Raw genomic sequence first — 72,089 nt, 5'->3', positions numbered from 1 at the left:
GAGAAGTTATTTGCATAGGGTTATGCTACTAGGTTTTTTGTAGAATGGAGCAAGATGTAAATCTCCATGTGAAGGTTGAAAATGTATTGTAACTTGTTGCTAAATAATACATTAGCTTGATGGTTTGGAGGGTGGGGTTTTTTTACCTAGAAAGGTTCTCCCCATGAATACTTGTGTTCTCTATTATGTCTCATTCTTCTAGTTCTATGATTGTAGAATAATATTTTGTATGTTATAATGCTGCTGAAATTTATTTAGATCGATAAATTGTAATCACTTTCCTTTAAGGTTTTAATTGTGGTAAATCAACTATATCTATTTCCACTTTTATGGCATAGTTATGCACTTGTATTTTCTTATTAGAAGTTTTTCAAGGAACTATTGGATGCAATGTGCATATCGATCTCAGATGACTTTCTAGGGTGCTCTCATTTCCCTTTAATTGGTATCAAAGCTCAGTTTTGTGAATTGCATGTTACTTGTATGTGAGGATTCACAAAGTTTTTGGTTTTGGGTATTCTTTTGTTAAGATTTCTTAGATTGTAGAGCCTAAAGAATATTTGAATAAATTGGCTAATAATTAATCCTTTGATGAGTGGAAGTCTTGCAGTTGATTTAGTTTTTCAACATATAGCAGGCATTTCTTGAAGGATGGTGAAGATAGAGAAAATAGAGTTGGTATTGTTGAAATGACATTGATCTGGAGCTCTTGGTTGATTGTAGAATAATTCTTGATGCATGGGCATTTGAAGGTGTCTCTTTTGTTACCTATAATGCATAGAGGTTATGGAGTTGATCATTGGATGATTTGGAAGCTTATGGATAACCTTTCTCTCTCAATTGCATGTATTAGTAGTAGTTGTGGAATTGGTCTACAAATGGACCTAGAGTTCTTGAACTACATTTTCCTCTTGGATTCTTATACATGTATGGCTTGGATTCTTGTTCATTGGACATGAGGGGTTTATAGATCTTCCTTAAAAATCTATGATGATGCTCATTTATAAAATCCATTATTTTGGGTTCAATTGTTTGGTGTTTTTTTAGACTTTTCAATTTTTCAGATGAAAAGTAGGTGTGGATGTGCATGAGTGTTCTTAAAAATGAAATTTTTTTAGGTTTTGCATGTTGAAATAAAAACTTTTGAATTTTTTTGGATCCATTGACGAGCTATTTTCTTGGCTCTTTTTCCTTTAAAGTGGTACCGCATGACATAGTTGTAGTTCTACATGTGTGCATTCTTTGTACATGGTGAGAGGAGATGTTTTTCTTTCTCTACATGGAGATTTTGGTACATGATCAGTCACTCAACATTTATGTGGTGATGCTTTGTTGGATTCTTGGACTATGGTGCTCGATGTGGACATGATTGGAAAATTAGATTTGTACTTGATCTTGTCTTTGAATCATGGTGTCTACATGAATATTTTATTTGATCTTGTTTGTACATGTCACTAATGTAATAGTGGGTTTTCATGTTGCAATGATTGGATCTACAAGTTGTGCAGTTAGATGGGTAGGCCACCCATTTAACTATAGTGGGATAACTTGGATGTGGAATATCTATATCCACCAAATTTGATTTAGTGTTGTTGCAGACTTGTTAGTTGGCCTAGTTTGTGGTCACTTGTGCATTAGCGTGGTTGCTTTGGGATGAGAGGATGGATGATATTTGAGTACTTGGATAGTTAGTTATGGAGTCCTATAGCATGGTGAATTTACTTAGTGTGGAGATCTTGGTTTCACTCAATGTGATGTGTGTGCCTTGATGATTTTTAGATTTTGAGGATGGTGTGTCATATGCTTAGATAGCTCAGTATCACATTTAAGTGGGAGCTTTCACAATGGCTATATTTTTTCCATCATATGGTGATGGATGATCTTATTTAGTGTTGCATATGTTGGAGGATGCCTTAGATCCTATTGTTGCAGAAGGGTCTTTCATATTCGTTGGTTCACTAGTTGGAGTGGTATCTTCATGTGATTGGAGATGTTGACATCTTTAGGATTCAAGGAGCCCTTGGTAGAGATGTTTTTTATGCTTTTATTTGATATGTTATCATGGTGGCTTTTATGTCATGGTTTTCTCTTTATTACTAGTTTAGAGTTGTGACATGATACTATTATTTGATATGATCACATGAAGCATGTTATCCCTTTGGAGGAGATGGTTTAGATCATGATGTCATGTTTTTGTTTCTGATTCCATCATTGGAGCTTTGACATTGATCTTGGTTTAGTTTCTTGGTATTGAGTACTTTAATCATTTTCTTGATACTTCATGATAGTGCTATGTTGCAATGGAGTTTTGCATGGAGTGATTGATTATAGGTGTTTGTGGATATTTGGAGAGGCTAGAGTTCTCTTGAGATGAGAGACACATGTTGTTGAGATGTATACTCTTGATGAGAGACACATGTTATTGATTATAGGTGTTAGGTGAGGCTAAATTTCTCTTGAGATGAGAGACACATGTTGTTGAGATGTATACTCTTGATGAGATTTCAACAGAAAGTCCAAGGAGCCTACACCTTTATTGGACATGAGTTCAATAGAGACCTATGAGGAGATTGTTCTTGGATAAGTCATAGGGTGACTTGCATATCTTGGAGGAGCATTCTCATTCCTCACTCTTGGTCTACTCGGTATCTTATCACTTGAGAGGTATTGCCCAATGTTATTTTCAGGTGCTTTATCTTTTCTTTCATATTCATGGATCTTGAGCTATAGTTAGATAGTTTTGGAGGATTTATTATGAGAGATGGATAACATGATTATCTCCTTAAGGTTTATTTTCATTTATGGTGACAGTAGGTGATGGTAGTGGGCTGATTTCCTAAAATGGGAATGGAGTTGTTTGATCTTCTTTGAGAGGCTTACATCCATGTAGATTCATGATACCATGTTATGTTTGATCTCTTGAGGTTGAATAGTTTTGGATGTTGTTGTGGCTTTTCTCTTGGGGTTGTGAAGGAGATCATACTTGGCACAATTGACACTTAGAAGTGTTTGTAGAAAGACATTCTACATGCTTATGATTTGTAGTTTCTTTCTTTGGTCTTGGTTATCTTCTTAGATGTTTTGGTTCACATAACATTATTTTTGAGATCTATTGGAGATATGGTGGTCACTCTTTTGTGGCCATTTGTTATCACTTTTACTTCAGTATTTTTTGTGATAACAAGGTGGTTCATTTATCTCTTTTCTTTGTTGGATGTGGAGAACACGAGAGAGTTGTGGAGACTGGATGAGAGAGATGTTTCATATAGTGTTTTTGCTACAAGATTTGCATGTCTTTGTGGATGGTCCTTGGTACTACATGGTTTCACTTTCTTTGTGTTGTTATCAATAAACTCAGAATGCTTTTTCTTTTTTTAGATTCAATATGACCCATGCAGTGGGAGTTCTTGTATGTGTTTGGTCTTCATTAATTGATTTGCACATAGAGCTTGAGGTTGCAGTTTATGGGTTGGTTATGTTGGTAGCATGAGTTTTTTGGTGTTGGATACCTTTGAGGTATGGGTGATTGGATGGGTTAGCATTTGGTGTGGATTCTATTTTCAATCTCATGGGTTTATCAGTTGGATTGGAAAAAATAGTTTGGTTGTTGTTCTAGCTGATGTTTTATCTTATTTTTTGGAGGATGACTTCACAATTTGTTAGTGAATAGATTGTCCTCCAAGAAAATATATACAAATATAACCCTGAATGCCCAAATGAGAAGACTAATCAGCACTAACAGTTGGACAAGTTATCATTGGATTGATAACTTTTCTTTGAATTTTATCAGGTATAGCTCCCCGTATATCATTTAAAATGAATTAAAATATGGATGCTTTTAACCTGAAAGCACCAAAGGATTACAAACATCTACCTATATGTACAAAGTAGATGCGAAAACTAGGATTATTGAAAAGAAAGAACAAAAAAGAACATTAGATGACACAAAGTTCACATGCCCATATGCTGCATTACAAAGTAAATGAGATCAAAGAAGTATTTTCCATCCTTTTGAGAAAATAAGGAATTAGAGCTTTAGGAGATATCTTGAAATGATACAAATAATCTGAAAACAGTGACCATGAAATGTATTTCTGAGAAAACTGAAAACAACACAAAGATTGTGATCAGTGGAAGGAAAATGCATCATAATCAAAGTTCTGGTACAATTATCCTCCAACCTCCCTTCTCTAAATGAAAAAGACACAAAGATCTTCTTACACATTTACAATCCAAAAATCACTATCTAAAGGAAAGCTGAAACTCTTTTCTTTAACATTATATTAACAAAACAAAAGTTCTCCTATCTCTAACACAAAGTTTAGGAAATAAGCTCTGCCCTCTCTCTCTCACAAGAAATGAAATAAATCTAGAAATTTTCCTTCCTTTCTGTAACACACAGTCTGTAGTCCAGAAGCCAGAAAGAATGGAACCCTCTCCACCTTTTCTATTGGCATATTTATTATCTTCTCATTTTCCCGTGAAAACTCTTCAATTTCCCTAACTGGATCTTGAAAAACCTTATGATTTCCCATTTCCTTTTAATATTTTCAATATCTCCTTTCTCAATTTTTTTATATCGTTATAAACATTGTCTTATATTTTTGATAATATGATGCCCCTATAATAGATGCATGTTGACAAGTGGCATTTGCTGGTGACAGAGTGCTGATCTGATAATAGTACACTAAAACACTTGTAACTTTTGATCCATACATAATAAAAAAATACCGCTTGGAGAGATGTTATATAATTATGATTTTTGAAACATATCCAAAATTTACCTTGATCCAAAGGTTGGATTAGAAGATATAGCCCCCGAAAAAAGACTTTTTTTCCTATCATCTGTATTTGTTACTGCCATTACTGATCTGATATAGGTGCAAACAGGAACCCATAACTTTTGATCCACAATGAATCTTACCAAACCCTTTGGAGAAAATTTTTAGAACTAGAATTTACAACACATATCCAATATTTAGATCAATCCAATGGTTATATTGTGAGATACAACCCCCGTAATATGACTATTTTACTATGATCTGGATATTGTCACTGTCATTGCTGATCCAATAGTGTCGCACTCACAAACCTGTAAATTTTGATTCATAAATAATCTGACAAAACTCTTTGGATAGGATTTTAAAAACTAGTTTTCTTCAAACATATCTGAAAATGAGAACGATCCAATGGTTAGATTGAGATTTATACCCCCCGCACTAAGATTATTATTCTGGCTTCCTACAAATTTGTTGTCATAGAAATTACAGCAGCTTCTTCCAATAATATTTGCAAATGCATGACTTCCACCTCTTGAAAAGGTAATGAGGAATGATGAGCCCCTATGAAAATAATCCCTCTTATGATCTATATAATTTTGATATTGTGTTCATGAGAGATGTTATCAAACAGGAAATTTGTAGTTAAAACTTTCTTGATAATTTGGAGAGAAGACCGCCAGTTTGCCCCAATTACAAAACCTTGAATTTGTAACCCAAGACTTGAATTTTGAAACTTTGATCTTTGGACTATTGGATTTCCAAACTTTTCTTGCATAGAATGGATCATTCGTACCACTGAACCAATTTGAACTACTTCAAACTTCAGTTCAAAGTGGTTCAAACTCTACACTTGAAGTTTTAAAACTATGACCACCTTGGGTACTAACAGGGGCTCTAATTGCGAGATTGACTTTGATACAAAATCAGAGGACTCCAATAATCTCTAGGAAAAGAATAGTGCCTTATCCATTGGGAAAATAGAGTCAACAAGAGAAGACTGGGAGCTGCTTGCAGAGAGGGTAGAGGGGAGCAGGGAAAAACCAACCAACAAAACAAACACCTACACTACTAGCAAGCACGAGGCTTGCGCATTGTTCCAAACTACACTACGCACAACAAAAAATTATTTACAATATTTACAAAGGTAGGAAAAGAAACCTAACATAAAGACCATAAGAAAGAAGAAATTAAGTGAATCCATTTATCGGTTGAGAGAAATAGGAGCCTTTTCTAATCAGCAAAGCGTACCTCAATGGAACAGCTCCAAACCATTTCTTGATGATGACTCCTTCAATGCCAGACTTCAAACTATCAGTGTGCATGCATATATGGATCCAACATTCTTTCTTGAACAACCACAACTCATCATAGTGCCCTCCTTCACCTCTTTCAAGAAACCAACTGTCATCAATCATGCCACAAATCCCATCCCTTTCTCTTTTCAGAATGTCATCACATATCTCATCATTTCCTTTGCATTCCAAATCAATAACATTATGCATAGATGAATGAGAAGGGAATTTTTTAATACATGCTTCATTCTGAAACTCATTTGAACAGGTACCTAAGGTATGATCAAGAAAATGATCCAGCTTAAGTGATGGCAGAGACATATCCATCGTTTCATGTGGTGTTTCAGAAAAGTTTTCACCTAGCTGGGGGCTATTGAACAGATTTTCATTATTTAAGTGTGAATCTTGAAATTGGAAAAGAGGATTTTCTTTGATAGAAGTATTCTCATCAAACCCCATCGGCATGAAAAGTGGATTAAGGTGACTCCAAACAATTTTATGCTCATCAGCATATGACACCTTACTATCAGCACAAGTTTCAAAAGAGGAATATGATATAACTTTAGCATCACATATGACAGACTCTTCAACTTGCTGATTACAATTTTCAAAATATAAAGAATCATCCATATTCATTCTTTTAGTGAGACTAAACTTGTGAATACCGTTATGAAAATCTTTACGATCTGGACCATTTGAAACTAAATAACGTTCTGTACCTGTGGATTTCAGAGATCTAGTCTCTGGGTTGAAGAAAGATTGTGGCAAAATTTTGTTACCTGAATTTATGAGCTCTTTAGCATTGTTTTGTTCCTCTTTATCATTTTCAATATGCACGTAGCAAAATCCTGACATCTTTAAAGCACCATCTTCAGCCAACAAGGGTCTTTTAAAGTCTCCACCATTAAAGATTATTAGATTCTGAAAATGTGCAACCTTGGGAGTAGGTTTGAATTCTTTTAAAATGCGCTTCTTTTTTGTAACTTCTTCATTCATGTACTGTTGCTATCCATAAAGGTATTCTTCCATTGGGGGAGTCTTTATAGATTTAATACCACTATGAATTAAGGCATCATCTAACCTAATTGCTTCTTTTTGCACATTTACCAAATTTTGCATTCCAAGGCATTGTAACCAAAACTTGACTTCAACATCCATAGCAGCAATAAAGAAGCATACCTAATTTTTTTCATTTGGTTGGTTGGCTAGAGGAATTTTACCAACAGTCTAATTAAACCTATCAATGAACTCCCTTACAGATTCATCATCTTTCATCTGAATTTGAAGAAGGTTCACCAATAATTGATCAGAATTAATTGTGGGCTGAAATCTTTCTAGAAATCTCTGCTTAAGATCATCCCAAGTTGTAATACATCCATCTTGCAAATGCTGAAACCATTCCGCTGCTTTTTCCATGAGGCTTTGAAAAAATAACCTAATGAACACATCTTCGTCCTGCACACCAAGAATCCCGCATGCAACAATAACCGCTTTGATGTGATCTGTCGGATCTTGTGCTTTGTCTCCATCAAACTTGGGAAGATATTCCCATGACCTTTTAGGTAAAGCTGAATAACGGGCCAGGGAAAATGGTCCAATCTGAGCCCCCCATGAATGTATTGCAACTTTTTCCATAACACACATTGGAATTCCAACAACAAAGATTCAACAGGTTCAAAATATAGAGTCACCAATCTCCTGCACACGGAGATAATCACAAAATTGAGGAAGCCATTGTTAGGCACTTAAATCTTCACTTCTTCCCTAGCAGAGTCGCCAAAAATTTGTTAGTGAACAAATTGTCCTCCAAGAAAATATATACAAATATAACCCTGAATGCCCAAATGAGAAGACTAATCAGCACTAACAGTTGGACAAGTTATCATTGGATTGATAACTTTCCTCTGAATTTTATTAGGTACAGCTCCCCATATATGATTTACAATGAATTAAAATATGGATGCTTTTAACTTGAAAGCACAAAAGGATTACAAACATCTACCTATATGTACAAAGTAGATGCGGAAACTAGGATTATTGAAAAGAAAGAACAACAAAGAACATTAGATGACACAAAGTTCACATGCCCAAATGTTGCATTACAAAGTAAATGAGATCAAAGAAGTATTTTCCATCCTTTTGAGAAAATGAGGAATCAGAGCTTTAGGAGATATCTTGAAATGATAGCAATAATATGAAAATAGTGACCATGAAATGTATTTCAGAGAAAACTGAAAACAACACAAAGATTGTGATCAGTGGAAGGAAAATGCATCACAATCAAAGTTCTGATACAATTATCCTCCAACCTCCCTTCTCTAAATGAAAAAGACACAAATATTTTCTTACACATTTACAATCCAAAAATCACTATCTAAAGGAAAGCTGAAACTCTTTTCTTTAACATTACATTAACAAATCAAAAGTTCTCCTATCTCTAACACAAAGTTTAGGAAATAAGCTCTGCCCTCTCTCTCTCACAAGAAATGAAATAAATCTAAAAAAAATTCTCCCTTGCTGTAGCACACAATCTGCAGTCCAGAAGCCAGAAAGAATGGAACCCTCTCCACCTTTGCTATTGGCATATTTATTATCTTCTCATTTTCTCGTGAAAACTCATCAATTTCCCTAACTGAATCTTGAAAAACCTTATGACTTCCCATTTCCTTTTAATATTTTCAATGTCTCCTTTCTCAATGTTTTTATATGATTATAAACATTGTCTTATATTTTTGCTAATATAAGGCCCCTATAATATATGCATGATGACAAGTGGCATTTGCTAGTGACAGAGTGCTGATCTGACAGTAGTGCACTAAAACACCTATAACTTTTGATCCATACATAATAAAGAAAACCGCTTGGAGAGATTTTATATAATTAGGATTTTTGAAACATATCCAAAATTTACCTTGATCCAACAGTTGGATTAGAAGATATAGCCCCCGTAAAAAGACTTTTTTTCTTGTCATCTGTATTTGTTACTGTCATTACTAATCTGATATAAGTGCAAACAGGAACCCATAACTTTTGATCCACAATTAATCTTACCAAACCCTTTGGAGAAAATTTCTAGAACTAGAATTTACAACACATATCCAATATTTAGATCAATCCAATGGTTATATTGTGAGATACAACCCCCATAATATGACTATTTTACTATGATCTGGATATTGTCACTGTCATTTCTGATCCAATAGTGTCGCACTCACAAACCTGTAAATTTTGATCCATAAATAATCTGACAAAACTATTTGGATATGATTTAGAAAACTAGTTTTCTTCAAACATATCTGAAAATGAGAATGATCCAACGGTTATATTGATATTTATACCCCCCGCACTAAGACTATTATTCTAGCTTCCTGCAAATTTGTTGTCATAGAAATTACAGCAGCTTCTTCTAGCAATATTTGCAAATACATGACTTCCACCTCTTGAAAAGGTAATGAGGAATGATGAGACCCTATGAAAATAATCCCCCTTATGATCTATATAATTTTGATATTGTGTTCATGAGAGATGTTATCAAACAGGCAATTTGCAGTTAAAACTTTTCTGATAATTTGGAGAGAAGACCGCCAGTTTGCCCCAATTACAGAACCTCGAATTTGTAACCCAAGACTTGAATTTTGAAAATTTGATCTTTGGACTATTGGATTTCCAAACTTTTCTTGTGTAGAATGGATCATTTGTACCACTGAACCACTTTGAACTACTTCGAACTTCAGTTCGAAGTGGTTCAAACTCTACACTTGAAGTTTTAAAATTGTGACCACCTTGGGTAGTAACACAATTTTGTGGGGATAAGAAGTTGATTTTTTTATGCTTTTGTGTAGCTCATGAGTGTGGTGGAGTGGTGGAAATTTTGTGTAGCCTTTGTTATCAATAGGATCTTATGCTTCTATTATTTGAACAGATGTTTAGTTGGTGCACGAGAGCTTGTGTTAAGATTTATGTGGTTTCATGAATGGCTATGATGATATAGTTTCATCAGTTTGAATCTTGTAAGGTCTTCATCAAGTGAGAGATTGTTAGGGTAACATGACTTAGCCTTACCACAATTTATTGCTTTATTTGTGCTTTCTTGGAAAGTTTCTAAATGAAGATGGATTCTTCCATAAGAAAATACTTGGAGTAGAAAAATAGAAAGCTTCTATTTTCTGGTGAATTATTCTCTTATGCTTTCTTTTATGCAAGGTTTGTGCATAAGGAAGTTTCTAAAATAATTTATAGATGCATTGAATATAGATGCTTTAGAAACTATTTCCTCTTGTATGAAAATTCTATAAGTACAAAACATTGTTGTAGAGAATTAAGAGACATATGAGAAGTTATTTGCACAAGGTCATGCTATTAGATTTTTTCTAGAATAGAGCAAGATGTAAATCTTCATGTGAAGGCTTAAATTGTATTATAACTTGTTGTTGAATAATCCATTAGCTTGTTGTATATTTGTGTTCTCTATTCTGTCTCATTCTTCTAGTTCTATGATTGTAGAATAATAATTTGTATGTCATAATGCTATTGAAATTTATATAGATCGATAAATTGCAATCACTTTCCTTTAAAGTTTTAATTGTGGCAAATCAACTATGTTTGTTTCTGCTTTTATATCATAGTAGTATGCACTTGTATTTTCTTATTAGAAGTTGTTCAAGGAACTATTGGATACAAGATGTGCATACTGATCTCATATGACTTTATGGGGTGCTCTCATTTCTTTTCAAATCTTGATAGATAGATGATGTGTTCTTGTAGGTAAATATCGTTGTGCTTATGAATGGTTCACCAAATTAAAGTTTCAATGTACCAAATTTTTTAGTAGGGTGATATAAAAGAGAACACTTAGCATGTGTGCCTTCTAAAATGTTGAGTTCTTATATCTTGAACTTAATATCTGACACAGGTTTAATATTAGTTACTTCCTGTTGTCCAATTTAAAATATCAGGAGTGTTAAAGTCTTTGATAAAAACCAAACTTATAAAACATCAAAAATAGTGCAATTTGAATATGAAAAGAATGCACATTAAAATAAATAATAATAAAAGTGAACAAACACTTAGACTCCTTAGATGTATGGTTACATTTTGTTGTAACCTCATAAATTTTTCTCTTCTATGAATTGAATGGAAGTGTATGAACTATGTTGGAAGTTGTTGTACTATAAAAATTGAATGTATTTATTACTTATGTGCATGATTGATAGAGTAGTATAGACTATGTTGAAGGTTTTTCTTTCCTATATAAATGAATAGCATTGAACTCTTAGATAATGATGTGATGATTCTGGAGTGACATTTATTGGAAACAATTGGTTAAGAAGTTTCAAAAGAAGATGTTTTGATTCTCTTTTGTAGATATGAAAATTTCCTTATGTAAATGGTGCATTGAAAATATTGAACCACTTGAAGAGATATTGGTAGGATTATGAACTTGGTATATGGAATGATTACATTTCTGAATATGTGTAGAATGCACATGTGAATCATGATGGGTTACGCATTGAGTGAGAATATTTGCATTGGATTTTCTATGTATGAAATGGCCTTATATTTACAAGACATGTTTTTGAAGACTTCAATATGTTACATCAGTAATAGAATGTGAATGTATCATGTAGCACATACTTCATTACTCTCATAGTTTTCCTTGTTTAGACTTTCTCATTGTTGGGTTGGGTATCTTTCATGCCTAAAAAGATTTTGGAGAAGCTTAACAACTTTGTGGCAGGATGGTAAAGTACTTCTACAATATTCTCACCCCCCTTATGTTCTTGGACAAGTTTTGAAATAGCTTGATCAACAGGTTTGATAGTAATCAGTTTATGGTTTGTTTAGAACATTTCATTTTTATCTCCTTTCTTTATATATATTTCTTTTTAGATAAATTATTGTTGATTGGTCGATATTCAAATGACCTTAACTCTTGTAGACTTTTCGCATTTTATGGAGATTACTGATGTGGTGTTGGTTTTGTAGGGCAGTCTTCACAATAATATTAGGAGAAGCATGCTAGTAGTGTGTACCTAATTTCACATATCTAAATATTTTGAATGGTACTTCAGATTTCAATTATTAATTTTGGTTGTCTTCATAAGTGAGTTAATTTCTTATAGCTATTATTCTAGTTTTTGGGTACCAGTGACACACATTGTGAGATTTGTTATGCATGCAACGGTTGAAAAGAGGTAATTCCAAAGTGTCGTTTGATGCCTACTAAAAATGCTGCAATAACCTTGAACTACAACAACTTCAAAAATTGTCAATACTTATACACAAAGTTCTCATAACCATTGGAAAATTCTTATTACTTGAAATATAAATAGATGATTATTAATACATGATATATTAATTAATAGACTTTTATTTATCAATTTTTTGATTTCTTTAATACTACTCATTGAAAGATAAATGAGAAAGAAATGTATAATAAGTGAAATATTAGCAATAATTGATACTCTCGATAAATACAAAAATTTGTTGAAAAAACACTTAAAGATAAAAAGCCACGAATAAAAGTTGTTCAACATTGCTCACTGCACAATCAATACTAGTTCAACTAATTGTGACTTTTACATAAACATTTATAGAATTTCGATCTCTTCCATAACTATACTTTGCTATCACTTTGGTATACTAATGCCTTCCATGTTTATAGAGTGAATTAATAACACTGAATTACACAAACAGAAATGAGAATACCAATCCTCCAACAAAATAAGAAATCCATAGAATACCAAAGAGTCAAATAATCATTTTGTGTACACATATGTGATGTCATCATACAAGTTGGCTCTTCGGAAACTTCTCTACTGCCACACGTGAAACAAAAGGAAGAATAAAGAGGACCACAAGAGCTGTTTACTCCCACTCGCTTTCTTCTTATTTTATTGCAAACTAGTTTGTTTACAGTTTTTATAACTTTGTCAAGACTCTTCTAGAGATTTGAAAACTAGGATAAGACTACAAAGAAAAATTGTTTATTACAAAGAAAACAGTCATCAAGTTCAAATCCTGACAAACGAAAAGTAAACAATGGCTGCAAAATTATAATACATGAATTATTCTGGTCGGTTGGATGAATATAAAGTTGATCAGTCTTATTATTATTTCTTTATTGATAGAGTCCAGTATTCTTAAATTTCCACGACATTTCTAAGTCCCTTCGGTGAAGCAGGTATAGTAAGACTTCCAACAAGTTTGAATATATCTATATAGATACAATCATGAATATATATAGAGAGATAGATAGATATGATGAACAAGAGCGTGGTGCAGAGCAGAGTTAGAAGGAAGGGATTGGAGATGATGAAAAGAGTGCACATATTTCAAGTTATGGGCATTTTAATGGCTGCAAGTTTAGAAGTTGCAGTTCAGAAAGAGAGTGTGAATGTAGGGGTGATATTGGATTCAACTTCATGGCCAGGAAAGATAGCAAAAACTGCCATGAAGTTAGCGGTAGATGATGTGAATGAATCTCAAATACTCAATGGCACTGAATTGTGTCTTCTCTTGAAAGAGGCAAAAACACCGCTTGAAAGCACTTCTGCAGGTACTTTGATTTAAGAATGGTTATTCAGACTTTATATATGACATCTTAGAAGTTTCTTCGTTTCTCTTTGATTCATATAAATATTCTATTTTTCAAATTACTGGTTTTTCTTTTTTACAGTTAGATATAGACTAACCACTAATAGTGAAACAATGAAACCTTTTGATTGATTTTTATTTATTTATTTGATCTCCTTTGTATTTTGAATAATGTTCATAATTGCTAATAAGAAAACGATGAAATCTTTTATTGAAAGAGTTTTGTTTCATCTCATTAGTAGTTTAAGTATTGTGATATTGCTATCAATATTTAAGTGTGTAGTTTTAGAGTCAAACCCATTGACCTATAACAATATCACAATTTGACTTGTTGTATAAATTGTTTCCTAAGTTTAAGTATTGTCTATAATTACTAACGGTAAAATGATGAAATCTTTAATTGAATTATAGTTTAAATAATGTTCAGAATTATTAATAGTCAAACAGTAAATCTTTCATTGAAAGAGTTTTCTTTGATCTTTATGGTAGCTTTTCATTGAATACGATCTTTCAATCTTTTTAAGATAGCTCATATTTGATATATGTCATTCGATTTTTATTAATCTTTCTATTATAGATTTTAAGACTAATAGTTTAATACTAATTTATCTAAATTTTAGTCATAGAATTCAATAATATATTCTTTTATGAGTCATTTCAATTCACCAGTCATAAAATGTCCAAAACATACTTATTTGAAAAAATGTATTACATATATAATTAATAAAATAATTCTTCATGTAAAACTTCAGAACTTTGAAATTTTCTTAATTGTTCTTGTAATGTTTTTAACTTTTTTTGACGAAGAAGAAGATCATAAAAATATTAATGATGTGGGTTTCGGGTGGGGTCCTCTCATACATACTCTAGTGTGCATGGTAAACTAGGGTTTAGGTTCCCCTTCACACCTTCCCATTCTCCTACTATTATTGCCACCTATTGATCTTTATTTCTAATAGTGTTGAAGTGGACATTGATTCTATATGAAATTTAAAGTTATGATTGCATACATATGCTCCTATTTTTTTTTCAATATGTTTGATTTTATTTCCATTCAAACACATATCTAATTCTTTTAAATGTGACATGCTTTTATGGGTGAGTGCAGCTATTGATCTTCTAACACACACTACCAATAATGAAGTAGTGGCATTGATAGAAGCAGAAGCATCCAAAACCCAACCTTTTTTATTAGATCTCGGAGAGGCAACCAACATTCCAGTTCTCTCACTCTCCATCACAAGTCCTACCCACTCCCATCATAAATTTCCATATTTTGTTCGCATGTCACACACTCTTACCATTCAAATGAAAGCCATTGCAACCTTGATTAAGCATTATGGTTGGAGAAGCATTGCAGTTCTTTACTCAGATAATTACTTTGGTTTAGTAGCCATGCCCTCGTTGCATGATGCTCTTCAAGATCTTGACATCGAAATTTCATATACCTCAATTATTTCTTCAACTGCACATAGACCAAAGATAAGGGAAGAGCTTCATAAACTCAAGGAAATAGAACCAAGAGTTTATGTTGTTCATGCACCTTTTTCTCTAGCCATGAATGTTTTCATGGAGGCCCAGGAGATGGGAATGATGGATTCTGGTTATGTGTGGATCACAACCCAAGGATTTACTAGTCTTTGGGATTATGCACTAAATTCTTCTACAATCTCATCTATGCAAGGTCTCCTTGGGATTAAAACCCATCTCCCAAATTCTAAAAAGTTGAAGGATTTCACTCAAAGGTGGGAACGACAATTTAGACTTGACAACCCCAACACAAAAAATATTGAGTTGAATTCATATGGTTTATTAGCTTATGATACAGTGCTTACGATAGCTCAAGCAATTGGAAAGATGGAAATGACTGCAAGTTTAAGTTTTGTGACACCTTCAACTAGTCTTGGAACAATTGCAAATGCGACAATCAAATTATTTCAAGAAGGAAGAAACCTTTTGCAAGAAATCATCTTAGCAGATTTTGATGGTTTAAGTGGACGTGTTAAATTCCATGATGGGGAAATGCATGGGTCTGGTTATGAGATAGTGAATGTTGTGGGAAAGAGCTATCAAATAGTTGGGTATTGGTCATTTAATTCATCAAAGTTGTTCAAAACTCCATATTTTTGTGATGAAGGGCTTCAAGCTGTGATTTGGCCAGGTGGGTCTTTCATAGTCCCTCGTGGTTGGGCAATACCAAATAGACTAAGGATTGCAGTTCCTAGAAAAGCTGGTTGGGAGGAATTTGTTAATGTGTCACTAGATCCAACAAGTCATGCACCTACCATCACCGGGTTCTCCATTAGCGTATTTCAAGCAGTTGCGAAAATTGTTGACCCTCAATTGATGTATGATTTCATTCCATACCCTGAGAGCAATACTTATTCAGACAATTACTCTTATGAAGAACTCATCATGCAAGTGTATCTTAAGGTGTGTTTTTCTTTCAATCTTAAATATTTCAAAAATATAAGAGATTCTATTAATTCAAAACTTAATCCTATTTAGACTACTAAAATCATGATTTAGAGTTTAGTTCCTAGTTATATGGTGAGATTTTAATAGCATCTTTTGCAATATGTAATGGATCTTATATTATACAAGGTATTGTTTAAATTAAGAATTGATCCTATACCATTCATCATGATTAAATTGAGAATTGAGCTTCTAACCTTCTTTTCCTCTTTTAGATGTCATTTTGAAGAGAAATAGAGAATTACCAATCACTATTTGAACACAATTTTTCTTTTGTTGGCTTTGATAGAAATATGATGCAGTTGTGGGTGATGTTACTATTACTGCAAATCGAAGTAAAATTGTGGATTTCACACAACCATATACAGAAACGGGTTTAGTGATGGTGGCTCCCACTACCATAAAGGAGGAAGCCAACAATGCTTGGACATTCCTACAACCATTTACTCCAGCACTATGGGCAACAACAATTGTGTTTCTTATATATACTGGACTAGTGGTGTGGTTCCTAGAACATAAAACAAATCCTGACTTTAGGGGAAGTCCCCTAACCCAAGTGGTCACTCTATTTTGGTATTACATCTATCATTTTCTCCTTACTTAATTCTTTTATTTCTCTATATTTATATTTAATTATTTGTATAACTAAATTTCATTTTAATTCTTTTAGGTTTGCGTTCTCGGCTATGTTTTATGCCCATAGTAAGAATTTCCTTTCTCCTCAAATTTTACATTTAGACAATTGCTTAAATAAAATTCACTATTTATTTTACTTGTAAATGGTACCCATTAAGCATTTATTTTCTATTTAGTATTGAAGATTGAACATGCTTAAAGAACAAACAATAGGTTTTTACATGTAAATAACACATACTAAGCATTCCTTTTCTATTTAATGTAAGCTAAATTAGAAAATATTAAGCTCCAACTTGTTAGTTTCAAACAAATTAAGCATTGAATTATTTAAGTGGTTCATCTCAAATCATTCTATATTTCTAACAAGACCTATCTATTGGTTTCCTTTTATATAAATAATTCAAGCTTACCAATGAATGTATCATATCGAAAAAACTAAAATGATTTTGGATATATCTTTATTTTTATAATACTCATTTTCTATTCTTTATTAATGTGTACATATTGCATTTTGCAGAAGAGAGTATCAATAATAGTTTGAGTCGACTAGTTGTCGTAGCTTGGCTATTTGTAGCATTTGTTTTAACGTCAAGCTATACAGCTAATCTTGCTTCAAGATTGACTGCTCAACAAATAACACCAATTGTAGATGTATTTGGTAACTATAAATTGGGCTACCGTAGTTCATATGTTGGGAGCTTTCTAACTCATGATTCAAGAGTGGCCAATATAAATCTAGAACCATATTCATCACGAAAGGCATATAAGGAAGCTTTGTCAAAAGGTGCAAAGAACGGAGGAGTGGATGCCATTTTAGATGAAATCCCATTTGTTCGTGCCTTCCTTTCTATTGAATGTGGCTATTCGATGGTGGGAAACACATATCAAAGTGGTGGCTTTGGATTTGTGAGTTTACTTTACTATATGTGTGCACATTTTTCTATTTTGGATGTATAATTAGTGTTTAACTATTGTGATTTTTTTTTAGGTTTTTCGCAAAGGATCTCCTTTGGTGAAAGAATTTTCTATGGGGATTTTAAACCTTTCAGAAAGTGATAAGTTTGAAGAGCTTAAATCTACATATTTCAATGATACACTTAAAAAGTGTCCTGATCCATCACAAGATTTGAGAAGGTTGGATGTTGGAAGCTTTTGGGGATTGTATCTCATTACAGGAACAATATCATCTATGTCTTTAATTTTTTTCTTTTCACAAGCTTATTATTCAAGGAAAAATATTAGGATGTTCAAATCTATCAAATATTTTACAAAGTATATATATCAAGAGCAAGTTTCACCCCAGATTTTCTCATTGGAAATTCTACCAGAGAAGAATAACTCTTCAAATACAAAGGAGGGTTTAGGTGAACATTATAAATTAGATGTGAGTGTTTTAAATTATACAAGACAAAATGTGATGACTCAAACATCCTCATTTGCAAATCACGAGATAATAGATGAGATCTCATCTAGACAAATCCATGCAGGAGAAAAAGTTTCCATGAGTTGCTCTCTAGACATAGCCATTACAAAGTGAAGAAAAAAAATAAAGTTGTATTTGTATATAATAAGATATGATGTAATTATTTGGCATATCTTTTTATAGGTCTTTCATTGTTTCATTTAAAATATTGTAATCAACTAGTGACTAATAATGTTATTTCTCTATTTTCTGCTAACAAGTTTGTCCCCTTAGTTTAATTATTACTTGGACTCTTATTTTCCACAATGAGAATTTTTTAATTAGCAATAACTTGGTGAACCATGAAGGATTCTCCTCTGAATTTTGTATAGGTACAACTCCCTAATATAGATTTTCAATGAATGAATGAATTTGAATTTAAATCATATAACTTTAACCATAAAGTACAAATCTATTTAATTGATATCCACCACATCAACATATAGGGATCCAAAACATGCATAATAATTAAAGTTGAATTAATTTTCTTGCTAAGACTCATAGATATTTTGTGATACTCATCAAATTATTCCTAAACAATCACAACTAAAGACAAGAAAGCATGTCAAAAACACTAATTTTCAATCTAAACTATGACAATTTTGAATTGATTGAAATAAGATCCACATATAAATCCTTAATTCATACTCTTTCAAAGAAATAGATTTAGAATCTAACTTAAAGTACTATTAATTTTCATTCAAAGACAATAAATTGACTTCAAACAACAAAAAGTAATAAGCACATAATTTTTTTTTGTTAAAATATTAGAACCCCATGTCTATCTCATGATTGTGTATATATTAGTATTTTACAACATCATCAAATGAAATTATTGGATTTTCATAATTAACCATAGTTTCTAAGAAGGATAAACTTCCCATGATCTTGTGGATTGGGTTATATGCATTGGTGTGGCCTATATAACCTTTTATTCTTTAGACAAACCTGTGAACTGTTGAATAGCTTGGATGTTTAAAATATTTACATGGGTAATTCTCTACTTCTACACACCCTTCTCCCACTTAATCACCTTGATCTTTACCATGTAGGTAGGTAATTATCTTACAAACACATAAAGAAGGGCCTCTATCTATGACAATTTTAAAAACTCCTCAATCATTAGCATATTTTCTTCTTATCTTTCTTGATTTCTTCCTTTATACTAAATAGAGTCTAGCATTCTTGTCTTTTTAAATCATGCTATTTTTATCAATTTATGACACAAGATTGTACCTAAGTTCATCCAGTAGACACTGGGTAATTTTACTAAGTTCTTTTATCAAGCTTTGAATATTCAACTTTCCCCTACTTAAGTATTGAATTGTGCCACTCCATATTCTTCTTGCATATTTAAAGTATATTATCATCCACCATGTTGGAGGGATCCTCAATTAGGAACATGGCTACACTATATTTCTAGAATACATTAACATATATTACTACATTTGGCCATTTAATTTCTTCTTTCTACTAGACCGATGTTTGTGAACCTAAATTCCTAGTAGTTGTGATAATTTTTTCATTAATTTTCTTATATTCAACAATGTAGGTCTTCCCCTATTGGGTTATGCCTTCTATCCACTCATCAAATACTAACACAATCATCCTCCCCCTTTGCTCTATTTGTATATTGAGATATTTTGCGGTATATACCAAAGGGTGATATTGTTGATAGATGGTTAGGTAGTTGGTGTTACAAGCTAGAGTTGTCGTTGCATCAAAAGATCAACCTATTAATGCTCGATATAACCACTAGACTTCTAGAAAATTAATCCATGTCATGAATTCTAAAGGGGAAGGCTAGCGATTAGTCCAACCATTCCCCCCTTAACATTACCCATGACCAAGCTCTGATACCACTTACATTAGAAGTTAGAGTTGTCACTGCACCAAAAGATGAACATGTTAATGCCTGACACAACCACTAGACTTATAGAACAAAGGAGGTGGTTAAGCCATGTCATGAATCCTGAAGGGGAAGGTTGGAAATTAGTCTAATGATTGGAACTTGGAATGATTGCTTCTATGTTGCATTCATGACTTGGCTTATCATTTATGTCAACATATATGTATTCTAGTATGCATTAGATAGAGTTTCAATACATCACAAAGGAATATTTGACCAATAAGGTTTGGGTATGGAGAATTAAGCTATGCGAGATTATATTAGTGTCCATTGATGTATTCAGATGCTACATCTATGCTCTCTAATGTTAATACAAAGATTCATATGAGTTACAATTGATTTAATGAAGGTAGGTACAAGCCAATTTGCATGAAATAATTTACTAGTAAATTAGTTGTATCTATTAAGAGAGATGGAATAAAGTTAAATGATCTTAAATTGTGGTTGAAGAGCTATCCATAATTCTATGTTTTGGTAGAAGATATCAAAATTCATTCTATGGAGGTTGTGTAATATGTTCAGTGGAAACTAACTTTTGTGATAGGATTTATTTTGGAAGTTGTAAAGCATATAGTAGCATGTAGAACTTAATTGTAATATCTTATTGAGGTCCTATATTACTCATTGTATATTCAAAAATCCCTTACAACCCAACTCAATTAATGATTAGGCTAAGGTATAAATGAAAGGTTATTTCCTTGGTTTTAAGTATGGTTAAGATCTTTTTTTATTGTATGTTGAGGATGTGAATTTCACTAGATCTGTAAAGTAGAGGAAGATGTTGAGAATGTTTTGAGCACTTCAAAGGAACTAAATTGGAAAAGAAGCTATTGTATTGGTTATTTTACTACTTGGGATATGTTATCTTAGAAATATGTTTTGTGTTACCATTTTGAAGCAATTTGGATAGTGAGTTCAATTTTCTTCCTTATTGCTCCTAATAGGGGTAGAATATTTTCATAGGGATTCAAAATATCCTAATAGGGAATCAAACGTATTGATTGCATGTAAATGGATCCTAACAAGGTCATGTCCTCTTACTAGAAACTTTTATATTAGTACATCATTTATCATATACCACTATGACAAAGAATTCCCCTATGATCAAGGGTTTCCCATATTAAAAATAATTGTGTCATTGTGTATATTCTATCTCTTGGAATTATTCACTTTATTGGTTATTGAGGTTGGATTTGATAAATTAGAGTTAACTTGGATTAAGAATACAACTAATTCACCCCACTATCTTAGTTGTATTAGTGGAATCTTCTTTCTAACAATTGGCATCAGAGCATCATGTCCTTGATCAATGAGTCTAATAGCTTAAGGAGATCCAAAACATTCGAGAAGGAAATTTTGATGTTTGATGAAGAGAACTATGCTAGTTGGAAGGAAAAAATAAAAGCTCACTTTCTATGCATGGGAATTGATTACTGGATGATCATAAAGACACAAAAGAGTGTGGTGGAAGAAAATGATCTCCACTCATGTAGTGCTAAATAGAGGGAACTATTCATGTACAATTTGTATGCTAGGGAAGAATCAATTTTTGCATTTTCAAGTTCAAAATTTGTTGAGGTAAAAGGTCTACATATTTCTCATGACATTTGGAAAAAGGTTAGAAACATTTTATGAAGGGGATAAACATGTAAAGAATTCTAGTTTACAAAATTGGAAAGCTATATCTGAGAGTAAAAGAATGCAAGAAGAGGAATCAATTAGAGTGTTTTCATGGATGATCAATGAGATGTTCATAGGCATTAAAGGCCATGGAGGTTCTAAAACAAAAAATGGGATATGTTACAAAATTTTGAGATTTTGAACCCCTACTTATGAGAATAAATTATTAGCTATTAAAGAGATTATATCGGTTATCTTAAACTTTAATAGAGAAATAATGATATTGCAAGCATATGAATCAAGATTGAAACATAACTTACCTAGATCCAAGACTAGAGATAGTATACACAAGGATAAAATAGTAATAACCAAAAGTGCAAGCAATAGGGGAGATGTTACAAGAATACCGCCAAACATTAGTGAAGTAGATAATAAGATTGATGAAGCTCTATCACTAATTTAAAAGAGGGAATCAAGAGGTAAGAAATATTTTTCTTGTTGAACTTGTAAATAATTTTTTCATTTACCATATCAATGTCTTAAGAGAGAAAAGAAGGTGAAACCCAAATAGCCTTATAAATCAAAGATTGCAAAAGATTACTTCTTTGTTGATGAATATGATGATTTTGACTTCAAAGAGATAAAATTTCTAGACAATGATGATAAAAATTAAATAGGATTTATTTCTATAAATTAAGAGAGTCTTGTAAAAGAAGAAAAATACTTGTATCACATGTGGAAAAGAAAATGTTTGATTGGATAATAGATAGTGGATGTTCACATCATATGATAGGTGATAGAGATTTTTTTGAATTTAGAAGCTATGATGATGTAGTAGTTAGAGTTGGAAATAATTATTCATTTCCTATTAAGGGAAAATTATTTATTACACTTGATGGTAAAAGTAACACTAAGGATGTCTATTTTCTTGATGGATTGAAGCAAAAGCTTTTGAGTATTGGACAACTTGTAGACAAGGGATATCTTTTTGCAATTCACTAAGAAGACATGTATTATAAAAAGAAAGAATTGTGAACTAATTAGAACATGCACAAGAACCAAAGGTAATGTATTTCAATTGAATGCTATAAGGTTGACTTGTTTGGTTGCTAAGATTGATGAAGGTTGGTTGTGGAAAAAAAATATCTTATCATAAATTTTTTTATAATTTTGTGAAGATTAATAATAGTAATGCAGTGCAAGAGACTTACCAAAGATTATAAAACCTTTTAACATGATTTGCAAGGAATGTGGGATGCCTAAGAAGAAGAATAATTCCTTTCGAAGAAAACTATTCACTACATTAGTGAAATTGGATATTTTTCATATAGATTTATGTGGTCCTACAAGAACTAAATCATTCTATGGTGAAAGGTATTTCATCATTTTTATTAATGACTTTATAAGAATGATGTGGGTAGCATTTCTTAGAGAGAAATTTGAAGCATTTGAGAAATTTAAGAATTTCAAGGATAAAATTTAGAATGAAAATAGGATTGAGAATTAAATGTTTAAGATCATATAGAGGAGGATAATTTACATCAAATTAATTTAACATTTTTTGTGAGGATAATGGCATCAAGAGACAACTTTTAGCTCCTAAGACACCATAATCGAATGGGATAGAAGAAAGAATGAATAAGCCAATAAGTGAAGCATCTAGAACAATGACTATCAAAGGAAATGTGGCACATATCTACTAGAGAGAGGTATTTCACATTGTAGTATACACCATGAGTAGAGTATAGAGTAGACAAGGTATGGGTAAGACACATTATAAACTTTGGTTTGAGCATACACCTACTGTGAGATAATTTAGAATCTTTGGAAGTAAATTTTATATCAAGAGAGAGGATGACATAGGAAAGTTTGATCCTAGAAGTGATGAAGGTATATTCCTTGGTTATTCATTGAAAATCAAGGTGCGTAGATATTATAATTAGAGATTGAGAAGAATAGTTGAGAGTGCAAATCTAAGAGTTGATAAGAAATTCAAAGTATAATATAATATGCTTGACTATGATTTTGATAATGAAGAAAGTGCTAGGCAGTGGCCTAACAATCAAAATGTAGAACAAGAACTATTATATGAGATATATAATGATTTGCAAGTGTAGATTGAAGAATATAGAGATGAACCTAAAAGGATAGAGAAGAGAAAATGACACTAGAAAAAGGACACCTAGATATATTACAAGAAATTATCCTATGGAACATATCATTGCAAGTACAAAGAAAGGATTAATGACAAGGAACAAGGTAACTAAAATAATATGTTTGATTTCACAAGTTGAATCAAAGACAGTAGATGAGGCATGTAAAGATGAATATTGTATGAAGGCCATAAGAGAAGAACTTGATCATATAAAAAAGAACATGACTTGGGGAACTAGACCCTACACCTAAAGATAAGGATGCTATTGGCATAAAATAGGTATTTAGGAACAAGATGAATGTACAAAGTAAAATGGCATGAAATAAAGAAAGGCTGGTATGTAAATGTTATTCACAATAGTAATGAATTGATTTCTATTGACCCATTAATGGTCTCCCAAATGTAAATTTTTAAAATTAAATTATTCATACTTTTGAATCATGCTTTGGTAAAAATTATCCCTCTTGATCTACAACTTAATTTATGATGAGGAATATAACATAATTTGAACCCTCCTAAATTGGTTCAATCGGGTTCAATATAGTTTAAATTATATTGAGTAGGTTCAAGGTAGTTTAGTGTAGCACAATATAGCTCAAGGTAGTTCAAGATGGTTGTCACAATTTTAGTTGAGTTTTTAAGTTAACTAGTTCAATAGGTGTACCCAGTACAATAGGTTCAAAATATTAGATGTAGCTATTTCAATGCCTTTGTCAAAGAAATACTTATAAAGTATGAAGTTTGATAGAAAAGAAGGAATAGGAAAATCATTTTGGTTGTAGTTGAAATAAGGTGAAGATGATTATTAAATCATTCTTGGTAAAGGTGTCAATCACTTACCTACTCTCATTGCTTGACTTTGTCCCTTGAAAATGAAATATAAGCAAAGGCCTTGATTTTGAAGTAGTGGAAAGGATGTAACTCCTTGACCAATCCTCTTACAGATTTTCATGAACTGAGTACAAGGGATATTGAATCTGAATCCAGATTTAAAGTATATGGAATAATGAGTAATGAATATAGAATGATGATACAATATAGTTAATTGGCAATTGCCAAATTCTAGGGTTGTCACCATGGGTATAAGAGAAATATCTTTGTAGATGCCTCACATAAAATTATTGAAAGATCTCTTTTGGGTAAGTAAAGAGATTTTCTTGGCACTAGCAATCAAAAGCCTTAATGTGAAGAATGTGTTGAGAAAAAGAGGTTTTGGAAAAAGAGCAGAGTTATAGTGGTGATTATTGTATATACTAAAAGAATTAGTAAGGAGTTGTATCTATTGGTAAAGCGCAAAGAGTACACATGAAATTTTTTGGTAAAATTTCAATTCAATGATGATAGTTAACTGTTGGAATGTAATTTCCCCCTCAAACTAAATGTAAAGGCATAATAGAGGATTCTAGAGATTACTAGGTTACTGAATAGGGTTAGGTTCTAGATAATTCTAGAAAAGTCAATTTGTCTTAGGTTGGCTAATTTAGATGTTTTTGGAAACAAGCAAAGACCTCTATAAAAGAGATACAATGTAATGTTTTTTTATCAGGGCAATGAAATCATTTTATAATTTCTATAAGTGTCTATACTATGTATTTTGTGTTTAATTATTATTGTGGATCCAATCCATCCACCTCCTATCAGTTTGGTATCAGAGTTGGAAGGAAAAAATTGCTGATTAAAGAGGAAGTGATGTTTTGGTGCTACTAAATTGTGGAGGACATCTTTCATGGGAACATTATTGGAAAAAAAAAAAGAAAAAAGAAAAAAAATAAATTAAATTAAAAAAAAAAAAAATTTGTGGAGGAGAGAGAAAGTGACAAAAATAGAAAGAAAATAATAAAAAAATAGAGAAATAGGAAAAAAGGAGAAAAGAGGAATTTCTATTTTCAAGGTGCATAGGTGGCATAAGTAGAAAAATAATAAAAATAGTTGTTATTCCATTAATCGAGGTGTGTAGGTGGCATCTCAGAAGTTTGTGGAAAGTTCCTTGAATCATGCATTTAATATTTGTTGTGAAGGAAATTTAATTTTGTAATTGGGCCACATGGTGGTGCTTAGTTGTATTTAGGTGGAAATTCTAGAAGGTCGTGGATATTGTAGAAGGTTGTGGATATTGTAGAAGGTTGTTAATATTCTAGAATGTTGTGGATAAATCATCCATTGGGTGGTAAGTGCCTATTTAAGGAAGGCTTATGTCCATTTGTAATCAAGCTCTTCAAGTAGAAGCTCTTCAAGTGTAAGCTCTTGTAGTGAAGCTCTTCAAATGTAATTTCTTGTAGAAGCTCTTAGTGAGCAAATATCTCTTATATTGTAAGAATTTGGAGTCCTTTTCATTTGGAGAATATTGTAATGAATTTCAAGTATTAATGGAAGCCTTATGAAGCATTTTGTCATCTCTCTATCTCCATATTGTTGCATTTTTGGTTGTGAGTTGGTACGGGTGGTGTGGTCCATCATCAGTGGTATCCGAGCGAGAGTTCCTGAGTGTGCGGAAAGATCGTCGAATGTGAGGCAATTTGCACTAGGACCTTGAGTGGGTGAAGTTTGTCAAGAAGTTCTTGATTGTGTAGACAGATCACCGACTATGAGGCAGTTTGCACAAGGTTATTGTGTTACACTAGATTTGTCTTCTAAAGACTTGATTATGGAGAAGAGAAAGAAGAAGATGACTTTTGTGATTGAATGGATTCTAAGGATTCCTCGACTTGAGAAATTTAGAGCACAAAATCAACAATCATTGCTAGTTGATTTGCAGAAGCAAGTGAATGAATTAGAAGCTGAGTTGTAGAAACGAAGAGTATGTCACCAAAAATGAGATGTTGATAATTCCTCGGATGCAAAAAAGAAAGCTGATCCAGTGGAAGAGCAAGAGGATGAAGAGGAATTTATTTGTGAACCAGAAGTTGAAGAAGAGGAAGAGCATGAAGATGAAAAGATCTACGAACCTGAAGCAGATGAAGATGATTTGAAGATTGCAGCAATGGAGGAAAATTATAGTGCCTTCGTTGGAGATCAAGCAAGTGGAGAAGTAGTTACATGCATTGTTGATGACATGAAAGAGACAAGCAAAGATGAATATGTCAAATAGGGAAATTTCTATGACTCATGGGATGTTGCCTTTGAGATGAGTTTGAAAGATATTAATGATGGTTTACTTAAGGATCTTGTTAGTCATGTATGGTATACAAAGGAAGATTGGTATGGTATTACTAGGTTTATTACAGGTTTGATTAATTCAACAAGATTGGATGAGGATGAGATTTATACTTGGATAGTGTTCATTGAGAAGGAGCATTTTCAGCAGCAAACAGTTGTTCCAGCTAGGTGTTGGAAAAGAAGAAAGAAGGAAATATATCGGCACCGGATACTTGTTCCAGCTATGTGTTGGAGGAAGAGAAATATATATATATATATATATATATATATATATATATATGTCAACAGTGGCTACTTCATTTTGTGAATCCATATTCACAAATATTTTCCTACCATGGGAGTCGGATGCAGGAGCATCATGCATCAACAAAAAAAAAATATGTGGAAGATTTGCATGTTGGTTTTTTTGTTCCTATTGAGGTGGAAGCTTGTGGTGAAGATGAAGATGGTTGTATATCTTTCTTTTGGCATCAAAGTTTGGGACACACTTTTCTATCTACCAAGGGAGTCTGATGCAGGAGCATCTTGCATGGAAAAATTATTGGGAAAAAGAAAAAAATTGAAAAAAAAAAATTGTGGAGGAGAGAGAAAGTGACGAAAATAGAAAGAAAAAAAAAAATAGAGAAATAAAAAAAAAAGGAGAAAAGAGGAATTTCTATTTTCAAGATGCGTAGGTGGCATAAATAGAAAAATAATAAAAATAGTTGTTATTCCATTAATCGAGGTGTGTAGGTAGCATCTTAGAAGTTTGTGGAAAGTTCCTTGAATCATGCATTTAATATTTGTTGTGAAGGAAATTTAATTTTGTAATTGAGCCACATGGTGGTGCTTAGTTGTATTTAGGTGGAAATTCTAGAAGGTTGTGGATATTGTAGAAGGTTGTGAATATTCTAGAATGTTGTGGATAAATCATCCATTGGGTGGTAAGTGCCTATTTAAGGAAGGCTTATGTCCATTTGTAATCAAGCTCTTCAAGTAGAAGCTCTTCAAGTGTAAGCTTTTGTAGTGAAGCTCTTCGAATGTAATTTCTTGTAGAAGCTCTTAGTGAGCAAATATCTCTTATATTGTAAGAATTTGGAGTCCTTTTCATTTGGAGAATATTGTAATGAATTTCAAGTATTAATGGAAGCCTTATGAAGCATTTTTTCATCTCTCTATCTCCATATTGTTGCATTTTTGGTTGTGAGTTGGTATGGGTGGTGTGGTCCGTCATTAGATTTGTGTTGTAGAAAAGACAATTGTTTAGAAGAAGACCACACAAGAAGTGTTGAGGAGCTGTGAGGAAAGTAAAGAGGGCAAGTCAGAAAGAAAGCACATTATTGAGAACAATAGAATTAGTGGAAAGAAGACTTTTCATGAAGATGTTGCTTGACTTTAAGTCACCTTTTTTTTTGGCAATAGTGGAGTCATATAGTTCTCAAGTCAGTTTCGTGTCTAGGTCTAAGTCCTTCATGGTAGGCTATCCTTGTTGGGTTTTCCTTTCTCTTGCCATCTCATTTATAAACCAGGTGGTTTGGTTCAAAGTGTTGTCATGTTGGGTAAGTGATAGCTCCTAACCCAGCAAGGATATTGTGTTTTCATTGATGATCTTTTTGAGTAGAAGAATGATGATTGTGAATCATGATCTCCAAGAATTTGCAAGGAATTAGAGGAAAGTTTTCAGAAAATATGAAATAAGGACAGTATGACAGTGAGACTGTTATTGATAAGAGAAAATCAATAAAGATGTGATTGATGTTAATTTTTGAGAAATATGGGAATACTGAAGTTGAGGGTGTGGACTCAACTAATGCATGCTATGGTGGAACTGCTGCTCTATTGAACTGTGTGTTGGACACACCAAGGTCCCTTGCTATCCACTTGATTTAGTTCCATAAGCATAAATGGGTTGTGATTCTTATTCTTCTATCAAGTATTGGCATACTTAACCTCATAGATCCATTTCACCACTTTGTGGGTAAAAGTATGCTGGATGATCTGATGTATTCTCTCAAAGCAAACACAGTCCTATTTTAGGCCATTCTAGTCTCTTGTTCTTAGTACTTTTAATAGTTGTTGTAATTGATGTTGTGAAAGATGTAGTTGGTTGACCCCACCCTAATTTTTTTTGGCATGGCATACCAAATTTTGATAACATTATTAGAGGGGTTGTTTTGTTAGGTCTCATTCTTGCTCTATTTTGTTTGGTTTGTCGGTGCCATGGAAGGTCATCAGATGGTGACAAGCTTTTGGAGGGTTGCCTCTACCACTTTATGGGGCCAACTCACACACCATGGGAAGCAAAGTTTCCACAGTATCTAGAAAGAGTGGCATTGGTAGTTACATCTCATTTTCACCTTTTAGTTTTTGCTGGCATTTCACATTTGCTAAGATCCAAGAAGCTACTAGAAACTTCAACGAGTCTCAAATTCTTGGTGTTGGAGATTTTGGCAAAGTGTATGAAGGTGAGGTTGATGGTGGTACAAAGTTGCAATTAGACAGGGGAAACCTTTAGTAGAACAAGGCATCCATGAATTCCAAATAGAAATAGAAATTCTCTCCAAAATCAGGCACATGCATTTGGTTTCTCTTATTAGCTATTGTGAAGAGAATTGTGAGATGATTTTGGTTTATGATTACATGGCCAAGGGATCACTAAGAAGACACATATATAGAAACAATAATTTGATTCCTTTATCATGGAAACAATGATTAGAGATCTGTATTGGAGCTGCTTACAGTCTTCATTATCTTCACATGGGGGCTACTCACACAATCATACATCGTGAGCTTTCTATTATTCATACTGATTTGAAACTAGAAATATTGTTCTTGTATCTCTTAGTTGACTTGAGCATGAAGAGTCCCCTTTGGCGGAAAATGCCCTCAATTGTTCATTTTTTGCCGGAGAAGTCAAATGTTTATTTTTCACGAGAGAAGCCAAATTCCCATTTTCCACCAAATATGATGGACACTCATAAATGAATGATAGATATCGAGAAGGTGCTCTTGGAATTTTAGGTTCTAGCAGCATTAGGCTCTCACAAAATATGATGAGATATTGTACTACCTGGTTTGGAGATGATATGCTTTATTTTTCGAATGGAGCCACCCGAGTGGTGAGTTCTTGGCAGATGCAAGTGCTATGACACTTTCTTTGCATCATGGGCAGCGGGTAATGTTGGAGTAGAATCAAAATTTTGAAAAATGTTAGAGCAATTGCTTATCTTCACCAAAGGTGGGTTGATTCTTTGGACATGTCGAGAGCTGGGAAATGCCCTCAAAAGCTCTCCCATTGATGCTTTAATTCAGTCCTGTCTTCTAGAGGAATGATTTGCTGATGTAGCTTACCAGTATGATGCCCTTGGGGCATCTTATACACTAAAATGGACCTTTCAAAATGAGTTAAGTCTTGTTTTTGTGGCTGTTTATCAGCAAATGCTGCATCTTCTATATGTGGATGAGTTACTTGCCTTGGTAAAGCGCAAATTTGTGGAAATTTATAATCCAAAGCGAATGATTTACACAGATTTTGATTACACCTTTAGGTAGTTGTTAAAAGGGTTTGAGGCTCATGTAGAAGAAATGAAGAAAGTGAAGCAAACAGAGGTTCCCACAAAGAGACAAGGGCAAAATGAAAATCAAAAAGCTAGTACTATGGGCAAAGGAGGAAAGAGCTCAAGTCAAAATTTTTGCATGGCTGGGTTACAACCAGGAGCATTGAAACAAATTGGGAATGTTTACCAAACAATGTTGACCTGGATTGTCTTTTTGAATCATTTCCTTTCCTCTGCTCCTGTATATTTGCAGTATGTCCCACACTATTTTCTTAATTATGCAGCTCCAAATCACACTGCAAATTAGAAAATTGAAATTTGTAGCTGATGGGCTTGAGTAATCAAATCTCAAAGCTAGAGTAATTTGATTTCAAAAGCTCTTTAAGTGAATACTTCAAAGATGGATCACGGGCACGTTCTTTAATCTTTTGAGATTTATCAACACATAAATCAGCTAGCAAGAGGTCAATAGTGAGAAGGAAAATCTTCTAGATGAAAAACTTATAATCACAATGTTGATGTACATATTTTTCATGATCATTGAGATAGTTGAATGATACAGAAAAGAAGCTTTGGCAATGCTAGTTCTATTATAATTGTAAGACTTCAAGTGTCTGTAATACATCTTCAACTTGATGTCGAGTAGTTTGATAATTATAAACTCAATCATATGGATTAGATAGATGTCTATTTAGTTCTTCTTCTCAAGAAAAGTTAGACGAAGAGACAAAGTCATTTTGCTTCCTCTTATTGTATCTTCATAAGTCCACGGCTTCAGACTTTTCAAATTTTGGAATTTTAAAAACTTCACATTCTCATGAAGATCATATATTGTAATCCCTATATAAACTATTGTAAAAAATCAAATGTAAGAAGGGGGGGGGGGGGGCTTTTTGGCATACAGTCAGAGAGCTAGAGTAGGGAAAGGGAAAATTGTTGATGTATCAAACTTAATATTGCAGAGCCAATAAAGAGGATTTCATGTCAATAGTTTTCTGTTTCATTTAATTAGTCGTTGCTTCTATGTGTCTTTCTTTTTCTGAATTACAGAAGGAGAGAAAAGATGTTTTATTCTTTTGTCATGAGTATATGAATTAACCACAGTAAGAAGTGCTTTGGGGTACTTAGAGAAAGATTCATTAGAAGTCTTTAATCATCTCATTAATTTTTTCTGTTAGTATTTGTTGTAGGTTAATTAAATGCTGAGTATATGGATTCATAAGAATTGTGAGTTCTATTGCTTGGTTTATAGATTAGAAAGTTTTTCTTGCTTGGATTAAGTCTTGTTTAGGCTTAATTCAGTTTGCCTCTTCTACTCTTGGGTTAAGAGCATACCCCATGTTAGTTTAGGAGAGAAACATAATTCCTTGAACATTATTCACACAGGGAGTTGTACCTTAATTTAGAGGGAAACTAGTTATTCTCATAAATAGTTTCCCAACTGTTGTGTAAAGTTGTTCTTCATTACAAATTGGGCAAATTAAAAGGAGAATCAGAGGAAGAACAATCTGTTTACCAACAGAAGACTATGAAGGAATAAAAGTGTTTGTGAAGCATAGAAAAAAGGATGGAGGAAAGAACAAAAGGTTTGGTCATTTGAGAAATTCTCCTACTATCATTAAAAAGAAGAAGGATATGACATGAAGTCAAGTTTGATATTTATGTAGGGTTTGTTTCAAGCTTTTTGAAGATTTGATTAAAAATCTAGAAATAAAAAGACATTTAGAATTATCTAAAAGAAAGAGTAAGGTGTGTCAAATTCTTGATTTCAATAGGAAAAGCTGGTAGAGTTTAGGAAGAGAAGACAAATAAGTTAGAAGAAGAATTAGTGATGGCAAAGAAAGAAAATGCAAGATTATTGTGTGAAAAAATATTTTGCAAAAGGAATTGGTAAAAGTAAGAAATGAAATGGGAGAAGAAAAGTCTAAATTGTTAAATGAAATTAGTGTCTACATAGAGGAAATTGAAGAGTTGGAAAATAAGTGAAGAATTGGAAAATAGGTTAAAATTTGTGGAAGAAGTAGTTAATTGGTAGGTGAAGAAATACATTGCAAACTTAGAGAGAAAAATAAAGAATTAGAAGAAAAGTTAAATTTGTTTGATGATGCTGAGGAAAAAAACAAAGTTTTAGAAGATAATGTGAAGAAATTTGGAAGAGGAAAATAATATGTTAAAGAAAAAATTGACTACTCTGAAACAAGAGAAAGAATGTTTGAATGTGAAACCATTTGTATGTGATGTATCTTATGACAAAAATGATTTGAGTGAATATAGGATTGAGAAATATGATTTTTTTGAAGTTGTTTGCAAAAAAAAGTGTAATGATGAACATGAAAATTGTATTGATAGAACTTCTAGCTATTATAATGACAATATTGATTTAAAGATTATGGAAAGAATGGGTTTCAAAGGTAAAGGTCTAGGAAAGGATGGAAAAGGATTAATGAATTCAATTGAGACTATTGTTAGGCCAAAATATGTAGGTCTTGGATATAATGCAAGTAGTGGAAAGATAAATAAGGTTTAAGAGAATTAATTGAAGGCATAAAGATTGTGAAATGTTCACACTATAACAAGAAAGGGCATACAAAGGATAGATGTTTGGATATACATCCTTGTAATATTTGTGGATTGAAAAATCATTTTGATAAGACATGTTGAAATAAAGAGTGCAATAAAGATTTTATGGCAGGTTGTGTAAAAATGGATTGTGGATGGATCTATTGATCGAGTTGGTAGAAGATTATAGGTATGATCAAAAGTCTATTTAAGTACAAGTGTTCAATTGTATATAATGATATAGATCTTTCAAAGATTGAATGTTCAAGGAGGATAAACAATGGTTTGAGTAAATCTTAGTCATTATGTAGCATCCATAGAAAGTGATTTTGTAGGAAGTTTAAGTTTATTATTTTGAAGAATTAAATTAAATTTTTTTAAGGACTATTGATATGATTTAGGATCTATAAATTTTATGACTTAATCCCAACAATCAGATATACTTTCTTGGTCCGTGCAGTAAATGGGAGGCTATGTATTTAAAATTGTTGAATTTACAAAGAAGAAGAATCTAGGACTAATACAGAGGAATTTTAATCAATTACATAAAGTTAATTTAATGCTTTTAATGAATAAAATTAAAGTAATTGAAATTCAATAAAGAAAAACACATAATCAACTAACAGAAAAGAAATGAGAGATAAGAGGCACAACACAATTTGATCTCAGAGTTCACCTTATTAGGACTACATCTCTGGGTCCTGCTCCAACTAGTGGACCATTTCGATTAACTCCAAAAATCAATTACAATGTGTTATAGAATCAACCCCTTCAAATACATCAGCATTACTCTACTCTGATGTACAAGAATGAAAAATATGTCCTCTAATAAATATTCTCTCTCCTCCTCAGCACTTAGTTATCCTTCTGGTTCCTCTAAAAAATTGAACAATCTGAATAATTTTCATAATCTCGACGCCCTAGAAAGGGCCTCCTACCCCCTTTTTATAAATTTTTCCCCCTAAAATAGGCTAAAAAAATAATAATTAATAATTGCCCCTTTAACAAAATACAACTTTGAAATAACCTCTTGGCCATTTTTCATTTCTAGGGTTAAAAAAATTAACAAAATAACAAAAAAAAGTACATTTATTATAAGGTACCAATTTTAGTTCATAGTTAAATATAAACTTTCCCTTATATGTTAAATTCCAATGATGGTGTGGTGGTGGGAAGACTTTTTAAAGGTTAGCTGGTCGAAGGTTCCAACCCCACTGGCGGCCTTCTACCAAAGATAGGCTGGTGGTTTCAAGTTAAATAGAAACTTGCTAAGTTTAATGTTAACCACCCACTAACAGTGTAATGGCCATTGGCCGTGTCTTGGGGGCTAGTGATTGGAGGTTCAAACCCCACTAACCACCATTTGCTAACTTGTTGCCACATCAACTTTGCTGAGACCACCACGTGGACCTTCTCAGTTTTGACATGAGTAACAATTTTTACCTGCCACAGTGTCAAATTGACATATACCACATGCCCTCTTTTCACTGGATGATGATGATGATGTTGTACATGCCACGTGTCCACTTTAGACTGGTTTCCATGTGTCCACATCACTAGTTTTGTCACATCAACATGATGGCATCATCAATAAAGGTCAATCTTAGTCAACTAAACTTTGGCTGAGCATAACTTTTGCATCTAGGCTCCATTTTTGATGAAATGAATGTCATCAAAAAGTTCTTGATGAAACCTTTGATTTGGTGCTGACTTTGACCAGTTTGGAGAGTTCCAAATTTCACCTTCCTAGTGGCCTTTGACCCATAGTTTGACCAACCTTTGAATGGCCATAACTTGAGCATACGAACTCTATTTGTTTCCATTCAAGTTTGCTAGATATAGGATTTTGAGAACTTCAACATGGTATTGATTATTGGAGTTTTGAAGATACTTCAAATTTTAGTGAAAATATCCTTTGGATGAAGCCTCCCCACTAAAAAGAAGCTTTCAGACCTTCACAAGTTTATTTTACATAAAATGAAAATGAGGGCATGTTTACCTCACTTGTCCAATATCACCTATACAAACTACTAGAATTTTGAATATTTGAACCATCACACACATTATGAAGAATGAAATAGCATTGCTAATACAATCGACCATATATCCACCAGTGTTCATTGTTACATCCATCACCCACATAGTACCAACTTGTAGAAATAGAAACAACAAAACTGATATAATTGATGAAATGGAAACATTATCAACATTTTGGACCTCTTGTACAAAAACATCATTAAAAAATGAACCTTTCAAATCATCTTTTACCATCATGGGCTAAAGACTTGATTATGCTTGCATATGATCCTCACTAGCTACTACAGACATGAGAGTCAATTTATTACTTGCATTTACAATCATTTTCAAATGTCCTATGTTTATAATGGATCATGCATTCTTCATGCAATGAGCTCTTATAATGTATTCAATTCCATCCTTAAACAAGTGATACTTGTTATGTTCCCTGTAGAATATAGCTTTCCTATCATATAAATATGGGCCACCCAACACAATCCCATAGATATCAAGTGTAACCACATCAAATTCAACCTCATCTATGAACTAAGATGTTATTGAAAATCTTAACTTACATTGTTTAGTGACTCACAATCTGTTATCATTGTACACCTAGCTTAATGGATAAGGTCTCTTATGTGGCTTAGTTTCCAATCCCAACTATTTAACAACTTCTTCTAAAATTAAATTAACTTGGGACCCACTGTCTATCAATGTGTTGATTTTAGTGTTCTTTGAAATAACCCTTATATGGAAAAGTTCACTCCTTTTACTATCTTTAAGAACAACATGACTTTTGGAAGTGGAAGCATACAAAACATTAGTAGTAGAATCATCAAAAGCTTTACCTTTCAAACCCACAACTGATATTGTTGTCTCATCACTAGAATCTAATCTAAGATCTTGAACAACTATAGACTTTTTCTTACCCTTTTGATCCTTTTTAAACCACTTTGTTTTCAACTCTGGATGCAATTTCCAACAATTTTTTTCTGCATGTCCTTTCTTCTAACAATGTGAACAAGTAGTCTTTTCACCTTCCTCTTTCTTCATTGTGGCTACTTTCTTGCCCTCCTTGTGTCCTTCAGGAGAAGGAACAAATTCCTTCTTTGAATTGAAATTTGTGTTTCCTCCACCTACTTCAATATGGGTTGCTTGAGCACATACTTCATCAAACTTAGAAGGACTAAACATCAATATTTTATGTTTTAAATATGAACGCATTCCACCTATATACTTTAATAAAGTATCTTGTGTGTAAAGAGGAATTCCAAGAGTTAATTCATTCTTTCTAGAATTATCCAATTTTTTTGCATCCAATTTGCCAATATATATAGGCAAATCAAACTTTACATCAAGCTTTAACAAAGGTGTCTTCACATGTTTCTTTTTAGAAGAAGTAATCAACTTAGAAGAAGAAGAGGATGAAGAAGATGGAGATGGAGGATCAAGACGGTCACTACCACCTCCTACTCCTTTTCCTTTGTCATCTTTTGATGAAGATTTAGCTTCTTCTTTCTTCCCAGCCTTTTCCACCGTTCTCAACTATCATTTATGCCTCTCTTGGAGAAGAATGTCCACCAAAGCCTTCAAGTCCACAAAAACTCTTTGAAAGGCTTCTACATCCAACTCAAGAAGATTCTATTCAAATGTCATGACTAACCAAGGAAAAGTCTTTTTTCCAATTTCTGGATTGAACTTTTCATGTTCACCTTCTCCTTATTTCAATCTCAACCTAGTTAACATTCACCACCTACAATTTCTCTACAAAATAAGCTCTAATACCAAACTTGATCTGATTTAGGATCTATAAATTTTATGAATTAATCCCAACAATTAGATATACTTTCCTGATCCATATAGTACATGTGTGGCTATGTATTTAAAACTATTGAATATATAAAGAAGAAGAATCTAGGACTGATACAGAGGATTTCTAACTTATTACATAAAGTTAATTTAATGCTTGTACTGAAGAAAATTAAAGCAATTGAAATGCGAGAAAGAAAAACACATAATCAAATGTTAGAAAAGAAATGAGAGATAAGAGGCACAACACAATTTAATCTTAGAGTTCACCCTGATAGAACTGCATCTTCGGGTCCTGCTCCAATTTGTGGACCATTCCAATTAACTCTAAAAATTAATTATAATGTGTTATAGAATCAACCCCTTCAAATACATCAATATTACTCTACTCTAATGTATAGGACTAAAAAAATGTCCTCTAACAAATATTCTCTCTCCTCCTTAGCACTTAGTCATCCTTCTGGTTCCTCTCAAAAATTGAACAATCTGAATAATTTTCATAATCTCCATGCCCTAGAAAAGGCCTCCTACCCCCTTTTTATACAATTTTCCCCCCTAAAATAGGCTAAAATAATAATAATTAATAATAGCTCCTTTAACAAAATACATTTTCGAAATAACCCCTTGGCCATTTTTCATTTTTGGCCTTTCACTATTTTTGGGGTTAAAAAAATTAACAAAATAACAAAAAAAAACCCATATATAATAAGGTGGTGGTTTTAGTTCATAGTTAAATAGATAGGGCAGTGGTTTCAAGTTAAATAGAAACTTGCTAAGTTTAATGTTAACTGCCATTGTTGATGTAATGACCATCGACCGTGTCTTAGGGGTTGGTGGATGGAGGTTCAAACCCCATTGACCACCATTTACTGACTTGTCGCAACATCAACTTTGCTAAGACTGCCATGTGGACCTTCCCACGTGTAACATTTTTTACCCGCCACAGTGTCAAATTGACATATGGCATGTGTCCTCTTTTCATTAGATGAGGATGATGTTGTACATGCCATGCGTCCACTTCACTAGTTTTGCCATGTTAGCATGATGACATCAACAATCAAGGTCAATTTTAGTCAACTGAACTTTGGCTGAGCATAACTTTTACATATAGGCTCTATTTTTGACGAAACAAACATTGTCAAAAATATCTTGACGAGACCTTCAATTTGGTGCTAACTTTGACCCATTTGGGGAGTTCCAAATTTCACCTTCTTGATGGCCTTTGACCCATGGTTTGACCACCCTTTGACTAGCCATAACTTGAGCATACAGACTCCATTTTTGTCCATTCAAGTTGCATTGGATTCAAAATTTTGAGGACTTCAACATGGTATTGATTATTGAAGTTTTAAAGATACTTCAAATTTTAGTGAAAATATCCTCCGGATCAACTACCATAGTAGTTGCACAAAGGCATTAGCAGATATGAAGATTATTGGAAAATGGCATTTTGGCATCAGGCAAAATAAATAATTTGAATAGTCAATAATGTAAGAAAAAGGAAAACAATAGGCAAAAGAAAAGAGAATTTGAAAGCCTGAACATTATGATTAGAGGTTTCAAAGACTACAGGCCTAGATGTGGACATGAGAAATAGGAAAAAGAAAATAATAATCATGGCACATTGGAATATGTATGTAAAAACATTTGAGGTTGAAATTAAGGGGGAGTGTTGGAATGTAATTTCTAGAAAATAATAATAATGGCACATTGGAATATGTATGTAAAAACATTTGAGGTTGAAATTAAGGGGGAGTGTTGAAATGTAAAGGCATAATAGAGGATTCTAGAAATTTCTAGATTACTAAATAGGGTTAGGTTCTAGAAGACATTTATGTTTAGATAATTCTAGATAATTCTATTTTTCTTATGTTGGCTAATTTAGATGTTTCAAGAGACAATCAAATACCTCTATAAAAGAGGCACAATGCAATGTTTTATGATCAGGGCAATGAAAACATTTTATAATTTCTATAATTGCCTATACTATGTATTTTGTGTTTAATTATTATTGTGAATCCAATCCATCCACTTCCCATCATTAACAACATTGATGGTGATGACTAACTATGCAATGAATGGTGAAAAATTGTGAAGGTAATGCATTGTTCCCACTCCTCCTTCCATGAAGAACTTGACACTACCTTTACTTATACAATGGAGTAATGACCACTAAAAGGTTTCCAAAATATGTTAATGGGTGGGAGCTATAGATAGACTAAGTATTGATAAAATCATACTTAACCATGCATGGAAGAAGTCAAAATCACTTCATTAAAGAAGATATGTTGAATATGAACATCTATCATAGAAATTGATTACATAGTATCAAATTTCATTTTGGGTTTGAATGTGGCTAGTGCAATACATAATGGACACAACACATTATTTAAATTATGAATCAATTATATGCTATTTGTAATGCTTAAATTAAGGATTGAGCTTCTAATCTTATTTTCTTCTTTTAGGTATCTTTTGAAGAGCATTAGGGTTTGTTTGGTTATAAGCATAAAAATTGAGAACATGAATGTATATTGGGAATAAGAATGATTATTTAAATAACAACTATTTTTTGGAATGGACATAAGCTCATTTTAGGAGAAAACTAGGAATATGGATTCCTATTCCCTATTCTAATTAACAAACCAAACATGAAATTGAAAACATATTCCTAATTTCCTATTCCTATTTCATCAACCAAATAGGCCCTTAGAGAATTACCAATCACTATTTGAACATATTGTTTCTTTTCTCAACTTTGATAGACATATGATGCAGTTGAGGGTGATGTAACACTTACCCCAAATTAGAGTGAAATTATGGATTTTACACAACCATACACAAAAATGGGTTTAGTAATGGTGGCTTCCACTACCATAAAGGAGGAAGCCAATAATGCTTAATAATTTCCTACAATTATTTACTTCAGCACTATGGGCTACAATGATGGTCTTTCTTATATATATTGGGCTAGTGGTGTGGTTCATTGAACATAAAATAAAACCTAATTTCAATGGAAGTCCTTTAACCCAATTGATCACTTTATTTTGGTATCACATCTATCCTTTTTTCATCACTTATTTTTTTTATTTCTCTATATTTATATTTAGTTGTCAATACAACTTAATTTCATTTTACTTCTTTTAGGATTGTGTTCTTACCTATGTTTTATGTCTATAATGAGCATTTCCTTTATACTCAGTTTTTACACTTAGAGGAAGCTAAAAAACGTGTGCTATTTTTTAGTTATAAAAAACACACAATAAACATTTTTTTTTTCTATTTAGTGTTTAAGATTGAAGAAGATGAAAGAACACACTAGGTTTTTACTTGACAACTACATAACTAAGTACACAACTACAAACTTGTCAATGTAGTTCTTAAGAACTTCATTCATTAGCCTCATGAATGTGTTAGAAGAATTTTTAAATCAAAATGGCATAAGTATGCACTCATACAACCCTTTAGTGGTCTTCAATGTTTTTTTTCCATTCATCTCCCTATTGGATCCTAATATGATGGTAACCACATTTTAAATCCAACTTAGTGAAGTACCTAGATCCTCCTATACAATCCATTAAGTCTTCAATCCTAGGTATGGGAAACCTATATCTAATTTTGATGCCATTGATATCCCTATAATCCATAATAAGTGTCCACTTATAACCTTTCTTGGATGCCAATACCACTAGTATTGTAAAAGGATTAATTATTTTTGTTATCAACCCCCTATCTAGCAACTCTTACACTTGTCTAGACACTTCTTCGTTCTTCTCTAGAGTGATCTTGTAAGCTTCCTTATTAGGTTATGAGGCTCCTAGGATAAATTCAATTTGATGGCAACTAGCTCCTTTAGGAGCTAGGGTTGTAGGCGTTCCATCATTGATGATTTCTTTGAACTTACAAAGCAAATTTTACACCTCCTCTAGTATAGAGGTTGGTGTGACCTTCTCTACCTTCTTAGGCTGTACCATGATAGCATATCCTCCACCACCTTCTTGTAGAATGTTTACAAACTCCTTGCCACTACTCAACAATACACTAGGAGTCTTCATTTGGGGTTCTTCATCCTCCATATCAGTAATTGTATCTTGAATGTTATACCATCCTTCTTAAAAGAAATGGTATTCTCTTTTCCATCATAAATGACAACTCTATCATATTTTCATGGTCTATCCAATAGAAGATGGAAAGAATCCATAGGAAAGACACAAAAAATATCTTATTCTTGTATCCACGGATAGAGAACTCTACCCATGCTTATACATTCACTAGGACACTCTTCTCTTTGTTCAACCATGTCAACTTGTAAGGATTGGTGTGGGGTATCTTCTCAAGTTTGAGCTTCTTTACTACCTCTTTAGAGATGATGTGTCTGTTGACCTTGAATTCACAATATCCTTGCACACTTTACCAAGTATCTTGCACCTTATTCTAAACAAGGCTCTCCTTTTCTTTAGCTCCTCCTTTATAGGTTGTCTAACCAAAACCCTTCTAAAAATTAGGTTTTCCCCCATTTCTAACTCAATGTGATTGATCTTAGGTGACTTGACACTTGATGTGTCTTCTTGAGGATAACTAATCCTTTTCTCACTGTTAGAAGAGGATGCCTTCTTTGGACACCTATAAGTAGGATGACCCAACTATCCACAACTATAGAATTTCATGCTAGAAAAATAGGAGTTTCTTCTTCCTAAACCCCTTCCTCTATTGGAACCTACTTGAGATCCCGTACCTCTTCCATGGCCTCCTCTTGGAGTAGCTTCACTCCCATGCTTAGGAGTTTTGGGCTCCCCTTGGCTTTTTGATTTAGTTCCTCTATCTTGTTAACCACCTCTATGCCCTCTCTTATTTCTTCCTATGCCTCTACATTTGGAGAAATGATCATGCTTCCTCTTTTTTTTTTCCTTCAATCTTTATGTCCAATTGATAGTATTGATTTATTATTTTAGGGCTAATAAGAGTCATCTCTTCTTGGATTTTCCACCTTAGGCTACTAAGGTATCTAGCCACCTTAAGGTTTTCATCCTCTACATCATGTGACCTCTTACAAAGCTTTTGGAACTCCTTAGTGGAGGAACTGACATCAAGATCCCTTTGCTTCAAATTCTATCTCTTTTGATACAACTAGATCTCATAATCCTCTACCATGTATGCTTCTCTCACCTTCAAAACCATTCCTTTCCATGAGGTGATAGTTTTCTTTCCTTCTTTCTCTCTTTCTCCACCTAAATGAATTTCCACCATGTCAAAGTAGAGCCTCTCAATCTTGGTTGTTCCACCTTGACTTTCTAAGCTTCAATGATGCCATCTCACTCAAAATGCTTTTCCATCCTTTCTATCTAGTCCATGACTAGATTTGCCTCCATATTTATAATAAACAATGGAATGCCCTCAAGTTCCTCCCCACTCATAGCCTTTAGTTCCTTCAAGAAAGGCTCCTCTAGGAGAAAAAGGGTCTCGTATAGGAACTTTTTGACCTACTAAAAATTTAGGTTATTTTTCATCCACCTTTTCCTTGACTTCATCAGTCTTTTCTTCCACATGACTGAACTTATCCTCTAGTTGGGATAATCTCTCCCTAAGAAATTTTTTTCTTTCTCTTGCTCATGCATCTTCTTTCCTATTTTTGCATTGGTAACTATTATGGTTTCACCTACTAATTCTTCTTCAATTTGAAAAATCTATCCACAAGCCAAATCTTTTTTTGCTCAAATACCACTATGATGGGGAGGTTGGATGAGTCACTCACTCAATCATGATCTTAGTCTTCTTACATGACTTCTAGGGTGGTCCTTCCTTAGCACTTTACACCTATAGAACTATAGTGTTCCTAATGTTCTCCTAGTCTCATTGGCCAACCCAAATATAATGAAGATCACTCTACCAAGCTAAAAATTGATGCCATCACATTTCCTTCATCTTAGCTCTTAAACAAGCTTAATGGGTCACAACCCCCAAATCATGGACTAATCCTTGCAAAGGTATGTAGGTGTCTAAAAATAATTCTATTCAAATAAGTAGGTATGCTTAGCCTCCCACTAAGTTCATCTTCCCATCTGATCTCTTACTTCAATCACAAATAGGCCTAATAGGCCAACAACCCTAATTAGGCCTCCTAAAGAAAGAAAATAGGGTTTTTCTCCTATGCCTTCCAAAGTAACCCTAAATTTTTTTGTAGGTTTATTGGTCCATTTGGAATACCCTTCAATATTTTTGGGGTCTTTGGGTTATACTCTCCCATCCATTACCCTAATCCAAATTAGGTGAAGATAGGGTTTTTTAGGCTTAACTAACTAGTTCAACAAGAAAGTTTGTTTTGGGATGGTTATGGGATTGGTCTACACTTATCTCCTTCATGGGATGATGGTGTCCTTCTTCTCCAATTTCCAAAATAAATTAGGACTCTATCTTCATTCCCTTGCAAGCATCACACACTTCTACATGTGCTCTTCCCTAGTCAAACTCACCATAGGCTAAACTAGGATACAACCTTAAAAATGGCTTCTCTGCATTTGAGGATCCTTGGTTCTATACAAATGAAGTACATGCATTCTAATCACTATCACTAGTACATTTGTACTTGTTTTTCTACCAAAAATTTTGACCAATGCTATGAATTCCTTTTTTTTTTTGGTTTTCATTCTCGCATTGGTTGAAAATAAAAATTATATGCCCGATATGGTCGAAATTTTGACCAACTTGAAAATCACATTATGTTATTAAAAAAAAAAAAGGGTTTATAATGCATAAAGCTTTGTATAAGCATGAGAAGTTTTGCTGGGCTTCATTTGCGTGGGAAATTTTGCTGGGGTTTCATTGCTGTGTCTAGTAATCCATGCAAAAATTTGCCTCTCTGGTAATCACCAAGCACATTGGTTTATTGGGGCAGAAGAAGTTCAAAATCGTGGATGATATCATTGGAATTGTCATTCTATAAATTGCATGGAATAGTAGATCATTCGAATTGTAATACAATCTCTTGCATCCAAAAGTTAAAAAATATAGGTAAGCTGCCATTTCATTGAAAAACTTGAATAAATTTTTATTAAAGCAACAACTTCAATTTTCAGGAGAAAACTCAAAAGTTTAATGTGCTAAATCTGGGAAGAAACAAAGTGGTAAAATGAATCATCAATTATATAACATGGTAGATAATACTTGAGATAAGTTTTACATAGATGGAATCCTTCACCAAAGCAGCATGGGAGTTTTCCAGAGTAGCTAGATTTTTCTTCTGGCATGTCAAGTATCAATATGAGACCTGGTTTCTAGAAATAAACGAAGGGCTCCAAAACCCGTAAGAGTATGAAACAGTGATAGCATTTCATTATAACTATGGTAGAATAGGGATTAAAATAAATGACATAGGCTTCAAGTATGATTATACAATGCCAACCATTTCTAATCTCAATTTTAATGTGGGAGTATTGTGTAGAGAGGGATGACTGGAGGAGGCGGTTGATGTTTTACTTAACACATACAACCCCATTGTTGATGTTGATGTCATGTATGTAATTGTAAATGCCCTGGTAGTCATGTATGCAAAATGTGGACACATGCAAAAGGCACGTGAACTATTTGACAAAATTCCTCAATGGGATGCAATCTGATAGAATGCAATGTTAACGAGATATGTAATGCATTGATTTTGTAAGGATGCTCTTAAACTTTTTGACCTGATGAAACACTCTGGACATATCCTAATCATGTAAGCTTAGTTTGGGTTTTATTTGGATGTAGCCATGGAGGTTTATTAGACAAGGGCTATAAATACTTTAGTAGCATGAATGAACTTTATGACATGACACCTATTATGGACCATTATGTATGCATGGTTGACCTTCTTGGTCATGCAAGCTATCTCGAGTATGCTCTAAATTTTATCATCAAAATGCCAACTAAACCTTCTATGGTTGTGTGGATATGTTTGATTGGTACTTGTAGATTGCATAAAAATATAGGGCTTGGGGCATTTCCATAAACTCTCCTTCTTGACCTTGATCTTGAAAATACTACACCTTATGTTCTTCTATCAAACATCTATTCTGAAGTGGGCAGGTGGGGTGATGCCTAGAAAGTAAGGACATTGATGAAAGACAGAGTAACTAAAAAGATACATGGATGTAGTTGGATTGAAGTCCATAAAATGATGCATCTTTTTTGTGTAGGAGATAAATCTCATCCGCAAACACAGAAGAGCTATGCAACACTACAAAATTTGTCTTGGGAGATGAAGGCAATAGGGTATTTTCTAGATTCAAGACAAGTATTGAATAATGTGGAGGGGGAGGAAAAAGAAGCATTCCTTTGCTACCATAATAAGAAGACAACAATTACATTCAGGTTGTTAAATGCTTCCCCTAAAAAAACCATTAGAATTGTCAAGAACCTTCGAGTATGTGCTGATTGCCACACTACAACCAAGTTTATCTCCAAAGTTATGGCAAGAGAAATTGTTGTGAGAGATGCAAACCGGTTCCATCATTTTGATCAAGGACAATGTTCTTGTGGAGATTATTGGTGATGCTACATGAAATAAGTTGTACATATATCCTTTCACCATGACAAATTGCATTAACTCAGATGTGCAAGGATAAGGAGGAATCAGATTTTGTCTTCTTATATGGAAGGATAAGAAGGAATCAGGTTTTATCTTCAGTTTATAATAATGATTTTTTTGAATTTCTTGGAAACTGAACTATGCCATTGATTTGATAAATTTAGATGCATATAGATACTTATGGGTTTCTTTTAGTAAAGTTCCATTTTACTCCATGGACTCATCATGAGACTCAACATTTTTTCAGGAAGGCTATTCATCGCTGGAAGGAAAAGAAAGTGAAGGGAGATACTTAAAGGAACTGGGAAGGTGTTTGGCTAGCAGGAAATGTGAGAGCTAGCTTACAATCGGTTCCTTGCTTGGGGACAATGAGGAGAGCATCTGTTGGTAGGTTATTTCCTCTCCCTTTCTGTCGCTCTTTAGTTGAATTGAGTGTATCTTTTGTTAATTATGGGTCTTCCATTGGGGAAATAAAATCCATTTTCCTCATTTTCTATGCAAATTGATATATGCAGATTAGCGTTATTCTTCATTCGAGGTTCGAGATGTCTCATGTTGGTTTATAGAAATTTGAAATTGGGAGAGCTAATATGTTTATGAAATCACACTATTTTTTAATTTAATTTTGTTTTTCTATTTTCTTTTTGTCTCGAAAATAAATTATTAGAATTTATATCAGCATAATTAAAAATATAATTTTTGTTATGCTTTAAATGATGCATGTGTACGATATTCACAATGCTTGTAGTTTGAGGTTTATAATTTCTTAGATGAAAATGCACTTATGTACAAATTTCAAGCAAAACCACAGTGGCACTGGAATTCCACATTTATGGGATTATAAAATCAAGTATGATGATGTCTATAAAAAATAATAGAACTAAAACTGGTATGTAGAGCTAGGAGGAAATGGTTCTCACTTAACCTAGTAAAGCTATGTACAACAAAGGTAATTGCATGATTTTACATTAGAATCATTTGAGTAAAAATGGAAAGTATTTGTGGTCACTGTAGGTATGAAATAGAAGAAACTTAGGAAGGTAAGAACCACAAGAACTTATGAGGAACAATGCAATTGAAGACCTTGCTAGCATAGATCAAGACTATTTAATTATTTGATGAAATGTCAAAAATAGATACAAATATCTATTTTGTGGAAGATTCCATTGGGGCGCATGAATATTATTGGAAAGAATGGCCAAAAAAAGGCGGTCTCACTAATGGATTCTGATGTTGATTAAGATCGATGAAATTGATTGTGACTGGAGTTAATGAAGACAAGGTTCAAGCATTCACACAAAATCAATAGCTAAGATGGGTGCAGTGATTGTGTTGTGTGCGCACAAACTTATGAAGCTATTTTTTGCCCGTTTAAAAGCTTACACATATTTTAGATAAAGATAGCAAAAACCATTGAGATCAGAAAAAAAGAATATTGTGCAAGAAGTCAAACATATATTAAAACACATTTTGGAATAATCTTATTCACTCTTTCTATTCTGAATAGTGATTTACTTTTTAAGGACAAAATGAATGATAGAGTCCTACCAAAAGATCAATGACCTACTCCCACCTGTCCAATCTTAACTCATCTACAGCTAAACACATGTTTGGCAGGTGCTTCCTTTTTGAAATATAAATCCTAAATATTTGGTTATTTAACTGCAATTTCAGATAATTTTTCTACATTAACGCTCTAACTTAGCCAAATATTCTTCAACTGAACTGAGCAAGCTAACCATTGTCCAAAATTAGCAACCGCCAACTATAGAGGCACTTAAATATTACATTGCTCATGCCTAGGAAGGACTTGGGAGCTCACTTGAGGCACAAAAATTTCTTAGGATCCTGTTGATGGGTGTTTTGTGACACTCTTAGCAAATGGAGAATAAAACACCAAGCATTCAATATTCTCTAGAACAAGGAAACCTTAGAGATGCTAAACAATTTATCATGTATGATAAGCTAGGACAACCCCAAGGTTTACATAGAAAACTAGTGATTTTATATTGGATGTAACTCCATGAATAATGTCATCTTGTTGGTAACCCACAAAGGAACTTATACTATTTCAATTTGATCTATCAATTTTCTTTCAAATAATGAATGATTTTGCAATGTAGGATCTTCAACTAATCCTAACAAGGGTTTAGATATAAAATACAAAAGAAATGGTTCTAATGGAGAAAATGTTCTTTAGAGCAGGTGAATTGAATCTTTGAGGGGAATGAGTTATAAGCCCTACAAATCTGGAAGGAGGCCTATTTGGGGCTCTTCTAGTAGCCCTATTTGTGAAGAAACTATGTAATCAAGTATGAACCCATCCTTACCATTAGTTTAAACATATTGAAAGTGTTCCAAATAACATCTTAGATCTCATGGAAACCTTGGTTGGACTAGGGAATGTTGTTAAACGAAGTCAAAAAAAAGCCAGACATTAGTTAGATAACATGTTCTTTATGATGGGCATTTTTTCATTTAAAACATTAGAGATATTAGATGAATTAGAATTACAGTTACTGTATGGTCATAGATAGTCAAGTCATTTTAATGGTTACACTTGAGGACATCCAAGGGAGATACATTTGGAAAATAATTTATTGTTCTCAATGGCAGCAATAGAGGGTGGTGACTCAATTCTTATGAGATGTGGTGACCCTTTCACTAATAAAGGAGAAATCTTTCCAAACATCCAAGGATTGCTTATCAATCATCACTCTTGATTATGTGAATCCACAAAAGTAAATTACTGAATAAAGAAAATAGTCAACCAAAAAATCATTCTTTAAACCAACATTCATTCAATCATCATTAGCAAACCAACATTTGTTACAACAGTAGTCATCTATTCAATAATCACTTAATTATCACTTACCAAATAGCTCAAATTATACAATCAAAGGAATGAATGGATGTTGCAAGTTAGATCTCCTCATTTTGAAGAGAATAAAGAAATCTATTGAAATGTGAAACAGTGTATGCCATAGTGCCACCATATATGCCAATGCACTCATGCATGCTAGAACCACTGTAGACACATTTTTGAGAGAAAATCTAGTGATGTGTCTTTCTTTTCCTTGTTAATTTGGCTAACTCATAGGATTTTGTCAAATGCATGCAACTAAATTTTTAACTTTTTTTGCCAGGAATGGCTTAGCAGGGCAACAAATTGGGCAAAGTTCAGTGCTACTGCTGGTTTGGGGGTCATTCACTGGGGTCACCTTCAACAAGGTTGATCTTTGATGGCTCCATATCTTCCTCACAATGGTTCAACTAGTGGTGGAAACCCATATTCTAAGGGTGGGGCTCTATATGCTTTAGGGCTTATTCATGCCAACCACAACAAAGGAATCAAACAATTTCTTTATGAGATCCTATGTAGTACTAGTGTTGAAGTGAGTCTTCTCAAGTTTTAACTAGTTCCAAAACACGTCCAACTTTCTAAGTGATTTAAACAACTACTCAACTTAAGACATAATACTTTCAAGCCACTTATACCAGATATGTACTATTTTTTAAAGGTAATTCAGCATGGTGCATGTTTGGGGTTGGGATTGGCTACTTTGGGAACTGTCGATGAAGAGATTTATGATGATATCAAAAATGTTCTTTATTCAGATAGTGCAGTTGCTGGAGAGGCTGCAGGTATCAGTATGGGATTGCTTATGGTTGGTACTTCAAGTGAAAAGGCAAGTGAAATGCTTTCATATGCACATGATATTCAACATGAGAAGATTATAAGGTACCATTGGTTTTTAATTTTTATTAAATTAGCATTAATTGCAAACACAACATTAGAGGAGTTATTCAAAATTTTACGTTTTAGATTCTGGGAATATATTTTAATTTGTGAACATGAATAGAGGCCTAGCCCTTGGAAAGGCACTAACTGTCTATGGAAGGGAAGAAGAAGATGATACCCTTATAGAGAAAATGACTAGGGGTCACGATCCAATTCTGCGTTATTGTGGAATCTATGCTTTGGCTCTGGCATATAGAGGCACAACAAATAAAAAAGCCATTTTTCATCATCTACACTTTGCTGTCTCATATGTCAGTAATGATGTGAGAAGAACTACGGTGATGGCACTTAGTTTTGTTCTATACTTTGAGCCTGAGCAAGTTTGTATCTTTGGTATCATTGTACACCTATATGTTTTTATAACTTAAATTTGGCCAAAGGTGGTTTGCCAGAAATGAATATTTTAAAACTTTTCTAAGATTATCATGATTCTTTACAACAACATAAAATTTAAAAGCAATTTTTACAAACTCCAAGAATAGTATCTCTGTTGTATGAATCATACAATCCACATGTCAGATATGGAGTGGCTCTGGTTGTAGGTATCTCTTGTGCAGGCACAGCTTTAAGTGAGACTATTTCTCTACTGGAGCCGTTAACATCAAATGTTGTAGACTTTGTTTGTCAAGGTGCTCTTATAACCATGGCTATGGTTCTTATGCAAACAAATGAGGCATGTGAACCTCGTGTTGGTGATGCTGTAAATTTAATTTTTTAAATTATTTGATGTTTTTGAATTGGAAAAATGTGAACACCAAATGAAGATTCTCCATCTCAAGAACATTTTTAAAAATTTAGGATTTCAACTTGTTTTCTATTGGGATCTTTTATTGCAATAAGGGTCTCTTCCAGCCATACATTCTTTTTGGCATTGTGATTCCAGGATTCATTTTAATTAACTTGGTTATTTTTCATTTATAAAATATCAGGCCCCAACTTGAGAAGATAATTCTTGACAAGCATGAAGATACCATGAGCAAGATGGGTACAATTTTTGCATTAGGTATTTTAGATGCAGGTGGTCAAAATGTGACCATCAAGTTTCTTTCTAGGACAAAGCATGATATAATTATTGTTGTTGTTGGTATGGCAGTATTTAGCCAATTTTGGTATTGGTATCCCCTCATATATTTCTTGAGTCTCTCTTTTGCTCCTACTACTTTCATTGGGCTCAACTATGATTTGAAGGTCCCAAAGTTTGAATTTTTGTCAAAAGCTATGCCCTCACTATTTGAATATCCTCATCCCACAACACCTCTAACAAAAAATTCAGCTATAAAATTGCCTACTACCATTTTGTCTATATGTCTATATTAGCAAAGGCTAAAGTCAGAGCAAAGAAAGATGCTGATCAAAAAACTGTTATTGATGAGGGTAATGCACGTGGGAATGTGAAGGGTTCGAAGTCCTGCAACAAATCTTCACAATATTGAGGCTGAGATAAAAGAGGTCTTAGCTGCTACTGGTGTGCATGTCCCAAGTCTAACAGGTATGTCATGAATAAAATTTTATTGGAGGTAATCTGTTTCTCTCTAGTTGCAATTTCTTTCTTATGGCATTAGTGGATGTTGTCCAATACATCATGATTAATTCAAGGGTTTTGAGGCTTTTAAATGTCTAATGTAGAGGAAATTTAAAATGTTCCAGATTATATTTTGAAGACTAATAGTAACTGATCAAGTTGCATTAGTAATGTATGTGCCCTTTTTCTTGTATCCCGTGTAATTGTAATTCACATTGTTTTTCCTTAAAATTATATTAATGTGAATACATATGTGGCTCCAGCCCAACAAAATTTGAAAAAAATATGGTATTATAGCAGCAACTATGCCAATAGCAAAGTCACTCAGAGCAATTAACACTATAGCCATACCACCAAAGCCTTACAAACTAAAGAAATACCATAGAACCCATAGCTCCCACTCTATGCAATACTACAGACAACCATACCAAAAAATGAATAGATGTACAATCTCCATGAAAAAAAATGTAATTTTGTCAAAAAATCTAGCAAACTCAAAGAAACCATAGAGAAAAAAGGAAGCCTACCTTAAAAGATAGTACCCACAACTCATGAAGCAGCATGTTGCACAGGAGCACAACCCAAAAACTTGAACCATTTAGAGACCTGTACGAAGAGGTGTTCTAATCCATCAAAACTCCATAAAAAAATTTATTCTCTAAGACATCAATAAATTTCGTCAAAGCAGCAATAGTACCATTAGTAGAAAATGCACCATGAAATTTAATGTCTTCGATATTTTCTAACTATTTCAGGGCCCTCTTCAACATCCAATTCTCTAGCAATGACATTGGATAAGCTACATTTAACTCCAAAGTGTTATCATGAAATGAGATAAGCGATCAGCAATCATCCATGTTGAAGTGTTGTCCTAAGATCTTATTAGAATGCTTCTAGGGCTTGACTGTAAATGTGCATTTCATGGATATCATCTTGAATCTTTTTTATTATTGTATCTTGAATGATTAATGTACCCATGCTATCTTACCCAATGATTAATGTACCAATTTCTTGTATGTTGCTAGCCTTAAAAATATTGTTATAGAGCTTGAACATGTATCATCACCATGATTATGGCTATTGCCATGTCAATTGAAAAGGATTTTGGTGCACATTTATAGGTGATGGAATGCAGATAATATCATGAACATGGCCATCATCACATTCTACTCACAACGAACTAAATGTAACTGTGCAAATTTTTTCTATACATATAAAAGCAACTCTATTCAATTTCATACAATGCATAGTTATGTCTAGCTAGTTAATTGAATTTACTATCTCATAACTACAGCCAATTTATGGTAGCACCAATGCTTTATGACAAGAATCTTTGTTGAATTAGCTTTAAAAAGTTGCCAAAAGTGGCTTAAAAAATTTACTAATTGGAAGCATTTCCTGATTGATTTTTTTTTTCAAGTCAGATTCATGGTTCTCATTACAAAGAGTGAACTTGCTATATTGTTGATAGAGAACCCAAGAGCATGAGTATTATCCAAGTGTGTGTTAGAAAATGATCACTACATGAGAATTATTTGAGTTTGTGTTAGAAAATGACTCTTCTTAGTTTTTGGGTCTGTGTTATATGACACTTTGGTTTTATTAGAAACTTATGTTTTCATCATTCTCATGTGACAAAAATGCAAAGGGAACAATTCCCCTATCTTAATAGCTAGTAAATAGGTGGTAGTGTTCTTTGTTCAGTGAATTCCAACATTAACAGTTAATGGTACTCAGCTATAGGTTTTGGAAGTAGCAGCTTATGGTTGAATTAGGTTAAGGTAGTTTTTTAATTAGAACTTGTTTAGAGTTTATTATAATGAAAAGTTAATAATAATTTTCTTGATTTTTTCCTTTGTAGGGTTGCTATGTATGTATTGTGCTAGGTTACTGTGAAGGCGGGGATATGTAAGCTTTTCCTTCCTTTGAAAGAGTTTTTCCTTGTTATGTATTTAGCGTTATCTCCTATTTAAATGCCTGATTAAATGGAGTTTTTAATGCAGGGCTGAGATAATGAAAAAGGAAAATGGAGTATATTTTCCTAAAGAAGTCAGTAGTAATCCTGTGAAAGCCAAGTTGCTTCTAGATTAGCTTATCCAAATGTAATTTGTCTTTTTGATATCTGAGCACATTTATAAATATGCTTCATGTTTCCTAGCAGAAACTCTATAAATGGCTTGTATAGCTTCTTCTTGCAGTGGACCATTTGTACTCTAATCATATCCTTCATAGAGATTTGAAGGTTAGTTATTGATTATTTATTAATATTTGTTAATAAGGGATTGTACTACTACTCATTTTAGAATTTCTCTTAGGAAATGGTAACATGATATAATGTGTTTTTTTCTTTGTAATGCTCAAATATTTTTTTGACAAAGGAGTAGGATGTCCATCTTGGTATGTTCTAATTTCTTGGGAATTGCTTGTACAAGATCTAACTCTTTTGACACTTAAGTACAGATGAAGGTGCTTGGTCTACTATGTGAGTCGAGAATATCCACAATTGTTATTGGTATAATGAATCTATAAGAGACTTTGGACTAGCTAAGAGGTTGAACCCAAATGACCTTACTTCTTCTGTGAGTTTCAAAACTTTAATTTCAAAGTTGTCTGATTTACATATTTTTCCCAAGGGCTGAAGAAAGGAGAACCTGTATTTTAACAAGGTGCCAACGTAAATCTATATATTCTAAAAGTACCCACATTAAACCAAGACATTTAAATTAGCTTACAGTTTTTGATAAGACTATGCCACAAGCTAACTATGATGAATTGGAAAGATGATTGATACATCTGCTTGATTTGTTTTAATAATAGGGAACAAAATACAATCTTTATTAACATGAACTTTAAAATATGGATGAGGCATGAGTAATAAGCTTTAGTGGAGCTATTTCCTAATAATTTATTTTGATGCTGAAGTGAAGGGATATAGCAGTGTGCTTTGTAACTATGCATATTTGAAAAAATGGAAAGATATAGATAATCACTATCAAGAAATTGTCCTGAAGTTATTTTTAGCTTCTTTTTTTGATGATGGAGTGCAATATCTCTCCTTGCAAGTTATTTCTCAATGAGATTAACCTAAAAATATATGCTAGTAAGAATTAAAAATATAAATATACTAATTGATCTATCTATTTCTTTGTGAACTCTGTGTAATGCCCTGCCCGGAGATCCTTGGAAACAAGGATGAAATACAAGCCAAGAAATTTTTTTTACAAGTATGAATTCACATGACAAAATCATACAGGGATCACAACGATCGTAACAAAAGACTTCACCATTGTCTCGGCAACCAACGAATCTCCAAACACCACTACCAAACTGACACACACAAACAAAGCCAACAACAAAAAAACACATGATGGGGGCACAAGAAACAACCACTCATCAATAAAACACCAAGCTGGGGTAAAATGCAGAAACCTAAAATTTGGCTAAGCCTGAAATCCTAAAGCCTTGAAAATTGGCTAAGTCTGGATTTCTGAAGCCCTAAAATTTCCTAGAATCCATAACTTATCTCTAAGAGGTCTAAAACCTATCTCAAAAGATTCATCACATATATTAAAATATATCTTAAGTATAAGGAATTAATTAAATATACATCAACTTATACTTAAATGATACATTTTAAACCCTAAGAGACAACAATAAAACATGAAAAACTGCATTTAACAAAAACCAACAAAAAAAAAATGCAAGAACATAGAGTCAAAGAATGCCCAAAAGGGTATCCAAAACAACTCACAAGAAGAAAAAATCATGAAGAAAAGTGCCCATTTCCAGCACGCGTAGGTTTTTCACAAAAACTCTACGACACTTTTTACTAAGGGAGGGTGACACTTCTCCTTAAGGCCTGCGAAACTCTTCAAGTGTCATATGACATATCTCAAGAAGGCATGCGACAATTTTCAACATCGTACGACATTTCTCAAGAAGGCGTGTGATACTTTACAGTGTCGTACGACATAGTTTACATGGGCCTACGATACTTTTTAAAGTCTCACACCATGCTGAACAAATGTCAGCCATAGAAACACAAAAACACTCCCAGAAGCAAAAAGGACAAAAAATAGAGCAAAAAACCTCCACACCAAGGAGTACTAGATCCACAAAGGCTTGAGGAAAGAACACTCAAGTGCAAGAACGACACAAAAAGAAGAACATCTATCCATTTAAACTACATCAGCAAAGAACACACTGAAATAGACATTGCAGAGAGTTGAACAACTAAACTAAGTACGCGGTTCCTCCCAACCATCAATAGCATCATAAGACCATCGTGGGTCCTAGCCATCCCCCGCGCGTAACATCCCAAGCCACCAACCAGATCATCGGTACTGTCGTAATAGAGATGTCATACTAAAAACATGCAACAATATAAGCATAAGGAAATCTAACATGCTAGTAGTAAAGCATAAGATAATCCTATAGTAGATAACATTATCTATCACATGCTAAACAATAATAAGCAATCGATATACTACTAAATCAAATAACATCATCTAATCGTATGCTAAACATCATGATAAGGGAATGCGCCAAGTAAACTAACATCATCTAAACATGATATACAAGCATCCCAATGAAAGCATAAATCACAAGAAATCATACTCCGAAACTCGAAGTACCAAGTGAAGACATCTAGTAATGGTCGTACTAGGACAAAAGATCATCTCTATACACCAATCCCTAGTAGTGGTGAAGGTAGCTATGCCTCCCAACCATGTGGCACCCATAGGTCCACAACCACCATGCTGATGGAGATAAAGATCCAACCACAAACACACATAAAGCACAACACCCAAGGCTAACACTCACGCTAGACAATATGATGGCTGCAACCAAGAACCTAAGACAATGCAAGGAGTATAGGTCCTGGTCAGACACTCAATAGGTTACTAAGTAGGGACTGACATCATGGAGAGTCGCTTGGCATCAAAAAGCCCAAGCTCAGATCTGTGTAGCTCAACTCCCTCAACAGAAGGCCAATACACTGTGTAGCTCAACTCCCTCAATGAAAGGCCAATACACAAAAGTACCATTTTATTATCTTAAGTTTTATTACCAGTCACACATTTTGTTTAGTTATCACTTATTTAAAACTTCCTATCCTCCACCAACCCTATGGGACTAAGGTCACCAAGCTACAAGATAGAAGCCCCCTCCATATGCTACCCTACCCTACCCATGCTCATCCTACGATAAGTGCCCATGGGCATGCATACTCCCATCCCAACCCCAATGATCATAACTTTTGAAAGTACCATGGAAGATCGAGCCTCGCAAGTCACTCGACAAATGTACGTGAACATACTCGTGTGTGGTGCACCACCATCACGAAGATCATAACACAAGGAAAGGAATGAGATCACAATGCAAAGAAAACACCCAACTAAAAGCAACACAGGAAGGACAGATTTTACACGAATCCCAAAGCCAATAAAATCATACATCATGAAATCACTCAACCGGCCTCAATCTGAGAGTATGGATTCTACACGAATCCAAATGATGTAACAAGACCAAACATCATGAACTCACTCAACCGGCCTCAATCCAAGAGTATAGATTCTACACGAATCCTAGCATTCACAAGACAAAAGCAAAGGTCCAAAAGAAACCATAACAGGTAACAAATCACTCAACCAAACACAAAGTCAATAGTATAGATGCAACACACATCCCAATGCAACAAAAAAGTGTAGAAGTGGTCTGAATAATATCCAAATGGATCATCTAGGTCCATGACCCACATTGTGCCAAGAAAACTCAGAAAAATAGGGTGACACGCAAAATGAGGTAAAAACCCTACATTTTAGAAAAATTCCAAAATTAAAACCCATTTGACCTTTGGGTTCAAAAACCCAAAAAATCCAAAAATAAATGGAATCAAACATCGTATGCAAAAATGATCAACATAACGGCGTAAAATCCCAAACCCTCATTACAAAAAACAAGAAAATGTTCATACCTGCCCAACCGAGTAGAACTAACATACAAAAATGGAGGGGAACACTAGTTCTCAACCTCCAACCAAACGACTACAAAAAATAGAAGCAGAAATAGAGCAGAAACAATAAAATAAGAAAGCCCTACCTCACAGCCAAAAGGGCAAAACAAGAATCTGAACCATAAAATAAATATCTCGCAGAAGTAGCTAAAAATTATGACAATCTAAGGTTTCCCTGAGCTGGATCCAACGAGCTCAACCTCGCGATGATCCCATGCCCGTAGCTTCCACAATGAACAAAACAGTAAATCCTCATGAAGAGGATTTTGGGTTTTACTCTCCAAGTCTCCAATTTGAAAGTGAGAAGTGAGGAATTAAATTCCTTTTTGTATACTTATTCACTTTTTGGGTGAATAATCGATTAGGGCATTTAACCAGCCAATCTAGTTAAACACTAAATCGACCCAAACGAAAATAGGCTATTCCTATAAATAGGAATGCATCTATGGAAAAGCTGCCAAAAATTAAAATAAAACAATCAAAAAGCCCGAAAACCCAAAAACATAGAAATCTCCTTAACAACTTTCGCAAGAATGTGAACCTCTAAATGCACAGACACGCTTACTGGTCTAATCACATAATGCAAATGAGTTTAGATTTAATAATCACCAAAAGGTTTAAATTAGACATTTAATTAAGGATATGTCAACCATACCAGGACGACATTGGTAAAATATGAATGGTTGAATCACTTACTCCATGTGCCACTGCCAATGATATAAATCCTGCATACTAAACAACATGATGAAGTGAAATTGCATATAATAATATAGCCAAAGCAATAAATGCATTAAATCACCTAATTTAACCATTTATTTAATTATATTAAAACAATCTATTTATATCACTCACGTTCGCATAAAGCATAACAATGCAGGAATGAAGTAAATAACCATAGCATTAAATCCATCACCTAACATAATCAAAGGTATGTCCAAATACCAGATAACCAGATATCATCATAAAACACACTGCCATCTCAAAATGGCATCATCATGCAATATGATCAACTGAATAGCATAGTAGTTTAATATCTATGATATTGAAATCAAAGTGTAACATATGACCCTTAGGTCATCTCAAAATGTAAACACAACATGAGTAACAATTAACTCTCTAAAAATAAATATAACAAGGTAATGTCTGTAGCACATAACCAAATAATCCCACATGAACAATCCATTTCTAATCATTAATGCATTTAATAAAGATTGATTACACTAAATTAAAAAGGCACTTAAAACACATAAGCAAACATAGTCATAAACATGACTAACCACTGCTACAGGAACCTAGTCTAGTGTAGCATGGTAATGGAACATAGTGAAATCTCTACACACATCTCAAGGTAATCATGGAACAACCTCATGATACCACATTGATCCTGGTAACCAGTAGCACAAACTTCAGTGAACCAAAATCACATCATAATCTCAAAGATCAGTCAAAAGCATAATCAAAGCAACTGATACAGAAACATAAACCCAAACACCTCAACAGTGTAGACCACTGAGGGTCACAATCATGATCCCATCACAATAAAAGATCAGCAAGGTTGCATTCATCAGGATGACTTACAAAAGTCAAATGGGAGAGGCACTACACTCTGCCTAATTCTAACATAACTTAGTGATGTGTTTGTCTAGTCTTGCAACTGCAAGATATGGTACTGCTCTTGGTGTTATTTGTGCACTTCATTATGAGGGACTATTAGAGACTGCTTTTTGTACAAAGACAAGACCATTCAACCAGGTATTGTGGATGGTTCTTTGTTAATTTATGTGACAAAACTCTATATTTTAGTCTATAAGAATTCACTTCATGTCAAAAATCTTCAACAAAATTGTTCAGTGTTGTTTGTATCTAGATTCTAATAATTAATGTAACTTGAAAAATTATCATAAACAATTTTGACTTGAAAAGTTATCATAGATTATTTCAATTTAAAAAGTCATCTACTTTAGCATATGTAGTGATTTTCACCTGCCAACTGATTGTTCATTTGATGTCAAGAGACTATAATATTAATAGAAAAGGAATGGGCCAGGAGGAAGAATAGGAGAAGAGAAGAGTTCAAGTATGCTTCAAATTCAAGCAGTTAATTTTATGTTTGTTTTTTGTTGTTGTACTTGAGATTGACAATAGTTGCCTTTTCAGGTAATTTCAAAGCTTCATTTGATTCTTTAGCCATTTCTCCTTAGAATATTGAAGGAAGAGGTGGAACAAAACCTCCCAAAGAAAAAAGAAATAATCCTGTATGCAACTATGACGAAACATCAAAAATAGATCCAAGAGCATTTAGTCAATAAAACACTTGAGGCCCACTTGCAGAGCGAGGCAGAGAGAGGTAGGGTAATGTGTTCTCTAATTTGGAAGAGTTATTTTATAGAGCTCCTACATAAGTTGTGTTCCTTTATTAAATTGTACTATTAGCCATTTAGCCAGTCTTATTTGCTTGAATAATAAAAGTTTGGTATGACTTCCTTCATCTATTTAAGGCACAGGCATCAGAACAAAGCTAAACAATTTGATGATTTAACTAAGAAAGAACTGCAACCATCCTAATCTATTGGAATCATAGTTTGATCAATCAAGTAAGGATTTAATTAGTAATTGAGCTTTGTTATTTTGAAACTGATTACTAGTGGGACAAATTGATTTAGTGTTATAACTTATGTCTAACATTGACCTTTCTCTTCAGTTGATTACCCACTAGTGGCTTAGTTGGTTCAATAGTGTGGCAAATTTGGCTTGTTAGACAGACTTATATTGCATTTGAAAGCTCGAAAACATAAGGTACCAATAACAATTTGCATTAGTTAACCTTCATTTTTACTGTGCCCTTAAGTTTCTTGTACTGATTTCAAGTAACACAACAATCAAGAGAAGAGTTTGCTTGATGTTCTCAAGTTCTATGTGCTTCTCTGTTTTAGGGCATGCACTTTATAGTTTCTAAGCATGATTTTCTAATGGTGCCAAAATTGTACATTGATTATAGATTTTGATATTTTCTCAATGGATGAAATTTCTAGACTTGCTGGAATACTATCTTTAAGCATGTGCAATTTTCTTACAAATTCTTCTTTGATGTCTTTTTAAATACAGATCAATTATTTTAATGATCCAGAAAGAAAATTTCGTATCTTTTTGTTAAGCACAAGAGTTGGTGGGCCTGGGATCAATCTCACTAATGCAGATACCTATATCATTTATGATAGTGACTAGGTAAGATATAAGTTTAAATCTTATCATATTAGTTTCATTGCGGTATGCATTTTTAATGCATGTTTATAGAGTAGAACACATTATTTATTATGCATGAACTTTTGTTATGAACTTGCATTGAAATTTGTTTGTATAAATTTATTGTAATTATATCAATATAATAAGTTTGATTATGTAGAATCCTCAAATGGATTTGCAAGCAATGGACTAGTGTCATAGGATTGGACAAACAAAGCCTGTACATGTCTACAGGCTTATCACAGCTCATTCTGTAGAGGTAAGGATTTTTTGTTCAACTGTTGGAGACTACTGGGCAACTCTGGTTGGTGGAATTCTTATAAAGAGGGGTGGAAAATCTATAGGTCTATGGTATTCCCAAAGGTCTCTTTTATTATGCCTGTAAATCTGGATTTTGACTTAGGCATATATCATTGGTAAGTTTCTCTTCTAACATCTATGATGTTTGTAATTGAAAAATAATTGAAACTTCTCAAAGAATGGTTAAAAATTTCCAAAGGTCTCTTTTATTATGCAGGTTACTATGAGAGCTGGTAGTGCAGGTTAACTTAGTTTACAAAAGCAACTCAGTTGGAGAATGGCCAGGTATTGCATGATGAGGTTAAGGATGGTGCGATTAATAACAATTTTCTTTCTAAATCCCAACAATGTTCTAGTTTTGTGACTCATGAATTTGAACATCTGGGGGACAGATTGATCAAATTAATGGATTGTGATACAGAGTTTGTAGCTGTGAAAAATTGTTTCCTTACTAGCCTAAATAAAATTGGACTTGCAACCAGTGTTACTGGTATTTATTGAAATTCACATACAAGTAGGCTAGGATAGGCTCGGCTGTAGATTTTCAATAAACAGGTTGAGATAGCAAGTAATTCTCATGGTAAAGCAAATGTTAAATATGCATGGCATGGGGCATCTGATACAAGTATATCATCAATTATACTACTTGGTTTTAGCAATAACAAATTAATGAATGGTGGTCCGGTATATGGTGTTGGTGTTTATCTTGCTCCTGAAGATTGCTTCTACTTGAGGTATGAAATATTATGTTCAAAGATGATGTCTTTGGTGGGGATTTCTTTTAAATGTTTGAATTCTAGAATATTCTTTCCTTTAATATGCATATTCTTTATTTAAGAAGGAATGTTTGACTGACTAGTACTGCTTATTCTTTACAGTATTCCATTTTCATACTTGGACATTAATGGGGAATAGTATGCTATGTTGTGCTGAGTTATTTTGGGGATGTTGAGGAAGTTCCTCTTGGCTCTCTTTAAAAGATAATTTTTTAGAACAATTTTAATTTGATCATATAGTAATTTTGTTTTAAAAGTTAACATTTTTGAAAACAGTTTTTACTCATTCTTGTTATTCTGTAGGATAAGGATTCCCTATCCATTCCAATGGGGAGCACTCATATTTGATGCAAGAAAATCATTTGCAATGATGGCTTCTACTTTTGTCTCACTCGTTGAGGTTAGCTCATGTAAGGCTCGCTGATAAAATGCCCTAGATAGAGAAATCAACACTAGTAGAGTCTACACTTGTGGAAATGGGTCTTTAGGAATGTGCCAACACTCCCATAGGAATCAGTGGTGGAGAAAAGAGGAGAGTGATCATTGCCTTAGAAATTCTAATGAGGCCAAGGTTGCTATTTCTGGATGAACCAACAAGTGGCTTAGACAAGTAAGAATCTTTCTAAATTGGTGGCAGATACTGAATCCATCATCAAGGTTTTTGTTTGTTAGAAGTTTTGTGGATGTTCCTCAGATGATACCATTAGTTCAAATTCATCTCACAAGGAACCTTTCAACCCAACAATAGTTGGTTGAATTGGTTATATTGTGAAGTCTTATATATGTAAGAGGGAGCCACTATTATAGATATAGAAGAGGGAGTCAAGTGTATGGATTGGTGTAATACCACAAGCAATAAAACTTCAATTTTTGCAAGATTTCCTTGATCATTTGGAGCCTCAAATCAAATTGGTTTTATTTATTAATGCATTGATAGGAGTTATTAACCATCCACATTTCTAATTGATGTTTTCCACATTGTGTTAAACTTGCTACCACACCAATTGTAGAACTAGTGACTTCTTTTAACTATTTACTTGCTGCAATAGAATATAAGAATAAAGGAAATCATTACATGAGTATGGGGGCTTGATATTCATGGAATGACTAGAATTGACATGTATTATAAGTAACTTCAACAATGGCCCTTCCTATGAACTTGCTGTCTAAAACCTTTCTAATGAGATAATGTGTTATGAGCTCTTCATCAGTGGGATGGAATGTGAATCCAAGAGGTAGTTGTGCATCACCCATATCATGACTATAAATAAAGTTAAGAGCCTCTATTATTGAATTCTCTTCCCTATCACCCATATTAATTTCCTTTTCTATTCATGCTTCACATGGGAGTCTTTTTATACGATGATTTATTGTCAATCATGTCCATTTGCTACCAAACAATTCATATTCTACAAATTTGAGACGCTGGAACTTTTGTGGATGTTCAAGCCATCGAAACATACTACAAGGAGGATGATAAACTTATTCTCAACTGTCAGACTCAAGGAAGTGATACAAAATGTAGAATCTTAACATATGGTTGTTCAAATTCTATATCTCCTAAATGATTTCCTTTTAGCATATAACTTGATGTGCATAGTTGCCAAGTTTTCTTATTGTATCGGGCATATTAATGAAGAAGCATATTAGTTACTGTCGATGTTTACAATAGTTTGATTAGTTACTGTCAATGTTTATCAAGCATTCTATAAAATAGTTCACATGCCTTGAGCATGAATTGAAATTTTGCATGCATCCTGCACTCTCTCATCCAGCTAATGATGGATTATGGAGAGTGATATGAAATGATGACGGTAGAAAACACACAAAATCAAATCCAAAATGAACTTGCATCATAAATGGATTGTGGAAATCCGATATTGTTAACTTTGCATGCATTTCTACCAGGACAATCACAACTTAAATATATAAGTTGTGATTGTCCTGGTAGACATGCATGCAAAATTAACAATATCGGATTTCCACAATCCATTTGTGATGCAAGTTCATTTTGGATTTGATTTTGTGTGTTTTTTACCATCATCATTTCAGGTCAATCTCTGTAATCTATCATATATTTAAGTTGTGATTGTCTTGGTAGACATGCATGAAAAATTAACAATATTGATTTGCACAATCCATTTTGATGCAAGTTCATTTTGGATTTGATTTTGTGTTTTTTTTACCATCATCGTTTCAGGTCGCTCTCCGTAATCCATCATCAGCTGGATGAGAGAGTGCAGATGCATGAAAAATGTCATATCATACGCAAGGCATGTGAACTGTTTTATAGAATGCTTGAAAAAAAAATTACACCTAGGCATTGGTAGAAATTTCTACCTTCATTGGTCAAAATTTCTACCAATGCCTGGGTGTTTTCTACATTCATTGGTCAAAATTTCTACCTTAATTGGTCAAAATTTCCACCAATGCCTGGGTGTTTTCTACCTTCATTGGTCAAAATTTCCACCTTCATTGGTTGATTTTTTTAATCTTTATTGGTCAAAATTTCTACCTTTATTGGTCAAAATTTTCTACCTTCATTGGTTGAAATTTTGACCAATTCTTGATAGAACTTGCACCATGGCTCTAGAAGGTTTTCAACCAATGTAATGGTCAAAATTTTGACCAACCAGTAGGTTGGTCAAAATTTTGACCAAAAAAATTTCGACCAATGGGTCAGATGAATTTGGTCAAAATTTGGATCAAAATTTGGACCAATAATGGTTGAAAAATGGCCTCAAATGTACTAGTGTATCCCCAAGATTCTTTATAGATTGAATGGTTGGGAAGTGAATTAGAACTCCATCTTCAAGGACTGCCTAGACAAAACCAATGACATTATAAAACACAAAGAATTTTACAAAAGGTAATAAAATTAATCACAAATCCTATCTACCAATGTACATATTCAAGAAAAAAATGTAGACCAAAGATGAAAAAGCTACAATAAAGATCGTGCACACCTAACTACCTAATGTCACTAAAAACAAGAAAATTGCTCATAAAATGCTTTGGACTATTGATTGCAAAAACACACCATCCGTACAATGGACTTCCAACCCTTCTCATAGGTATTCTCCAGCCTTATATGGGGTTATGGAGTGGTTATCTATTCCTTTGAACTCCTTCCTAATGACTTGAATTTTTTTTCAAAAAGTTTCTCAAGAAACTTTTAAAAATCACAAAGTTCCTCAATGCAACTTTTCCAACTTTTTGCATATTTTTAGAAAATTAGTCAAATGACCTTTCTACCTTTCCAAACCCCACCATAAAATTTAACTATGGTCAAAACCACACTCTAACTATTTTTCGGTGTAAATAAGTATTTACTATTTACACTTACCTAAGTTTACTTAGGTTAATATATTATTTTATTATTTTGCATTATTTTATTATTTATTTAAGTGAGACACTTAGGAGTTTGTGTACTCTCACAAAAGTATACAACTCTAATTATGCACATGGTGTCTACAACACTAGAGTTTACATCATTCACTGAGTTGTCATGTTGAGAACATAGTTATCCACACTCCTAATTTAGCACATGTTGTCTACACCACTGATTTGTGTGCTACAACATTGTAGGCTTATCCTCACATCATTTCACTTAATTCTTTGCTTAATGGAGGATAACTCATATCTAGTGGACATGTGCTTGGTTGTATGAATTATCATGATACTAACTTCTATGCATTCTAGAAGCTCTCTTGAGGCCTTTATATATAGGCACTCTTAGTGTACTCTTGATATGGCATATTGAATGAATATCATCATTTTGATCATACTCTCTCTATAGGTCTACTATGTGCTTGTGTTGAGTTCTCTAGTTCTTGGGTAAATTCTAGCCTAAGCCAAATTCTTACATGGTATCAGAGTTGAGGGAGATTCTCTACACATAGTTGTTTGAGACTATTCATGCTTCAACACCTTAACCCAAATCTAGAGTACTGCAAAAATTGAGAGCATCAAGAGCCAAATCTGACCTCCTTATTACTTCTAGAGCATTGATTTGGTGAAGATCGACTATAAATTTTCCTATGCTAGGTGAAAGTTGGTCGTGAGGCAATTTTTTTTTTCAAATCAAAACCTAGAGGCCCAATTTGCAATTCGGGTATGGTCATTTTCAGATCTACTTAAATGGTTTTTCAGATCTAAATTAATTTTCTTCTTTGCATCTTATTTTCTAAACTGGTATTTTTGAATTTATTAGTTTTCCAGGAAGAGAAATTTTTTTTAGCTAATCTGGCTAGTGACACCCTGGCTTGGTTCTGCAATTTTGGTAGAATATTCTATAATTTTTCATAGGATATTATTTATTACTCTATAGGCCATACCATATCAAACCTAATGACCAAGAACATATACTTTCTTGTAGATATAATCCAATCATTGATCAGCCAGACTCAAATCCTTCATTGTGGCACAAGCCTTTACCCACCTAGTGGCTTTGATTAGTGCATTGTAGTTTCTTATCTTTAAACACCTATAGGTTCTCTCCCATGGTAAATATGGGATAAAACCCACAAATGCAGCCTTTGCAAATAATTTATAGCCCTCGCATCTATAGTTACTGATGAATGTTGTAACACTCTAGCGACAACCATAACATGACCTTCAGTGATGAAAAGGACTTCTCGGTGGCTATGCATTTAGATTTTGGCAAGGGGTTTTTTTTTGGCCCACCCGTTGTTCCCTCTATCATGCACAACATAGTACCCAATCAATAGCCATATGGCGTTAGTAGCACCCAAATAGTTGTCATCACTTACAAGCAGCACAACTAACTTATCTGACTCATTAGCACCTATGCAGACACATATGTGAGCTTGTGTGATAGTGCCACATCATTGCCTACCTATCAACCATGTCAGACCACATCAGCAGACCATACATTGAGTTGGAAAACACATCATTTTTTGCCTCCCTTGTTTGTATGGATTTGTACAAGTGATGTCATCATCCATACATACTAACATCATCAAAGGGCCCAGGTACACTAAAATCATCAGTTTGATAGCTTAAAATTGGTAGCTGCCTGACCGTCATTCCAAGCTAAATGTGAACTACTGTAATGGCCATATGACCATAAAAGTTAACCCCATCTTTTGCTAGTGCAACCTCTCTCTAGATTGATTTTTGATTTTGTAGTTTGACACTAGAAGGCCATATCTTAGACATCTAGAGTCCAAATCAAGTGTGATTTTTTTAAATAATTGGGTAGAATTTCCTAAAATTTTTAGTGTTGTAGCTCTTTTCTGGTTTTCGTGCATAGATTGTTTAGAAATTACATTTTTTGGCTACCATACCTACATAATCCTACATTTTGCAACTTCAAATGCTCAGTACGGGCACATTTGGAGTTAAAAATAGGTTCCATTTTTTTGAAAGTGTGTTATCTTTCATCTACATTCTAGATCTATAGTCAATTTGTAGTGTTTTGTGAATAAAAGTGTCACTTTCAGAAGTAGGGCCTTTCTTTGGTTTGTATTGCTTCAGTATTGTAGCACATTGTAAAGTTCTAGATTTGTAATCCATAAAGAATTTGTAACAAAAAAAATTAGAAGTCCATGAAGGCCAAAAATTGGCAAGTGGCCCATTGTAATCACACTACTAATAAAGTGCCCAAAGCATCTATTTTGGGGGGGTTTCTTGATTTAGTGAAAGGGGGGGTGTTCTTGGTGTTGTGTTCTCTCTTTTCTACAATTTTCTTTCATTTTCTGCATTATGGGCAACTTTAAGTTTCCAAAATTATCTCCACATAACTATGCTACATGGTCCATTAAAATTTGACATCACTTGATGCATAATAGAGTTTCACAATATGTAGATGGTACTCTTCCTAAACCAATAGGTGATAATGTATCAACAAGTGATATTTCAACATGGATAGCAATGGATAGAAAATACCTAGGTGATATATTTTTGGGGGTTGATGATAAGATCATGTATCAAATTAAGAAGTGTTCTATATCCAAGGAAGCTTGGGATACCCTCGCAAACCTCTATGGTAAAGTGTCTGAAGAGGATGTTTTCAAAATTGAAGATGAGCTTGTCTCCATAGATCCTAAGTCACATGATTCAATACAGGATTTCATCATCAAAGTGAATAAACTAAGGACAAAGCTTACTGATTTTGGAGTTCTATCAAAGATGACAGATTGATCTATCTCATACATAACAAGCTACCATCAGAATATTCCACATTTTTATCTTATTTTAACACCTCAAAGACTAACTTAGGGTCTACCTACAAGAAAGCCACTTTTGATGAATATGTTGATCTGTTGGATATTGAAGAAAAGAAGTTGAAATCAATGGGGATTCTCAAATCGCCTAAGTCTAAAGAATTGGTGGCCAACAATGAGGGTTCTCAAAATTTAGCTCGACAGTCTTGAAATCAAGGAAAGGGTAAGAAGAACAAATGGAAGAACAAATTAGATGATGCAGAAAAGACAACACCACAATCCAATCAACAAGGCAAGTCCTCAAATTCAAACAAGAAACGGGACAACAATAATAAGGAGAAGAAAAAGTGATCCTATTGTAAGAAAATGGTTCATGAATAGCATAAGTGTTATCTCAAAAGATTGATGAGTTCACCAACATCATAAAGAAACATAATGTTCCATTGCCTAATGCTTATAAGGATAAAGGGTCTTCTTTAGCTTCAAAGGGCAAATGGAAAGCATTCATGGCAAATGAAAATTCTTCAAAGGAATGGATATTTGACTCAAGTGCCTCATATCACATGGTTTCTTCAAAGGATGTTTTTTCTTCAATGAAGCAATCAAAGGTACCACACATCTTAATGGGAGATGATAGAAAAATGGAAGTTGAAGGGAAAGGTAATGTGGAGATGGAAAATGGAGAGTTTCAAGAGGTTCTCTATGTTCTAAACCTAAGTTCAAATCTCCTATCAATCTACCAAATCACTCACCTTGGAGATGGACATAGACTTGAGTTCCTTCCAGACTCAATAAAGGTGTGTAGTCTTAAAGATGACTCCTTGGTTGTAGTGGGGAAAGTGAATCATAACAAGAGGTTGTACTCTTTCTCCCATTTTATGCACAAGTCTCCTTCAAAGGCCTTGTTATCTCAATCAAATTCAAACATGCAATTATGGCATGAGCGGTATGGTCATCTTGACTTCCACTATCTTTAGCAACTTTTCACAAACATAATGGTCAAAGGTCTACCTAAAATCAACTTTTCTAAGGGTGAAATTTCAATAGATTTAGTGGATATGCATCTAGAGGGGAAGTTACAAAGAGGGAAGTCTTCAAGAGCACCAGGTGTTCTATAGATGGTTCACATGGTATTTGTAGTTCCTTTTGCATTCAATCAGGGTTGCTACATACTGACTTTTGTTGATGACTTTTAAAGATACACTTGGGTCTATTTTCTTCATAGTAAGAATGAAGTGTTGAACAAGTTTCTAGCCTTCAAGATTCATGTAGAACATAAATCTAGGAAAGCCATCAAAGTTCTCCGAATGGACAATGGAAGCATGTATGTGAATAGAAGACTTACAAACTTTTGTAGACTTGAGGGTATTGATCTTTAGACTCCACCAACATTTAGTCTGCATAAGATAGATATTGTAGCTTTGAGGATCTAAACTCTTAAGTCTATGGTAAATTGCATGATACAAGCCAAGTCTCTAGATCCATCATTAGAAGTCAAAGCAATTAATAGTGCCACTCACATTTTTAATCATTCTCCTCATCTAGCCTTAGATGGCAAGACTCCTTTTGAAACATGGCGTGGTAGAAAACCTATTGTGACACACTTCAAAGTCTTCAATTGTCCTGCATGGGTAAACACATCTTCTAAGGGTTGCAAGGCATAGTCATCTCAGCATTTTACTCTCATTTGTTATGAAGATAGTGTGAAGGCATATAGAATTCTAGATGTTGAGAGACATCAAATTTTTGTGGAGAAGGATGTACACTTTGAGAAAATTTCACCCAGCTTGTCCTCCAATCCTCTCTGCACATCATGCAGGTGGAAATTGATAGTGACACTAGTGATAGTGCTTCAATAGATTCAGACACCTAGGGCTCTATCAAAAGTTGCAATGAGAGGTCACTACATTAGTTTAGTCCACATGCATATATCACCACAATGATAGGTCCAAAATAGTAGGGTACATCTAGTCTTCTAGGTATAGGTTTAGTGACAGATTTGGGTGATAGAATTGATGATCTATCTCTTCTTCTTGATGTATAAGTACCTTCTTTAGTTGTCATGAGGGCTCCATCCAACTCTCTTGTTCATTCTCTAAATGATCGATCATCATAGGTTGAAGTGATTGTGGATACTTATGATCAGCAATTGTAGTAGGGTTCTTCATCAGTTGTAGAGATAGACAATTCTTTGAGATAGGTTCTTCAACCAATTGAGTAGGTTTTAAAGACATCACTTACTTATGGGATTCTTTCCACACACAAAAAAAGGGTCTCATTTGTGCCCTTGGCATTATTTCTTCCTAAGGGGAGGAACACCATTCTGCAATCTTGGATCAACTTCTTCATTAGAGTAGTCACTATTAGACATTCTTCTTTTGGGGGGAGCCTATCTTGTCTCTCTTCTCTTCTCATCATTCTCTTATATATATATTAGATGTATATCATAATGGGGGGTCTTGATTACCCCATCCATCCATGCATCCCTATTTATCTCTCTTTTTGGGGGAGGGTTTTTCCCATGAGGTTTTTCCTCTTTCTCTACTTTATGAGAGATTGCATATCATTATGTACATGGGTACCTAACATGGCCTAGTACCCAGGACCCATTATTCATTTCATCCTAGATTTTGTAAGCTTAAGGGCATTCCTCTAAGTTGCACTTAAGGGGGGGTGTTGGTGTAAATAAGTATTTACTATTTACACTTACTTAAGTTTACTTAGGTTAATGCATTATTTTATTATTTTTCATTATTTTACTATTTATTTAGGTGAGACACTTAGGAGTTTGTGTACTCTCACAGAAGTATGCAACTCTAATTATGCACATCGTATCTAAAACACTAGAGTTTTCATCATTCATCGAGTTGTCATATTGACAACATAGTCATTTGCACTCCTAATTTAGCACATGTTGTCTACACCACTGATTTGTGTGCTACACCATTATAGGCTTCTCCTCACATCATCATACTTAATTATGTGCTTAATGGAGGATAACCCATATTTGGTGGACATTTTCCTAGTTGTATGACTTATCATGATGCTAACTTATATGCATTCTAGAAGCTTTTTTGAGGCCTTTATATACAGGCACTCCTAGTTTACTCTTGATATGGCATATTGAATGAATATCATCATTCTGATCATACTCTCGCTGTTGGTCTACTGTGTGCTTGTGTTGAGTTCTTTAGTTCTTGGGTGAATTTTTTCCTAAGAAATTTTTTTATACTATTCCTAGACCCTAATGAACTCATGATAATGTTATCATCATACATTGTGCTAATTAGAGGGCTTTACAACTTGCTAGCCTCTAATTGCACATAGTAAAAAGGCCTAAGAACTTATGAACAAAAATCTCCAATGTACCTCACCAATGATCAAAATGATGTTATCCTTCACATCCAAAATTCCCTAAGGTTCATACTTAAAGAAAAAAATATGAAACTTGATTTCCTTGGCAACCCTTAGGTGCTTATACACTAGAAAGCATTTTTCAAGATGAACCTATTGAAGTAGAAAGAAAGAAAGAGCCTATACTAGAAAAATATGTGAGAAGACATCATGCACCTAATAATTCATTGGAGATAAAGAATCTGGAGTTGTGACAAGGAAGAGCCTAAAAAATAAAATATGTTTACTTTGTGAATTTGAGCCTAAATGAATAAAAGATGCTTTCGAAAATAAGGATTGGATTCATGCAATGAATGAAGAAATTGAGAAGATAGAGAAGCATCAAACATGGACACTGGTACCTAGGCCAAAGGACAAAATGTTATTGGAACAAAGTGGGTATTCAATAACAAGCTAAATGAAAAAGATGAAGTCACAAGGAATAAAGCAAGATTCGTTTGGAAAGGATATGCATAAGAAGAAGATGTTGATTATGGGGAAACATTTTCCCTAGTTGCAAGAGTAGAAGGAGTCAAAACACTACTTGCTTATAATTCTTATAAAGGATTTAAGGTATATCAAATGGATGTAAAATCTACATTTATAAATGGATTACTTGAAGAAGAAGTTTACATTGAGTAGCCAGAAGGATATGATGACCCTAGAAAAAATATCATGGTATGAAAGTCGTACAAGGCTCTATATGGTTTGAAACAAGCCCCTAGAGCATGGTATGAGAGATTACATAACTATTTGTTGAAGATCTAATTTGTAGGAAGTAATGATAACATAAAATTATATTTGAAGACTAATAGTAACAATGAGATATTTTTATCTAAAATTATTTTTGATGATATAATATCTTGAGGAAAGGAAACGTTATGAAAATAATTTGTAGATGAGATAAAGAAGGAATTTGAAATATCAATGTTTGGTGAGATCAAATTCTTTATTGGTTTACAAATATATATAATGAAGAAAGGTATTTTTATTACTCAATAAAAATACATCAAGGAGATAATAAAAAAATTTGCAATGGAAGATTCAAGACTAGTTAGCAGATCCATGACCATAGGAAAGAAGTTATCCAAGAATGATGACTCTACTAATGTGAACCATACATTATATAGATAAATTATTGGAAAATTACCATGTGTTGTTCATAGCAGGCCAGATATTGCATTAGAAGTTGTGATAGTTGCAATATTTTCTACAAGTTTTAAGGAGAGTCACATGATGGTAGTAAAAATAATATTGAGATATTTGAAAGGAATAGAAGACCAT

The 72,089-nt window shown here is 33.6% G+C and overlaps 1 protein-coding gene and 2 pseudogenes across 1 annotated transcript; all 3 read left to right on the top strand.

Annotated features, from left to right (window-relative positions):
- Positions 1–13,387: 13,387 nt before the first annotated feature.
- Positions 13,388–30,613, top strand: LOC149559521 (glutamate receptor 2.9-like). Its single transcript, XM_089831471.1, has 7 exons — positions 13,388–13,631; positions 14,778–16,102; positions 16,434–16,717; positions 16,815–16,846; positions 17,298–17,686; positions 17,769–18,164; positions 30,497–30,613. The coding sequence occupies exons 1-7, from the start codon at positions 13,388–13,390 to the stop codon at positions 30,611–30,613; spliced, it is 2,787 nt and encodes a 928-aa protein (XP_089687597.1).
- Positions 30,614–48,469: 17,856 nt separating this feature from the next.
- Positions 48,470–50,800, top strand: LOC149559520 (26S proteasome non-ATPase regulatory subunit 1 homolog A-like; annotated as a pseudogene).
- A 7,737-nt stretch (positions 50,801–58,537) lies between these two features.
- Positions 58,538–61,648, top strand: LOC149559519 (chromatin remodeling protein DDM1-like; annotated as a pseudogene).
- The last annotated feature ends 10,441 nt before the right edge of the window (positions 61,649–72,089 follow it).

Source organism: Cupressus sempervirens, chromosome 5 (genome assembly GCF_028749045.1).
Source record: "Cupressus sempervirens isolate cs-2001-9-10 chromosome 5, ASM2874904v1, whole genome shotgun sequence".
NCBI lineage: Eukaryota > Viridiplantae > Streptophyta > Pinopsida > Cupressales > Cupressaceae > Cupressus > Cupressus sempervirens.
This window is presented reverse-complemented; position numbering and strand designations above follow the sequence as displayed.

What these genes read in the sequence shown, in the direction of transcription:
- LOC149559521 (XM_089831471.1), top strand. Translation starts at nt 13,388, where the DNA reads ATGAAAAGAGTGCACATATTTCAAGTTATGGGCATTTTAATGGCTGCA. An exon ending in GCTTGAAAGCACTTCTGCAG is followed by an intron (nt 13,632 to 14,777) that starts GTACTTTGATTT and finishes GGGTGAGTGCAG; the next exon opens with CTATTGATCTTCTAACACAC. An exon ending in AAAGTGGTGGCTTTGGATTT is followed by an intron (nt 17,687 to 17,768) that starts GTGAGTTTACTT and finishes ATTTTTTTTTAG; the next exon opens with GTTTTTCGCAAAGGATCTCC.